This window comes from Ruditapes philippinarum, unplaced genomic scaffold (genome assembly GCF_026571515.1).
Source record: "Ruditapes philippinarum isolate M1 unplaced genomic scaffold, ASM2657151v2 ctg3663_1_1_1_1, whole genome shotgun sequence".
Taxonomy (NCBI): Eukaryota; Metazoa; Mollusca; class Bivalvia; order Venerida; family Veneridae; genus Ruditapes; species Ruditapes philippinarum.
In genome coordinates, this window is record NW_026851578.1 from 121585 (window position 1) to 193673 (window position 72089).

Sequence of the window (72089 nt, forward strand, 5' to 3'; positions counted from 1 at the left end):
ATTCTCCACATTCTTGATAGAGAACATGTAGCAAAGTTTTCCTATGCTAAGTTGAGATTATCTTTTTTTAGCCCTCCACCATGAAAATCATAAGCAAAGAACTCAACTAAATTAAAAAGAAGAGTGAGTCTTACTCCATACAGTTTAAAAGATAAATAAACTTATCAAAAATACAGCTTTGCTATTTACATTAATGTAGGTCAGCATTGGCCATGTATACCCAAAAGTAAAATATGATGACGCTAGAAAAATCAACATTTTAGCCGTGTCACGACAAAACCAACAGGGTGGGTTTGCGACAAGCATGGATCCAGACCAGCCTGTGCATCCGCGCAGTCTGATCAGGATCCATGCTGTTCGCTTACCAACTCTATAACAAGTAGAGAAACTGATAGCGAACAGCATGGATCCTGATCAGACTGCGCGGATGCGCAGGCTGGTCTGGATTCATGCTGGTCGCAAACCAACTATGTTGGTTTTGTCGTGACGCGGCTCATTTACAGTTATACTACTTTTGAATTTTGAACAGAATATGTCATCACACATTTTCTGAAGAGTTTCTAGAGATTTCTAGTTAAGCAAAATCAAATCAAGAAGATTTTTTTAAATACCCGAAGTCTCTTAAATTAGTATCAAGACATAAATTAAATCTAACTATTATCCCTATTTGAACTGGAGATTTCATGCTGTTTTTAACTTCATGCATATGCAAATACAGCAAATATTATACATTGTACTCATGTTTGTACAAAATATATCAAATGATCATGAATTGTGTGTTGTAAAATAGTTCCATTTAACGGCAAAGAACGCTGGCAGCATTGTTTATGGAAAGCCATGGCTGTCTGATATTGTTCTTTTTCAATTTATTTAACCATTTGGATAATATATGAGTCCACTTCGACTATATATGAATTGAAATCACCTTCTTATTTAACCGGAATCCATTATATTAATCCACAGTTACAATATATGAAACCATACTGTCAGTGTATGAAACCGAGTTAGCAATATATAAGTTGATTTTCTCAATATATGATTCCAATTCTTCAATATATGGTACCAAAGTAGCCATGTATGGAACCAGATGTCCTTATATGAAACCGAATTATCAATATATTTATTCATTTTTACAATATATGAAACCATTTTATCAATGTATGGAACCAAAGTACTAAATATATGAGTTGGTTATACCAATTATTCAATATATGGAACCAAAGTAGCAAAGTTTGGAACCAGGTGTCCTTATATGAAACCAAATTATCAATATATTAATTCATTTTTACAATGTATGAAACCATTTTATCAATGTATGGAACCAAAGTAGCAATATATGAGTTGGTTATTACAATATATGATACCAATTATTCAATATATGGAACCAAAGTAACAATGTATGGAACCAGGTGTCCTTATATGAAACCAAATTATCAATATATTAATTCATTTTTACAATATATGAAACCATTTCATCCATGTATTGAACCAAAGTATCAATATATAAGTTGATTATCACATTATATGATACCAGATCTTCAATATATGGTACCAAAGTAGCAATGTATGGAACCAGATGTCCTTATATGAAACCGAATTATCAATATATTAATTCATTTTTACAATATATGAAACCAATTCATCCATGTATTGAACCAAAGTATCAATATATAAGTCGATTATCACATTATATGATACCAGGTCTTCAATATATGGTACCAAAGTAGCAATGTATGGAACCAGATGTCCTTATATGAAACCGAATTATACATATATTTATTCATTTTTACAATATATGAAACCATTTCATCCAAGTATTGAACCAAAGTATCAATATATAAGTTGATTATCACATTATATGATACCAGATCTTTAATATATGGATCCAAGTAAGTCATGTATGGAACCAGATGTCCTTATATGAAACCGAATTATCAATATATTAAATCAATTTTACAATATATGAAACCAGTTTGTCAATGTATGTAACCGAAGTAGCAATATATAAGTTGATTTTCACATTATATGATACTAGTTCTTCAATATATGATACAAAAGTAGCAATATATTGAACCAAAATGTCATTATATTGACGGGACTTTTTTTAAAGACTGTATTCTATCCTTGCACCGGTATTACAGTTTCGCGCCAATATTTAAAAGACCAGCGTGCTTCACTGATTGCATACTGCACATTTTCTTAATAAGGAAATATTTGAATTTAACGTCACATTCACTTCAAATGGGCTGGGCGGGCAAAACTTATCATTATATATGTACGAGTTGTATGTCATAATTTAAGCTATTGTGTCGTACTGACCATTAACAAAAACATATTTAAAAAATAAGTTCATATCGACCTTTACCTTTGATCAAAAAATGGGCATGGCCAGTAGGACACATCAAGGTTAATCTACTCACAAAGTTTAAAAATAATCAGTCAAATAATAACTGATTTCATGAAAAAGTGTATGCATTGTAATAACAGAACCCAGTGACCTCGGCCTTTGACTTGTTGACATGAAAATAGGCTATTTTGGTTCCATATAATGAAAATTGCTATCATAGACTGTAACATCAACTTATATACTGCTACTTTGGTTCCATATATTAATAAAATGGTTTCATATATTGTAAAAATGACATAATATATTGATAATTCGGTTTCATATAAGGTTATCTGGTTCCATATATGGCTTCTTTGGTACAATATATTGAAGAATTGGAATCATATATTGAAGAACTGGTATCATATAAAGTGATAATCAAGTCATACATTGTTACTTTGGTTCCATATCTGGAATAATTGGTATCATATATTGTAATAACCAACTCATATATTGCTACTTTGGTTCCATACATTGATAAAATGGTTTCATATATTGTAAAAATTAATTAATATATTGATAATTTGTTTTCATATAAGGACACCTGGTTCCATACATTGCTTCTTTGGTTCCATATATTGAATAATTTGTATAACCAACTCATATATTTAGTACTTTGGTTCCATACATTGATAAAATGGTTTCATATATTGTAAAAATGAATTAATATATTGATAATTCGGTTTTATATAAGGACATCTGGTTCCATACATGGCTACTTTGGTACCATATATTGAAGAATTGGAATCATATATTGAGAAAATCAACTTATATATTGCTAACTCGGTTTCATACACTGACAGTATGGTTTCATATATTGTAACTGTGGATTAATATAATGGATTCCGGTTAAATAAGAAGGTGTTTTCAATTCATATATAGTCGAAGTGAACTCATATATTATCCAAATGGTTAAATAAATTGAAAAAGAACAATATCAGACAGCCATGGCTTTCCATAATTGTTAGCTGTAATGTTGTTTCAATGAATCAAGAATAGAATTGAATTGTTCTGTACGGTGTTCCGTTTGGACACGTTTGGACAATCGAGACATTTTATTTATTCTGTACCCGCGATGCACGATGGTACGATGGTGAAAACGCGATGGCACGATGGTACGATGATGAAAACACGATGGTACGATGGTGAAATCACGATGGTACGATGGTGAAATCGCGATGGCGCGATAGTACGATGGTGAAAACGCGATGTTACATCGCGTTTTCACCATCGTACCATCGTGATTTCACCATCGTACCATCGCGATTTCACCATCGTACCATCGCGTTTTCATCATCGTTCCATCGTGTTTTCACCATCGTACCATCGTGCCATCGTGTTTTCACCATCGTACCATCGTGCATCGCGGTAACAGACTAAATTAAAATTCACGACTGTCCAAACGGAACACCGTAGTTCTGCGTTCAATCAATGTCTGATTTCACGAAGCGTCGACAACTCTCTTATGTATATTTCGTCTGTTCGCAAATGTACATTGCCGTATGTGAACATTTGCTTTTCTTCCATTGATAGATAAACTCCGAAGTTAATGCCCCGCAATATTCATAGTTTTGGTTATGATACCAGTTAGTGTAACCTTGATCAAGTTCAGTCTCCGTGTGGATCCATTTCCAGACATCGTCAAGTAGAGCCATTCCGGCCCAGTAGTTCCCTGGAAGGAAACAACCGTGTTACAGATAGATAAATAAGTATCATGTTTTCATGTATGATGCGTTCTTGTACAATATTAGACATGCGTCAATATCATGACGTAAATTTATAGTGTTGAGTACAATACTGAATTCTATTGGATGAGTACACAGCTGTTAAACTTACATTGGACGAGACGCAACTCGAGTCTGATATAGGTTTTGCAACTGTGTATATATATTTTATGTTCTCAACAATGTACAATGACCTCCTTACTTCACACCACCTTTTTCGGACATTTTGACAGAATTTTTTTTCATTAAATACAAAAAGGAATTTATATGACCTTTTTTAAATCCTGAAACTGAAAACGAAGCTAGATAGGGTACGATATGCATTTAATAAAGATCTTTTGGACACAAGAATGAGAAATAAATGTTTGACGATATTGATGGTACATATTTTTTTCAATTGAAACTTTTGAACTTTTTGCGATATAATTGCAGAAATTTGTGACAAAATATTGCCGCGCAGAAAAATTTCTGCGATACAATGAAAAGTTAAAATGATTACAGTATAGCTTATAAACTATATTAGAATGACGTCAAGTTCAAGTTCATGTAACATTTTTTTCACTTGGGCTTTTCTTCCAAGTTTCACTGTCTCCGTTTCATTTGTTAGAGAATATTATCTAACAGCCACTTACCACCCGGACACTCGTAAATGCCACAATACTGCCACCTAATTTTTGGGTCTGTTGTGTAACACCATGGTAACCCTTCTCCGTCGGGATCTCGACAATAGTTGGCAGCATCTGTCACAGATCCCTCAGGAAACGTGTTGGTATGTGTGTGGGGAGTTTGTGAATCCCATCGCTGGCACGTGTGTCCGTCGTACGTCGTAGTTATAGTGCCATTATATTGATTTGGAGACGCACTGAAGCATTCTGAAATATTACCAGGATTTGGTTACTCTTTGAATTTTGTAATTGTTGAAATGAACTATTTAAATTTGGTTACTATTCAGATCTGGTTACTGTTGAAATTTGGTTACTATTGAAATTGGGTTACTTTTTAAATTTGGTAACTTTTGTAATTTAATATATTCAACATTTTTATAACAAACGCTAAAACGTGCCCTGATTTAGCGCAAGAAACACACTGATAGTAACAAAAGTTATCATAAGAACTCTAGGACAGCTTCAGAGATATCACAAGAACTCCAGGACATTTGAAAAATCGGGCATAAATGTGTTAGTCGGGACTTTATGTTTGCATTTGCATTATAATTAGGTAACTATGTATAGCAGGGATGCATACTCAATATATTCAAATTAAAGCAGCACGCCTCCAGATTCATGCTATAGTTTCATGAAAATTTTGAAAATATGTTAAAAAGTATTATCTAGTGAAATAATCAAAAAGAAGCAATTTACACATTATCAATGGTACTTACAAACCAATTAAATTACTAAAAGAGTACAAAATACGCATAAAAAACCCTTACTGCGTTAGTAACGCAGTAGAAATAAAGTTATCAAATTCTGAAAAATCTGTCATTAATCGCACATAACATGTAAATTATAACTTGAATCTTGAATATTTTTACTTTTTCTAAAATCTAAGTAAATTGTTCTCAAATTTGATTTTATTGAAACATTTTCGAACATCTGGAGGCATGCAGCTATTGGCAAATAATTTGGAAATTTTACTAAAAACTACCAGATTTTAAACAAAAGGCGATGAAAAATGGAAAATGAATTAGTTTTTGACACATATACAAGATGTAAGGCAAGCTTCATCATTAAAGTTTAATTAAGCACTCGCATATTAAAGATGAAATTAAGCATTTTGACGGGTGTTTTGTAGTATTTACAAAAGTTTTCCGACGAACCCCGTGACAGTTATCGCAAGAGCCCCTGACAAGTTTACATAAGAACTCCAACGTGTACCAGCTCCTTCCCCGTTGAAAAATTACCATTCACAATAGATTAACTTATTTTCGAGGCTGTTTCTGTATAATTGTGTTTGTACCTACGGATTAGCTGGGAAAACACCAAAATGTTCTTTATTTCGGAGAAAGTCTATTTTTGCTAGTCCGTATGTGTTTTTTTCTCCCTTAACGCCCCCTCCCACATATTCTTTCCGGCCGTAAATGGTTATGCAATAATGCTGTGACATCATACATAGTTTAGTTTGTAGTAATCATATTAAAAGGCTTTTCACATTAAAACCTCCTTTTATTTATAAATGCCGTGCTGTAAATAAAGCCTTTAAAACGCCTTATAGAGATGAGTACATATATGTAAACAATGAACTCGATTTTGACGTAACAAACACATGCATTGTACACTTTGATATTATTCTTTATTTATTTTGGCTTTACAGATCTCTCTGTAAAAAGCCAATCATTTACGCCTTTTTTTTGATTCATTTATAATGCTCAATTATAATAAGTTATTCTTTTCCGAGTTCACATGTAAAAATACTGGATTTTATCGATTGGGAATTAAAAAAAACGAACAAATTCAGAGTATATTACTCGCGATTACAACATATGATTTATGGTAAAGTAATTCAAGTCTAACACGACAATAAACGATATAAAACTTTGAATTTACTCTGTTTTGCAAAGCGTTCGCGTAGTTTGAGCGTTATGAACGTCACTTTCTATACGCGCGTCCCTTCCGGTGCTTCCATGGAAAGTGCCGAAAGTTTAAATAAAACGTGTTTTCTTTTTCGAAAAAATCCTTAAATCTCATATCAAAGTGCGAAAATATTCACTGGCTTCGCAATGTTTATATTGCAGCCGCTCTTGATCATATTACAATTTACTAAAACCAATGTGGCATATAAATAATTTTTACCTCTATTATTTTGTCCGTCAAGTGTTTCCATACGGTGTATCAGGAACCGTTCTTCGTCAGCAGATGTAATCTCGGCAAGATGACCGTTCAGTTTTTGACATCGGATCTGGAACAAACATGTTTTAAATCATACGAATAAGGCAAAGCATCAAACCGAGCTCTCGGAAAACAATACACTATAAGTACGTGTATTTTTTTACAAAGACCTCCACTCGCTAATAATCAAAATGTGAAAACTTAATAAGAATTCCAGTTAGGAAAAAAAAGATTTTTTTATTTCCTTAAGATTCGTAAAAATGGATCTCCAGATATAAGAGCTTCTATCCGGAATGAAGTGAACTTCCGGCAATGTTTTCAAAACCATCATAGTTTGGACGCTACTTTCGTAACCGCTATGCTCGCTATACGAGCAGACACTTCAAACCTGCTCTTCTAGCTAGTTAATATGAATTTTGCAAAGCCTAAAAGCCAGCTCTAATACAAAATTTACTAAAACATTACACTATTTTAAGTATTTATCAATCAAGTCTAATAAACCCTCCGAAATCATGACCTCGCAAAGAATACAATGGCAGGAAAATAGATTGGAATCAATAAGATTTCCATTTCGGGAAAAATGATAATAACCGTGAAACGTGAACGACCGGAACTGGAAGTTACTGCTTATTGGCGACGCCGGTGAGCGGCGTCGTCTCTTATGGAATGTTTTTTTTTTCACATGGTAGGAGCTGTTATTATTAGCAGTTAATGTCATGTTGTCTTAATAAGTTTCATTTTGATTTTGAAAAATCAATTAAACAAATATGGTGTTATATTTGTATTTAATAACTTTATGTAAAAAAAAACATGTGCATTTCGATATTTTTTCATAAAATTGCAGGCTCAGTTTAACAGCTTGTCGCGAATACTTAAAGCCGGATTCGGAATATCGTTGTGGTCTATATTGATGTTTTCATTTTTGTTATTTAACTCAGATTAAGTTTTTTTTTTATTTTATAGATTACACTGTTAAATCACTTTTTGTTAATTATGCATTGTTTATTGTTTCGTTCTATATGCGGTTAGAATTTTTCTACGAGTAGAACGTTCATATTCAAATGAGTATAAGGATTCGTAATGGAAATGTTGAAAACGATAATTCTATTGATTTTAATCCATATCACGTTTATCTATTGCACATAATGATTGTTTTTACAAAGTGTACCAGTATCCGGATGTTGAAAGCTATCCGGTTTTCTGCAATGTAATCCTACTGGTGTCACATGGCCTTCTAACTTTTATGAATTATACTTTTTACCATTACTTTTAATAAGACTGAGCCTGCAACATTTTATTATTTTGCTGTTTAGGGTGTTCTTTAGGGTCTCAGGTTTTTTTCTATTTTAAGGGGAAGTAACTCATGTTTACTAAATTTTTAGTTCTTTTCTGTCAATCTAAGGTACAGTTGAGTTCACACTAAAGGTTACACCAAGTGCACTTGGTATGCACTACATGTGCACTTCTAGTGCACTTCAATGTGTACATTTAGTGCACTTTGAAGTTCACTACTAGTGCAGTAGACCATTTGTACTGGACAATGTTTCAGTTTGTATAGCATTACCTTTAATTTAAGGAATGTTTTAAATAGCATTTGAACCATGCCATGACAAAACCAACATAATGGGTTTGCGAACAGCATGGATCCAGACCAGCCTGCGCATCCGCGCAGTCTGATCAGGATCCATGCTCTTCGCTATCAGTTTCTCTACTTGTTATAGGGTTTGAAAGCGAACAGCATTGATCCTGATCAGACTGCGCGGATGCGCAGACTGGTCTGGATCCATGCTGGTCGCAAACCCACTATGTTGGTTTTGTCGTGACACGGCTCATTTTATAAATTTAATTATTAATTTATTATTTTTACTTTTTGTAATTTGTAAAATTAATAACTTCTATCAATATAATCTCATTATTAGATTTATGTTGAAAATGATAGAAATAGAAAATTGAGCCGTGTCACGACAAAACCAACACAATGGGTTTGCGACCAGCATGGATCCAGACCAGACCATGGATCCGCGCAGTCTGATCAGGATCCATGCTGTTCGCTTACCAATCTATTACATATAGAGGAAATGATGGTGAACAGCATGGATCCTGATCAGACTGCGCGGATGCGCAGGCTGGTCTGGATCCATGCTGGTCGCAAAACCACAATGTTGGTTTTGTCATGACACGGCTCAAATATTTTATTGATGTTATTATAATAACCAGGTAAATTATTTGAAATACTAAATGGACAGTAGTAACTATTTAAACTGATTTTACAAATTTGTTGATCTACTCTTTTTATGAAGAAAGTGTAAATGGTTTACGATAATTTTAGAGACAAATAGTATGGTCATTATGTGCTTGGAAATTGTATGGAATATAATGATGTACTATTTACAAATAAAAGGATGCTCTTTTCTATTCTAATAATTAATAGTTGTTTCTTTATTTTTTTAAATTACAATATTTAATAATCCTTAATTCTCAAACTGAGACTGACTCTCGGACATATAAGCTATATGTTAATGGTAGGATAAAAAAGATTTTGTTTCTTTCTAGAAATCATAAAATAATTTGATGAGCCGTGTGTATCTTAAACAGTTTTGCTAGAAGTTTATGTAATTTATGACTTTCCCAAATGTTTATGGTGTAATTTGCCATAGGGTGATATACAAGCACATCCTCAGTCCTTCCAATAAACAGCTTGACACTAATAAGATTAGATTCTACCCAGGCATTGTCACATACAATACTAAAACATAAGAATCAACATTTAAGTGTAAAAGGAATACTTTAGACTTCAAAGACTTGCGTTCCTTGAACACCGCCTTTCAAAATACTCCTAATTAGCAAGAAAAGTAAAAATAACTTTCCTTGTGAATAATGCAAATTTAAAAGTGGTTTGTCTCCAGTTCGTAAATTATTTAAAAAAAAGAAAAGAAAAGAAAAATGAAACACTTGAAAAACATACTTACAATGTACATGTATCTTAAAAGAAGGAAGAAGGAGTGTTCAAAGTGAAGTTTAAACTTTGGACCATGATAGTAATAGATTAAGAGATATGTCTGCGTATTTTCACAAGTTATAGGTATTTATCTGTGGAAGTTTTAGAAGATATTCCATGCAGTACAGGTATGTACTGTTGTAGAAGAAATGCAGACAAGTTGGGATTAAGTGGATTGAAATATTCAAATTGACTCCTTAGATTCAAAACCTGTTTTTAAAAAGAAAACATGAAACATCGCGTAGTAATTAATTCCACGGTTAAACAGCTCTGCAAGAGAAGTCTGAAATAGATTATCCCCTTCGTACTAGAATTTAACAAACGATAATACTTGTTTAAAATAAATTTCAAAAGTATTTAATGTGTTGAAAATAACATGTTTTTTGTCATTTCAATAAAACTGTTTCCTTCTTGTACAAAATAGAAGTATCATTACCCTTCATTATAAAGTTCAACCATGTATACTTTTAAATTTTCAATGGGTTTTTTACCTTTGGGGTCCCTTTTACACAGGATAAAAGGCCCCAAAAAACTCCCAGTTTCCCCATGGGTTTTTCCAAGGGGGCATTTTAGGTCCCTCTTTTATGGGCTAAAAATATGTCAAAATATTCCCCGTTTAAACCCCAAGCCCAAAAAGCTTTTTTTTATATGATGATGACTCAGGTAAACCTTGTATCTTGGGTAAAATTTTAAAACCCAAGATTTTTTTCTCTTTTTGGCATTTAGGGAATTTTTTGTGATTGGTTATATTTGACCCTTTAAAAATTTTCTTTTTTCATCCCGGGGCAAGAAAAGAGTTTTATGCTTTTTGGGGTTCCCAAATTTTTAAAATTAAACAGGGTTTCCCAGCTTCCAGGCACATGTAATGGTACTTTATATAAAAATACACCTCCTCTGTTAAGTATTTAGGTGCAACAGTCTTGATCAATATATTCTGGCGTCGCCTTTGATGCTTTGCATCAATGATTTTCTTGTAACTGCTTATAACTCTTATTACAGGGAAGACATAAATACCATGGGAGGCAGGGAGGGAGGGAGGGAGGGAGATATTATACGCTTTTTTTATAGCTCACAAAAGACAGACAGTCCTTCAGGCATGCTCTTCAACCTTTAAATGACTCACTGATCTATTATTATAATGATATATTAATTAAAGCTGCATGTCTTGAGAAGAGCCAAAATATATCAAAAAAATGCAAACATGATAAAAATGTACTAAGATTTTAAGAAAGGTAAAAAGAGTCAAGATTTGTGTTACAGTTTGAATGTTACGTCCGTTTAAAGACATAATTTGCAGTATTTATTACTATATTTCTGCTATTTTGCATATTTTGACCTTTCTGGTAATTTGCTTGAATTATAAGTGCCGATTGCAATATTTGTACGAAATACTTTCTCATAATTTTCGTGAAAATTAGCATGAATCTGGAGGCATGCTGCTTTAATTTGAAAATGATCACATTGTTTCACTTACCATAGCATCTTTCCAGCTCGCCGATTGGCTACTGATGAAATAACATGACTGTTCATATGAAATCCAGTTATCAGGACAATCTATAATAAGAATAAAATATATGCAGACGACACTTTCTTTTATAGATGTTAAAATAAGTATTAGACCCATGAAAGTATATAATGACGTTTAACATTAAACTTTCGTCATGTTTCAGCTTGTAAAATACGTACTTCCATAATATTTACTATATTTATTAGCAAAGGCCCCAATTACAAATTAGATTATTATTGTAAGTAACTGAGCCATATTGATAGACTCAAAATAACCAAAAACATCTGGTTGAATTAAAATAATGTTGACATGAAATAGAAAAATCCGACTAGGTTTAAATCTGCGAGATACCATTACCAGTGCAAGATTTTCGATTATATCAAACTATATATATATGTGCAGTTCTAGTGTTAAAGAAATTATACATCCAAAACAGTGATTTTATCGCTAAATAAAACCACTGTTTGGAGTTGGGATGCGAGGAATTATAATACTTTATGAAGCAGATCTATAGCCGTGCTGACTTTTTAAATTAATCTATGGAATAATAAAATGCTAAACGCAGAAACTTCAAACCTCGTATTTCTGTTGTTGTGTTTAGTGAAGACGAAGTTGTCGCCGAATTTGTTTCAAAATTCGTCAAGAAAGTAGGTAACGTGAGATTCTGAGAATTTGTTGTCTGATCGTAAGAATTTGTCGTCTGCTCAACGGAATTTGTCGTCGCATTAATAAAACATCCGTCTGGAATAATACATCGGCATGTGTCATTCTTATTTGACAGTAGATACACTAAAATTCCGCTTCCAATTAGCAAAATAGAAACACTGAGCAATGCAACATAGACACTCGATTTTTGCATTATTATCCGTTTTTGAGGCACAAGCGCCAGCGAGTGCCCTAATGGAATTATGATATATATTGCTTTCTATGATTTGAACACATCTCGACTACGCTGGACAAAATAGATCCAAGACTTTGTCATGATATTCAGAGAATCATAATTACCCTTTCTACTTTAAAACTTACTGACCAATTAACTACTAGAATTTCAATCCTTCTTTTACAAAATTACATATATTCTTGCTAAACACATTTTTAATGTTACTACGCCAGCAGTCGATAAATTTTTAAAAGGGAACCAATTTGTTTTCAACCGACTGGTTCCCGATGCGTATCACACAAGAGCCTAAGAACGTGCATGAATATAGGAATGTCAGACGTTTCACTCCGTAGACATTTCACTGTTGAGACATTTCACTCCCAAGACAGTTCACACCTAGACGTTTCACTCCCAATTTGTAAAATGTATGGACGTTTCACTCCAATTTTTTTAGATATTTTTTAGGAAAGTTAACAAATCAATTTCCATTTTTAATATCCATATCAGGATTGATTGTTTATATTGATGTATGTTTTTCTGTTGTAGATAAGCAATTAAAGTTCTGTAATATACATTTTTTATTTTTGTTGTATTGAAAAATGGTTTAATAGGTGATGATAAAAGATGTGGTTGGTTATTCAAAATAAAACACACAATTGTTAAAAAGGAATTCATACTTATATAAACTATGATATAAACTATACTATGCTCATCCTTAAGAATAATATTTTCATTAGTACTTTCGTTAAAAATAAGTCACATGGAAATAATGTCACTAACTTGATATCAATTATTTTTATCAAAAAAAAATAATTGTTAAAATAATAAAAAATATCAATAATATATTAATATAAAAGTAAAATATTTGTTATTTCGTTTAAGTCTTAAACAATGATATGCAAAAGATGTGTATAAATTTCATTATTCTTTTGAATTATCTCTTTATCAATTTATTTAACAGTAGCCATTACACAAACGTAGGTAATTATTGTGGTGTTAACAGTAATCTCATCACCTAATAAGTTGTATAAACACTGAGACCAACAACTAACAGTTTGACATTACCATTGTATCAGTTGTATAAACACTGCACTTTAGCATCAACAGCTTACTATAATCAGTTGTTTATCCATTAAAATACTTTTTAGATAACATCCTGATCCAATTAAAACAAAAGTCTTGGAAACAGAAACTTCTCCATTATAAGTTTTGTTTATATAACAAATTAAAATAATATTTAATCTGATATATAAATAAATTATTTTTATTTTACATACTCAATACAAAGAAAATCACCTATGAATTCTTATCATTAACAGCTGTAAAGAACTATAAGTCCGTTATGAGGTCTATCTTTTGCACGCGCACAGGTCTGTTCTAGGCAGACAGACCCGGTCATGAAATACACGTGAAAAAATAGGCCTATTAATGCGAAGACAAAGAAAGCATGAAATGCAATCAAAAATTAAAAATTGAAATAAAATGTAAATGATTGTCATAATGTTCCTGTCTCACAAAATCGGCATACATATTTTAAACAAATTAATGTTTATTGAATGCACTAAGCAATTATTCCAGCATCCCTAAAAAATAATGGATAGCATATCAAATTAAGTTATGACACATTTAACATTTATTTAATCGCGTCGTTTTTCAAAGTAAGAGTAATCTAAGTGTTTCTTCTGTCATTAAATTCACAATATAACAAAATTTACGCTTCAAGTTCATATCAATGAAACTATATAGCAATAATCACAGCATACTTATTACGATTTTAAAATGTTAATAAAGTTACAAGTGATTAAGTATAAAACTAGAACTGTGTCCAAAGGACACGGATGCCCCCACTGTGCAGATCTGCTCGTAATCAAGAGCATGCATATCTGTACGTTAGATTTTTATGTGGAACTTTTTCATTCCACTCTTTCATTTCTGTACATATACATAAAAAGATCTACAGGTAACCTTATGTACATGTTAAATTAAATTACAAATGTAAAATTTATATGTTCAATTATTTATATGGTATATAGTGAAAAAATCAACATGGGTCATAATTGTGGTAAATTTGGTCACAGCAAAAACTCCTTCCTTTACTACCATCTACACATTAAAGCTGTTCATCCCTGGAAGTTTAAGCAAAATCTGCCATCCGGTTTAAGAGGAGTTGCGATCACAAAATTTCTATATGGTATATAGTGAAAAAATTAACAAAGGACCATAATTCTGTTAAATTTGGTCGCAGCAAAAATTCCTTTCTTTACTTCCATCTACACATTAAGGTTGTTCCTCCCTGGAAGTTAAAGCAGAATCTGCCATCCGGTTTAAGAGGAGTTGCGATCACAAAATTTCTATATGGTATATAGTGAAAAAATCAACAAAGTGCCATAATTCTGTTAAATTTGGTCGCAGCGAAAATTCCTTCCTTTACTACCATCTACACATTAAGGTTGTTCATCCCTGGAAGTTTAAGCAAAATCTGCCATCTGGTTTAAGAGGAGTTGCGTTCACAAGATTTCGGGACGTACGGACAGACGGACGGACGGACATGTGCAACGCTATATGCCCCCCTTTGTGGGGGCATAAAATTTTTTTGATGAACGATCATATTTTATTCTGGAACACTTTATAATCTGCTATGTAAAATAAAGTTTTGGATCATATATCTCACACCTGCCACCAATATACATATGTAAGTCTTTCGTGGTCTGTTGGGTATTCGGACATTGCCCTTCGGACAGTTGCCCTCTCGGAAGTTTGCCCTCTTTTTGCTGTGGCGGACATTTGATCCCTCATATCATTGGAAGGGGCGGACATTTGCCGCCTCCCTGTTTTAAAAATGTTAAAATATTCTATTGTTTGTTTGCTACCAAAATTATTTATCGCCTATTGTCGAAATTCCATAGTGCTTAAATACACAAAAACTCTCACGGAAATTTTTGAAAGTCAAAATAAATGTACTAGAATCTATCATATTTCCATTGGCATACAAAAAATCTATACACGAGATGACAGCAAAAAAAAGGGGGGGGGGAACTATCCGGGAGGCAAATGTCCTAGAATCTGCATTGTCTGATACGAAATACTATCAACATAATTATTCTTTCTTTAACATACCTTCTATTACAGATCTATTCACTTTATTATTGACAAATTGCACATTTCGCTTTTTTGATTATTATTTTAAAGGGAAAAGCAAAATTAAATGCCAAATATATATTGTATTGGAGCAGAACGTTGATAAAAGCTTACCTGTATATGCATTGTGTTAAAATTTTATTTGTGCTCAAGCAAATATAGTTTTACGGTGTGTAAGTTGGATATCGGCCTCGTACATCGATCTTTCTGTTTAGGAAAGACCTAGTCACGACTTTCATGAAACACCTCGAGCGCTACTCGCTCTCGGTGTCACATGAAATCCGTGACCAGGTCTTTCCTAAACAGAAAGACCTCGTACTAGGTCGATATCCTATACAGATAGTACCAACATTATTAAGTCATAAGTGAACTTACTTTCATAGAACACAACAAGTAAAATACGTTGCAATACGTTTTTTTCCAGATCAGATAACTTTAAAGCTTAAAATGCTTCTAATGTGCAAATGTATTTTAAGAACACTGTATGCGTATGAAAACGAACTATTTTCTAATGTGCGTTTTCCGCACATGTTGACAGGTAAACATTGAGAAATTTTGCTGTCGATTCAGAAGTTCTGGCTGTTAAAAAGAGTTGAAAGTTTTATTAATACGAACGCTGAATCTCTCATATAAATAACTGTTGAGTGAATTTGCTCTTGCATTAATGGGTAGCGAAATTGTCGACAAGTGTTGGATGTGTAATACCGTATGGTACTGTACTTGTTACGGGAGTTACGGAATGTTCCGAGCCAACCGGAACTAGTGTGTTAGGTTTGACAGTTTGGCGCCATATAGTGTAGAAAATAGGGAATTCCATGTGTACATGTGCAGTGACGTAGCAGAAAAATGTGTAACGCTAGCTATGGCGTTGATTGGCTGCTCTGCGGAAGTCCTGTGACGTCAAGGGGAACACCTCGATTCGTCAACAACGGCTTTGCCCCAAAAACACAAAAATCACACTGGCCACCATTTTGTTACCTTCTATAGCCGTCGAAGGGTTTTTATAGTTCTTTTTTGTGATGAGACTGCAAAAACACACAGAGAGACAGCAAAATAAATAAATAATCAACACAAAGACAGGAGTTAGGTTTTCACTCTACAACTGTAATTCAAATCTGCAGTGCATTCCATTAATATACAAACCGTCAAAATCATGAAACAAACTATGAATGAGAAAATGAAGAATGAATATATATCAATACACTTATATAAGTAAATTACCTGCAAAAACACACAGAGACAGCAAAATAAATAAATAATCAACACAAAGACAGGAGTTAGGTTTTCACTCTACAACTGTTATTCAAATCTGCCTTGCGCATGCGTGGCGGTAAATCATGAGCGGAAAAATGAGGCCCGTCACCAGTTGCTATAGTTAGTGTATGATATATGATGAATGATATAATGAGGCTATGGGAGTAAATATGAGATGAAGAGTGGATGGACATGGAATAATATATATATTTAAAAGAAATGCACGATATATCATATAGGATATAATAATGGTAAAGTATATACATGTATATATAATAACAAATGACCCTGTGACATTGTATTGGCAATTTATGTCTATGGCTGCTTGCAATATATGTTTTATATGAAATCAAATACAGTGAGGCACAATAGCCTACAAAAACAACAAAACAAAATATATCAACTGAAAAAACATGAAAACAGCCTGGTGATCAGATACTGCATCATGAAATGTAAAAAGTTCATTGCCTAAATATGCAGGACAGTCTGGTGATAGCAAACATTTTGCCAGTGAGGCGCCTAATTTCATTATCAACGGACAGCCTCCAAAACACACCATATCAAGTTTATCCCCTCAAATCAAAAAGTTGACAATTTAGAAAAACACCTCACCATGTGTTACTGACAGCCTGGTGTACAGATACCGCCTACTTAATAAAATATCTGTCTCTAAATAAACCATGCCCGTATTCTGCCAAATGGACTTCGGCAGTAGTCCACCGCCACAAAGCGTAAGGGCAAAATTACACAGCAAGCCATGGACCAACTTCAGTGACGTCAGGAAAAGAAACAACATCATTATTATGACAAAACTTATATAGTGTCCCTTGCAAAGTGTTAAGAAAAATGTCATTGCCAAAACTCGACAAATGGACTTGGTCGCTTGCGAAACAAAGGCCGTTGATTCTTCAACTATTTCTGGATACTTAATCAAAGCTCCACCTTTTTTAAACTATTTTTTGTCGAAAATGGAATTTATTGATGGTTCTAAAGAGTTGTGATTGCGTTCATAACGCCATTTTAATCTTGGTAAAATTTGTGAAAATACTATTAGAGCAAATGAATATTTTGGAAAAAGCTCATCAGTTAGTGATCTTAGTGAAAACGTTAGTTGACCTAATGGAGTTGAACCGACATTGTTACCTCCAGCAATGAAATGACAATTATGTCTGGCTATAATATTGAACAAGTTCTTCAATGGCTGATAGTGCATTTTCAACCTTCAAAGAAGAAACAGCTTTCCAATTTAGATAATTTCTATACCTGTCTAAGCCAAGTGTTGCCCAACAGTATTCCTTGCATGTTGCTCAGCGTATTTTACTTATTGACGAGCCAACTAATATTACACTTGTAATGGACCTGCAATTGGAAAAAGATCTCAGCATCGTGTGTAAAACTAAATACATATAACTAAAGGGCGAATATAATGGCTGATTTGCTGAAACTTTTTCCCTCTTCCAAGGTTTTAATTTGCTCTTCTGAAAAACCTTGTAAAATAAATCAGTTGCAGAAACCTATACGAACAAAATTGACAGTGTTTCTGTGTATTTATAATATTTGATGTCTATAGTTACTGAGATTCAAGAACTTTCCTCATAAACAAAGTTAATTGGTATGAAAGTAAGGTTTTTTCCATCAAAATGACAGAGAAACTGAGAAGAAATATTAGGTCTAACTGCAAAGATACTGCAAAAGAGTTAGAGTTAACTGTTGTTCCCTGTCCAGAATGTGGGATGATTTTATCTAAGTACCCTTGACTTAACTGAAAATCCAGTTTGGAGTGCCTAAACTCTTTACTTGGAAACTTGCATTTGATTAACCTCAAACATTCTGACAGTTGATGACTTTATATTGACTCTTGGACTTGATGGAAACAAACTCACTGATTCGTAACAAATGCAAAAAATTGCCAAAAAATGCGGCTTGAAAAGGATAGCCTCATAACTTGAACAGCACGCACAAAAAAATGAAGATTTTTTAACAAAGTTTAATCAAATATTTGTTAAAATAAGAAATTGCGTAATCTGATATCTAAGTTACCATGTTGACCATTCATGTAACCTTTTAAGACTTATCTCAACAAGGAGTGCTGTGTAGGATCAATGAAGTCATTAAGTTAACACTGAAAACGTAAAGCAGATATGTAACTATTGACAGTTTTAAATGCGTAACCCGCCAAAGACATGTACGCAATGAATTCTAACACACTTTCGACATAAGGTGGCCAAGTTTTTCCAACTGGTAGAACTTTGCCTAGACGATTCCACAGTCATCAGTTATAACATTTTTTGAAGTCGAAATATGCATAGCTCAAAACTGAATACCGTATCTCGGTGAGCTAATTGGACATTACTTCAGGCATGCTTCATATTAATTACTTTTGTGGTGTTGTTTTCCTGATTTTAATGTCATTTAAAAATCCTGTAAATAATTCTTAGAGAGAAAACAAATATAATCTTGTACAAAGAATGATTAAATTGCATGTAGGAATGCAGGAATGTAGATATACGGAGTACAAAAAGAAAAAAAAAAGAAAAAAAAAAAAAAAAAAGAAAAAAAAAAAAAAAGAAAGGTTAAAAACCCCAACTTTTCCAAGAAGTAACGATGTAAAAGCTGTACATGTATATTGTTTATAATGTCTACTTTCGAAAATTCCACATATTTGCATAAAATTTTTGATGACCTATTATTTATAATAGCTACTAAGGCATTATTATCAGTTCTGAAAAGATCTTTTTTCCTTTGAAAAAGGTGTCCCCAAACAGAGAGAGCCAACATAATGGGAATAAGCTCTAGATAAGTTATATCCCTTAAAACCTCAGGTGTTAGATCAGATGGCCAGATTGTCTGAACTGGTCCATACAAGGTCACTAAAGTAACAAATACCATTAAAATCTTTTAAAAACATAAACCATACTTCCATATGATCGTAGCGCATTCCAGCAGAGACTCTAATGAAATGATGGGGTAAACGTGCTTGGGACATAACATTATAAAAACGTCTATTGAATGCTCTACCAGAAGGAATGGTTCTGCAGATGAAATTAAGAGAGCCAACTAATGATTGTAACTGCTTTAGTGTAGTTTTCTTTTTATCCATTAATGTTTCCAACAGATCTATTAACGATATAATATTTTCATGTGGAATTCTAATAATTCCATTTTCTGAATCTATTTCCAAGCCTAGATAAACAATAGTTGTAACTGGACCTACCGTTTTATCTTCATCCAAATCTAAAAAAAAAATATGTATGCAAAACTGAAAAAAATATGTATGCAAAACTAAAATAAAATATGTATGCAAAACTAAAAACAAAAAAATGCAAATGTCACTTTTATGCCACCGTAATTTTGTTATATGAACACAATTTTTAGATATTTCAAGTGGTAAAATTAGTGAAACGTTTATCACTTAAGTATCATAAAGTATTGACCGCCATCTTGAACTCCACCTCAAATATTTTAATGTCGCAGATCGAAAATAAGTCAGTACTCAGTATTTAAGCAGAACTCAGATGACACCTTTAGACCCCTGAAACCCAAAGTACGTTAATATGTAGTATATTAACGCACTTTGGGGTCAATTTCTCGATTTTGACCCCAAAGGGCGTTGGACCCCAAAGTGCGGTGTTACAAAGCTTTCATTTGTAATTTGTGATAGCTGCATGGGAGTAACACTTTTTGATGACACACAGTAAACGTTATTAAAATCAAACAACAAAGTTAATCAACTGAAATGCGATTTTACATTATATACATGGCAATAAAAAATAAATAAATAAAAAAAACAAAAACAAAAAACAAACAACCTATGTCTATATAATATGTCCATGAACTCTACAGCGAGTTCCTTAACACTTGAAACTTATACACAATGGTTCATTTCTATTGTTTTATATATATTTGAAAATACCTATGGATAATGTGCCCATTGTAGACCAATCCACTTTAACAGAAATGATTACAAAAAGGAACAGGTTGGTACCTGTGTTCATTACCTAAAGTACAATGCGAACCATAGAGTTCCTCATCCTTTTCAAGTACCAGAGAACCACGGTGTGGAACCGGCTCATTGAAATATGATAAGATTAGGACATGTTTGTGGAATTGATCAAAACATATAGATAATTTATTTGTTCGGCTAGGTTTTACCTCGCACCAACACAATGTAGTTCATTTGGCGGCATTCCAGCTTTACTAGCGGAGGAAGACTTCAAATACCTTTACGTGCATAATTTCGATCAACACTGACTTCCGGGTTGTTGTCCGGCCCTGGCACCTAAAGTAGTTCATTTCAACGAGGTAAAATTCTACAATGTTCTAATAGATAATCTTTTTTTGGTATGAAATTTTTTTCTTTTTGTCTCAAGTACAATAACATAAATTGTTTAATATTTTATCCCTTTAGAAACGAATATTATTTGTACTGTCTTATTGTTTGAGTTTGAAAAAATGAATTGCATAATTTTAAACCCCAGTCACACTAGAGCTTACGATTACTTGCGACCACCGGCGACTTGTAAAACTGACGATCATCAGCGATTGTCTGCGACCAAAACCATTTTTGCACAGATAAATTTACGTTTGCGAGTATCGTAAGACAAGTCATCATTGACAATCGTACGACAGGTCATAAGTAAACGTACGAAGGTCTCAAGATTGCCTGGGATTACTTACGACTACCCGTGTCATAACATGCGATCACCTACAACTTGTCGTACGACCATCACACGATTACTAAAGACTATTTAGGATTATCAGTGACTAGTGGCAATTTGTAAAGACTGTCGTAAGATTGTCGCACTTCTGAACGACCATCGTGCGACAGCCTTAAGACCTTATAAGATCACTAGCGACCTGTTTGATCGCAAGGAGGTTTTTGTGCAAGCTCAAAAACCTCTCTACGACTGAAATTGGTCGTGGGACCTAAATAAGATAACCTGCGACTGCCAAAGATCACCGATGACCGTCGTAAGACGTTTTAAAGATTGTCCGCGACCAGAGGTCACTGGTGATCGTGAACTGGTCTTCACTGGTCGTAAGCTCTAGTGTGACTGGGGCTTTAGAAAAGATGAAAAACTTTAATTTGTGTCCCAATTCTTTTTTTTTTTCACGTTGTGCTCTTCTTTTTCTTTTGCATTTTTTTTCTTTTTAGAAATCGACTTAAGATCATTAAATCATAAATTGAAGTTACTTAGATATACCAAATAATGATAATAATAATAATAATTATAATAAAAATAATAATAATAATAATAATAATAATAATAATAATAATAATAATAATAATAATAAAAGTAATAATAATAATAATAATAATATAATGATAGTAATATTAATGATAATAATAATAATAATAATAATAATAATAATATAATAGCACAAGTAAAAGTAATGATAATAATAAAATAATAATAATAATGATGATAATAATGATAATGATAATAATAATAAAATAATATCAATATTAATAGTAATGATAATAGTAAAATAAAAATAATAATAATGATAATAATAATGATAATAATAATAATAATAATAATAATAATAATAATAATAAGAAGAAGAAGAAGAAGAAGAAGAAGAAGAAGAAGAAAAAAAACAAGTAAAAGAAGAAGAACCACTACCACCACCACTACTACAATTACAACAACAACAACAACAACACCTGTCTAACATTGACATTATTCGTTCTAGTTTTAAAATCACTTGAAAGGGCCTCAATAGTCGCGATGCGAAACTAAGTATAAGGCGGTTGTTATTGTAACTTATTGCACTTAACATTTAACTATTTTTATGTTTAATCAACATAAAGATCTGTCTAATTTTCCCTGATTATATCTAGAGTTTCGGTATAATGTAACGAAAAAATCGCATCCCTTTTTCCTTATAGAAAGACACGAAACCAATTTGAAAAAAAGACAAGTCATAGCCTAATTTGTTTAACAATTGTTGATAAGTTTTGAAAAAACCCGAACATTATTTTTTTTATAAAAGAAGTGTAAACTACGCGTTAATTCATGCAATTTTCCCTATCACGCAGCATTTGACGTTGCTTCCTTGTGTAGATGAATATAGATATTGTTACATTTAAAGGGACTCTACTGAGGTTTCAAAGCCTTAATTATTTTCTAACAATGATTGAGCTGGTCCACTTTAAAATATATTATTATTTATAATATAAAATAATTAATATATATATAATAATGAATATCGTATATGCCTTTTTAGCCTGTATTTGGATGAAAAGCGTTATTGATAATAAGGCGCTTTTTCATTTGGGTATCTTTTGTTAACAATGAATATATATTTCTGAGAAAAAACTAAGTGCGCGAATGATCTGAAATTTTACACAAAGATTAGTGGTCTAAACCTACATCAAATAGTACATTTATCTGTAAAAGATATTTTCAGTCCCATCATGTCAAAAAACCTCAGTGGAGTCCCTTTAAAGATGCTGTATGTTATAATTGAGGTTGAATACCGCACTTTAGTGAAATTTTATATATACAAAATGTATGCATATAATTATGCTTATAAAACAATTTTCAAACAACGAAGAATATGTAAAATATGTACTGCAAATATTTGTACATATTATATGCATTCGTTTCTTATCTGACTTTATAGAAAATAAAGTTTTTACTACCTCCCTTTATTTACATGAAATGTTAAATTCGGTAATATCTTTACAAATAATGCATTTTGGAACTTACGAAATTGATAAATCTTAATTTGAGCATCATAATTATTTATGATATAAAACCATAAAAAGATTGTGATACAGGATCTTTAAATGACATTTCGTCCCCGAGAAAAACATGATAGGTTTTTCCCCAATAACCAATTACCATATGTCCACATAAACCAACATGTTCTCACTGTTGTAGTAAATAACTACATAACAAAGAACCAAAGATCCGGGGTGCGCAGGATCAAATAACCCCATGGTAATGCACCTGCGCACGTACCGGTCAGCCTTGGTTCAAGCGTATTTAGAGGAGAAGAGAATTGAGGTTTTCTTAAATCAGACTTATAGTCCTCACGTGTCTATTTATGACTTTCGGTTAAACACATACACCAAATTTTGCCTTCGCTGTCGCCGGTTCAAACCCCGTAGTGCCATCGGAAGCGCTCTCTACCAGTGTATAAACAGTATACCCAATGAACAGTTCATTAAATGGTTTTATTTCGGAATGGATTTTGAGGCTGGGTAAGTGTGTAGAGGTCCATGATGAATATTTTGAAGGACTCTACTAATCATTGTTCACAGGTATGACTCATTTATAGAAACGCACTGCCGTTGCCACTAATAAAAATATGCCCCTCGTAGGTTTGCTTTCTACAAATTGTTTATTTCAATGCGTTTTCTGTTCAGGGCCGTGGTGCCCTTTACCTTTAAGCGACTTGCAGTCATAAACTAGTCATGGTCGACATTTTTACTAATTCACAGTCGAGCCAAAGTGTTGTATTTCTTCGTCGGACAAGCTTTTGGGGGTCAATGTCATGGTTCCCCTTTTCTCTGACTTACTGCCTTAAAAATCACAATGATTTTTTTTTGAAAAATGTAATGCCCTACCCAAACAGCATATCTTTTGTCTGTGAACAAAAACGTTTTGATCTTTGACAGGGGAGCGGTGGCCTAGTGGTTAAGGTGTCTGCTTCTCAACCCAGGGATCTTGGGTTCGAGCCATACTAGGGTCACGACCATGTTTCTTCATATGACGCCAGTATTGGTTGGTTAAAGGAAGCGGACTCGAAAATGATTAATTAAGTTGCAAGAACTTGCTTCGGAATCGAGCTAGATATACATACGTTAAACTAAACAACGCAATCGAAAAGAACTATCTTCTAGTCATATTTAACTCCCAACCAAAAATATCCTTGACTGCAGGCCAAAGCGTGCACTAGTAATTAGTTGGACAATTCTTCAGTAATCAAGATCATCATGACGTTAACCTTTGACCAAGTTATTTAAAATCCAAATAAAGCATCTACATATCATGTTCAACCTCCACACTAAATGCTAGGACCTTTTGATAAACGCGTGCTGTGGTTATTGTTTGCACAAATTGTGCTCTTTGGACGGACAGACGGTCGCCATACAATGCAATAATCTTTCACTTATTTAAAAGAAGAAAATGGATGGCTAATTAAAAATAAGTCAAATTGTAATAATCATTAATGGAAACAAATACTCGAACATTCTTATTCTTCAACTGAATCATCATATTAGTGATGGAGGTATTTATAGATTTAACTCCGGATGAAGGGAGAAGGCCAATTTACCAGAGCACAGTTCAGCCACCGCATCGTTCCTTGGCAAGCTGTCATTCAGTTTACCAGTACTAGTTGCTTTCAATTTCGTAAGGAACTGATAACTTCGGTAGATGCCAGAGCAAAGATACGTGCGAATGACCGTAGAAAGGATTGTGTTGGAAGATACATGCAACTTGCAAATACCACTACAGTTCATGAACAGGCTCAATCAAACCGAGCCTGCAACATTTTTAATTTGGCGTGTTCAGCTTTCTTTAGGGATTCTATTTATCATGTAAGGTTATTCCAACAAATATACCCGCCTTTAAGTCATACGTGTCCTTAACAAAGCTGCAATAAGACCCGTAAATAAAAACACTTTTTTTGTTTATAGCTTTATTGCAAATCATATATGTTCAAATAGAAGCAGATGAAAAGGAAATAATAAAAAGAAATAACAAAAAGTTATAGAAGGAAGTATAAAAAACAGAAATATTTGTCTGTGTTTTGTTTTGCAATCTATATATAGTGATCAGTCACCGAGTAATTCACAGGGAGCACACTACACACGTAATCTCCCTTCCTGCCACATACGGCGGGCATGCCAGGCTACCACCGCACGACCCTTCTACAAGGAACAGCATGTTGTCGTCATGATTCGCATTACCGTTAAACACCTTCTCCGGGCGCTTGTCTAGGCATACATACTGAGTGGCACTTTTGTCGGAAAAAGACCCGGTCACAAGATAGCCGCTATATTCCATTCTCCAGCCGTTGTAACATTTATTTCTTCCAGGTATCATCACAGAAACACGACTTTGCGTGTGGCATACAGCACATGGAGCATTATGGTTTAACATGTTTCCCCCGAAAAATTCCGCAGCACCGGGCTTATGGTTAGTAAACTGATACTCAACGCCGGTGATTCTCCCGTAGCTGTCGATTTGTCCGTTCTTGTACTGATCCCATAACGGGGTGTCGGTTAAGCAGAGATAGTTAGAGCCAGTCCCAGGGTGGTTCCTATTTGATCCAGCCATAAAACCTAGATATAAATATAAGTTTATGGACGTTAGAATCATTAGTAAAGTCCCTGCGGACCTTTTCTCGGGGTATTTTCATTTTTATATATGATTTTCTCTAATTATGATTAACGACCGTTTACAACAGAAATGGGATTATGTTTGTGGTCCAAGTTCTGGGCAAGTCTTGTTTGAGCGAAGTTGTACGGAAACTGTCTTTTCTCATAATATAGCATCATGCAGTCATTAATCGATGACGTACACATGAACGGACGGCATTCTGCATATTGTCAGAGTAAATCAAAGACAATTATAACCCGAATGTTATGTAATGTTATGACTATTAAAAATGATACCTTATTCAAATGAAAGTACACTTAAAGAAAGTTATATGATTTCACACTGCATAGCACTAACGGATCATTTGGTCCATCGATTATTGAAAAAACAACAAAAAAACAACAACAAAAAGACTAAGATGCTAGACAGAAACCAATTATTGAAAATCATGTTTATGAAACTTATAAGTTACTGTGTAGAAACAACTCACCTGTATAAAGAAGGCTAGTTTCATTATCAGGGCATGTCATTCGTCCCCATCTGATATACGTGTCACCTGCAGCTTCTGTAATGTAATTGTAAATTAGAAAATGTGTACAAAATACCTTTCATAAGACTTTTTTTTATCTCTTAATGATAATGTAGAACTAGCAGATTTTGTGTAAGTAACGTATTTACTTGATTACAAGACGGATCACTTATAAGGCAGGCAACTTTTTTTTATTTTTAAGTTTTCTTTTTGTTAAGATAGGATAAATGACAAGCACAAGTATCATTTAAACTCTGAGATCAAATTGTTTTAATTTATTATTAATGCACTTTTCCTCTGCGTTTCCTATCTTATAAGTTACTTGAACGTGAATTAATTTTAAATAGCCTAATGTGACGTCACATGGTGTTATTTTGATCTTTCAGTTACCCAGTCAATTATTTTCTTTTGCAATATTCTTCAGGGGCGAGAATTCTGTATTGACTTAACAAAACGTAATGTTCTAGTTCTCTCCCCTGGCCGCTTCGCTGAGCATAGCGGTGAAAAATTACATTAAAATGTTGGGTAGTAACACGTGTCCCTTAGTGTAAATTAATAGTGCATATTATCAACCTTGACTTGAAATAACACCCTCGGCTCCACCGGCTCCGTCTCAGGTGTTATTTTTAAGATCTTGGGTTGCTAATAAGCACTTTTACCCGGAGAGACATGTTATTTTTATAATAATATGACACTTCAGAATAAAAAAAAAAATATTAAGCTGAATAAATAAACAATGAAAAATTAAATAAATAAAATGAGATAAAATAAATAAATAAAAATAGATAGATAAAAAAAGTAAAAAATGAGATCAATATAAATAAAATAAATAAAATTTTTGTTTGTTTGTTTGTTTCATTTTACGCTTTTTCCCAACAGTATTTCAGTCATTTAGGCGGGTAGTTTCCTAACCATCGTTCCTGGAGAGTTGCACCAGTACTAGACTACCTTCCTCCGCGCTAAACTACCAAATTAATAAAATAAATAAATAAATAAATAAATAAATACCTTTCTGGTCATTTTTCAGTACATCTACTTCAGTCTTCAGACTCTTTATTTTCCTGTAAGCCGCGGACACTTCGTTTCTTAATAAGATCAGCTCTTCTAAAATTTTGTAATCCCTATCTTGCTTTAAGGTGCACAGTTTTTCACCTTCAGTGGAAATTGGTTGAGCCAAGAGACAGACCATGAAGAAAATCTTCAATAAGAACATAAGATCTTTCATTTTCTCTCGTTTTGACTTGCAGCTGTTCAAAAGTGTGTCTGTTCAAGAGTCTTGTTAAAAACCAACTAAGGATAAATTATCACTTGATTTTTTTTTGTTTTAAGCAGAAATATTTGTTTATATTTTTCTTTCTTCCTTTTAGTTTTTCCATGTATTTTAGCTTTTTTTTACATCTAGTTTCATGCGAGTTTTTATTATGACTGTAATGTTTAAGGTGGTACAAACAGTTTTCTTCTTTCCGTCCACTTTCCCGTGTCTTTCAATTTATTTTATCACTCCGTCTTTATTTTTTATTTTGAAATCATGTTTAGTATGTTAAAGGCCCATTTTGCCTCGGAAATGCTTTCTTTTTATTTATCAAATTTAAGCTTTTTAATTATGGTGTAATTTCATAGTATCCAAAAATGTACTCATTGGCTTATTACTTGGACCATCTTTTTCATCTGTTGCTTTTTAATAATAAGTACATTTATGGTGAATTAGTATTTTGCATGGAAGTCAAAATACTACTTTGTTAAAATTTTACCACTTTTATGCCAACTTATTTCACACTTATTGCTACTTTTCTTATATTACAAGCATCCAACATTCTTTAAAACCATTATCTAAACATTATTAAATTATGTGTGTCCTTTCTAAAGAAGTAAAAATGTTTTTGACTCTGGGGCATGATGTGCCTTTAATTTGGACATGAATTCTGATAAATTCTGGACGCGAATATGTCCGAACATACCGAATTTCCAAGAGTATATTAAATTGAATGCATGGCTTCCCCTTAACTTATGTAATGTTGTTAAAAAACAATTCTTGTACTTCGATGAATTTAAGGAAGTTATTTTATTTAGTTTATGACATAATAGATCTATATCATAAATACTCTTTTCAATATAGTAAAAGATGTACGATAAATAACTTAAGGAAGGTAAAGCACGTGAGACACCTCATCTGTTTATCCTTGTTCGGATTTTACCGAGGTTTGACGAAAAATGCCGAACAGTAAGATCGGTAAAGATGCGCATGAACAATACATTCATCTATTCATCTACATCTATCAAAAGATATTTTGTTTTCCTTCAGTTATGTGACGTAAAGGAAGCAAAATGTAAACTAAGTACTTCTATACAAAATACTATTTCACTATCTTTATACAAATTGGCAAAAGAGCTAAAGATGCAGAAATAGTTTATGTATGTGTAGCAAATGAGTATATTTTTTGAAACTGTAACATGATACCAAAAATTAAACATTTTTTTCGAAATAAAAATGATAGCATTTCTGATGCATGATGGGTCTTTAAAGGGATGTTTTAATGTTAAGCGTTTAGAACTGTTTTTAAGCATGAGGCCTATTTTCCTGTGAAGAATATCCCGAGATGAGCGAACATAAAGTAAAATATTCATTGGTCATTTAAATGCCCATTATGTCCAAAAAATGCTTTTATTTTAACTTCTAAAAATATTTCATATATTTTTTTGTATTTTTTTTTTTTATAGTTTTCCAACAAGTTACTCATTGGCCAATTATCTGAACTGTCGTCTTCTGTTTCTTTTTGGCAAATGGTACATTTATGATGCTTAAGTAGTTGTATAACAGTCAAAATACTACTGTCTTTACATTTTTGCTACTTATTGGACATATTATTTTAAATCTATCGCTATTTTCTTTAGGTAACAAGTATCTGATATGCTCTAAAACTATTATTGAAACATAATATAGTGTTTATTCCCTCACGCGCCCAGAGTGCATGCTGTCATGTCCTTTGTTACTTTACCTCGCAGAAGCACCTCAGGTATATAAACCGTCACAGATCACGTGTTCAGAAACTGACGTGTATGAAAAATTTAGCAATCCGGATGTCGTGCAGATGCATCTAAACGTATTGGAATTTTTTTTCTAGAAAGATTCAATTACAATTCAATCTCAGCTTAGAATTTTTATATCTTGTGTCGTTAGCCTTTTACCTACATGCATGTTTGCCTGCTAATTTATCGGTATTAATACAGGTATAATACGTTATGTATTATTATTTTGCCATAGAGACATGTATAGAGATACAAGTCATGTAAGCCAAGCTGCACGTCCGTGCAAAATGAACCGGCTCTGTACTAATGGCTGACTACCTTTAGAAATTTCTATCTTCATATTCCCAGATTGATAGATATAGATAGAGACTTCTAAACAATGATAGCTTGAAAAGTGCATTTTACAAAGTCAGAAGGTTTAGTCTTACCAGTGTCAGAATTGTCGGCTGCTCAAAGTTGATTTTTTTTGTTTGTTTTTGCAGCCCATCACATTACCTTTTTTATTACAAGTAGGACAAGTCGTACTAGTATATAGACAAGAAATGCATACTAGTACTTTGTGGTAAAAATGCCCCGAGGATAATATTTGCAAACAAAGTGTGAAATTTATCTCCCATATATAATGCATATAAAACGTTTTTGAAACGTTCATATTCTGCAAAAATAAAATAATTCTATTATATACATTGAAAGAAAGGTAGAAAAATCTGTAAACTCAAAATTTTCCTATAAATTAAATACGATCTTTTTAAATTTCAATAGCGAACTTAATAGGATGAAAACTGATAACCCGCTTGGTTTGAATAACTATTGTTGTATATAAATCAATTTAAGACATGTGTATGGAAAATAGCCTCCTTATCAATAAGAATAAGGAAATGGCATATTTTTAAAGTCTGCCCTCTAATAAAAGGGCGGACAAATCTTTGTCTCTTTCTTGTAAGAGAAGGGGAATCCTGTGATGCGTGTATGTGGTCGCACGGTCACTTTCCTTAAAATAATGTCCTCGATGCATGTATGTGGTCGCATGGTCGAATATCTCTAATAAATGACAAAGTCGTTTTTCATAAGCCTAACTCGGACTGTTCTTTTTATAATTAAGTACTTAAATACTCCTAAATATGAGAGATAAGGAAACAGTTTTACTCCCAGATTATTTAGAATTGTTTACCCATAATTAGGAGAAAATCAAAGCACGGAAAGTACTGAAGTATACATTGCTTGATAATATAATCCCCTTTTGTCATCAAAGCCATGTAGATTTTAACCTACTGACCTCGAAAACAATAGGGGTCATCTTCTGACCAAGGTCAATGTCCCTAGCAAGTGACTCACATGCACCAAGACTTTTTTCTTCCAAAGTTATTTATGAGACAAGGAAGATGTAATGTTCCATCTGAGTATTGCTAGGCAAGCTGATAGATGAGCAATAAAGAAATCATTTTTTTGAAACACCCGTTAAATGGACTGCAGTATAGAATATTGAAACAGTCATATTGAGTTTCCAGTGATGCTTTCTGATAAAATACATGATCTGGCTTGAACTCTATACAAAGTCAATTAATTGAATCATCCTACAAGACTTAATTACCAAGTTATAGTACATCTATGTACTGTACTTTTGACGCATAAATAAATATATTCCGATGTGTTGTATGAATCTCTACACATTAATTTTCAAATGCATTACTTTATCGTTTATTAATAAAAATGAAATCTATAATCAAAACAATTCAAATGTACTGTAATATTTTCATTATTCAATAATTGTTACATATAGTCTTCATGAACAACCTTTCCAAGAAATCCATTTATATTGGACAGCAAGTTAACAAGGGGTTTTCCATAATCAGGTTGTGTTACCAACTTCTTAACTTTAGATGAACCATTGAGCTAAAACATTTTTTCTATTTTTTGGCTACTGTGACCTACTTCTGATTTTCAACCAAGGTGATCCATGTTCAAACTCGAGCAAAACCTGTCACACACATTCTTACGATGTTGTGTGACAATTGGGACAAAAGTGTGACCAGTAGAGTGTTAACAAACTAAATGACCAGCATATTGTTAACAACTGTAATGTCATCGTCGGATACACATGGTTGATTAACATTTAACATGACATAACTGTTAAATGTAATGGTTCGGCCGTGGGTATCCGACGATGCTAAATGTGGACAGACCAGAGTTGACATAAGATGGATGGCCGACATTCAACAATCTAAAACCTCACCCTGAGCCAACCTATAAGTTTCACCACTGACTTTTTCATACTGTACTTATTACAAAAAATAACTGACATTTTACAAAGGTAATAAATTTTATGTCATAGTTATTCATTTAAATGGTTGAAAAATGTATTTAGCAGCATTTTTTAAAAAAATATATCTAGTATTTTATTGCAAGTTAAATGTGTTGTTTGTTTGTTTTTGTTTTTTTTTCTTAGGCAGTATCATAGCCGTAAAACAATTTCATACAATGTTTATTACAAAAATATTACTGACATTTTACATTGCTTACACATATAATGTTATAAACATTCATTTAGACGGTTGAAAAATTTATTTAATAGTTCTTATTTTAAAAATGTCATCGCAAGTAAAATGTGTTTTTTGTTTTGGCTTTTCCATGTTTTTGACGCTAGACCGTTACGTAGCCGAAAAACACTTTCATACTGTATTTATAAAAATAACATTACTGACATTTTACATTGGTAACAAAAGAAAGTAATAGTTATTCATTTATAAGGTTGAAAAAAAAATTAATAGCGGCTCTTGCTTTAACTACAACTATGTATTCATTCATGCTAGCAAGCGTATGCGTATATGCGAAGTTTAACGCGTAGGTATAAACTACGATTTTATCAATGAACTGTTATTCTTTGTTTTCTTTAAAGGAGAGTCTATTATTTAATGAAAATGAACTATTTGGAACTTTCAAAGCATTTAAACAACTTTGCAAACACTATTTTAATGACGTGTAGTCGGAATGTAATGCTACTGCAGAATGAAGAACTAGTTTCTATAGCGGTTTTTATCCGGGAGTGGATGTTGTTCGGTAACGACATAAACCTTGATATAGCTTATAACTCTGTATACAAAAACCTAATTACAACTGCGTTACTCTTAATAAGGGTTTAAAAGCCTAACTACGAAAAAAATATTAGGAGTAGAGATAAAAAAATCTCAATTAGGACTAATGATGAGCTCCAAAAGCCGAAATAAAAACCTAATTTGAACTTTGAAACTTATCTTTCGTGCCAAATAAGAATTTTATTTCTCTAAAACTCATTATATTCGTCTTCCATAAATTAAAAACGTCACACTAAAACAGTTAAGGTCATATAAATATAGCAAAATTTCCAGCTTTACTGGTGGAGGAAAACGTCTTGTGTTTTTCCATGCACGAACGGATTACTTCCTCACATGAAATAATTTTAAGTCCCTGGTGGGATTCGAACTTACAGCAGCGAGGGGCAAATAGATGGACAATAGTCCAAAAAGTACGCAAAGCATAGCACTTAAAAGATGAGTATTTTAAGTGAGTAGTATATGCACCTAACATGTACCCGAGTTGCATTCTATATACTTGAATCAATTTTATTTACACTTTGATTGCTAACAAAAAAGGACATTTAAAGTGCAATGGTCTATGATGGCAAGTATGCACTACCACAGTTGATTCTTGTGATAACAAACCATAAAAGAATCAAAATATATTATGTAGATGTTGATAATAAAATGTTCCAAAACAGAATATAAGTAATTTATCATGTACATGTATGTGTCATATTAAATCATGTAGAACTACACGAAATATTTTGTAAGAATATCCAAATGATACGTTTCTATTGTTTTTTTTATCACTTTAGAATATTTCTTGAAAATGTGCCAATTGTAGACCAATCCATTTAAAAAAGAATGTTTCATCTTGGGTCGGCAGATGTATTTGGACATTCCTTTATGCCCCAAAATTATTAAATATGTGCGAACTCTCACACAATGTTAATAGTAATTTAATTCAACTCGCTAACTTAATTTAACTTAATTTCATCATGAATATACATCTTGCGACATTTAACGTTATTTTTGCGACATTTAACGGCAGAAGATTTTATGACATTCAGCGGCGGTGGCGACATTTAGCGGCATGGGTGCGACATTTAGCGGCGTTGTGATATAAAACAGCACCTCATTATGTACTCACAGACTAAAAGTATTTATTTATATCGCTTTTCTCATTGTAGGCTGAAAACCATGTGGAAATATGTTTTTATTTATATCACTTCTGTACCCAATATTTTCATTGGGGATCAACTTCATATGGATCATCAAAATTTACATCGGTTTGAATTATATGTTGGTGTCCGGTCAAACATATGATGGTTAAACTCCAATATAAGGACGATATTTTCAGGAAATTGAAAGGTAAGTTTTTTTTTACAATTTTGAATTATTTTTGTAATTATGAACTTTCATTTTAAAAAAAATTAAATGCTTTTCGACCCATACATAATTCATTCTATGTGTTGTTTTTGACGCAGTCTTTCTTTTTGGAAAGGTGTGTCACACATTTAAAATTTCGATAAAGAAAATATGACCGAAAATAGGTTCAAAGCACTAAGCAATAACATAATTTTGACCTGCAATAATGTAAAGCATACCAACAAACCCGTGTTCGATCAAATCTTTCGAAATCAGCAAAGAAAAAGTTAATTAAAGCCGAAACACACTTTTTGATCCATATGTGCTTATGTGTTCCATATCCAATACATACACTCATTATGGTATAACATTCAATTTGATGATATTAATATTTCAAGGTTACTTGTATATGTTTTATTAATATATTTGACAAACCTTGTCAGAGTTTTAATTGCTAAAAGTCCATCTATTTCATTGAATTTAATGCTGGATACGGATCACATATGGAACCCCTTATGTATTTTATTGATAGTGTGTTGTGCTAGATTTAATTTAATATGCATTTCGAACTTTATTCCTTTCACCCGATTCTGATTTGCAAAGAAATTATCAAACAAGGTAACTCAGAATTGTAAGACTAATGTAATAGTTCAATATCGTTCTCATATGCGAGTTTTATTATTCTTTTTTTTATTTTATGTTTTACCGGAAACATTTCGGTGAACCATAAGAAGGTTGTTACCCGTGATTTTCATACCTAATAATGCACAGGCAATAAGAAATCAATTAAAATCTACAGGCTTTAATAGGGGATTAATGCACATTTTTTTTTCTCGGATTGAATTTTAGGCTTTGACTACTAATACAGCCTCGTGCTTCTACAGATGTTTATTTGGACGAAAAAAGTACATATTTTGTTCGATTTAAGAGAAAACAATCAATGTATACTATATTACTTAGTTTGATTAGAATTAAAATTTCTTTTTCAAGTATACATTTTGGTTCATATCAAGTTCGTTTGATTACATTCCATAAATGTCCATACTTTCCTTTGTCATTCAGACATAATCAAATATATTAAAACACTTCAGTTCAGGTATTCACATGTAACCAAAACTTAGCTTTTCACAGTTTGCAACTTGCTCGGAAGCTTCGAAGCTTTTCTTAATGTCTAAAATGAACCATGCCTGCACGACCTACATTGTCTCTTTTTCAGTTTACTCAGACGTTTTAGTGGCTTAAGTGTCAAACGTAAGTCCAGCTTCTTGTACTTCTTTCAGGAGGACATCAATCTTTTCTGATTCTTCAGGTGTAAGTATATGTTTCCATACTCCAGATTTACCTGAAATATAATATGACAACGTATATTTGTTACTGAATAAAAATCGTATAATAACTGTCTTAAGAATTATGAACTAAAATATAAATCGTTACACATCGGCTAATGTCGGATTATATTGTAATAACCCGAAGCCGCACCTATTTGACAGAATATTTTGTTCACGTGAAAGGGTTGTTTTCCACTATGACGACATTATTTGATAAAATTCCAATATGGCGTCTCGAATTACATGCTCATTAGGGTCCCTAAGCCTTAACAATTTAATTTGAAACAAATCTGAATAAAATAATTGTACCATGTGCCGGTACATAATCATTTCATATTTACTGCATGTTCAAATAAATCTTGACAGAGAAAGACTGATACCAATGTGACCGGAAATGACGTTGCTAAAGTACAGTTATTACGTCAACTAATGGGTTGAGTACAAAGAGGTTTATATATCAAAAGGGTCATTGTACATGTCAGTGTATCTTGATCTTGTTCTTGTGCTTGGCTTGCAAGGACTTTACTAGTATGGTTCCCTGCCTACATTTACTACGGAAAGCACCATCGGAACATCCTCGACTATTATCTATAATAACTTTATCCGAAGACTGACGGAAAGGGCCGAAAAGTTGCGATTGCGGAAAGTAGTGAAAGGGGAAGGAACTCCAGACTAGGATTTTACAAGAGCGAATCACAGTCGGCGTATTTAGATTTTATATTCTAATACTGTGTAGACAGAAATCAACATAGAAATGCAAATCAATATCAGTTTTTGTCATTGCAAGAACTTTGAAAACATACTATCACCTTTGTTTATAAATCCTCCGCCAGCCTCATCGTTTACATTCTTAAATTCTCTCCAATAAGACAAATTCACGTTTTCATTAGTCTTCATATTTTGCACACTGCAATGATCACATATTCTAGCAACGTTCTCATCCAAAATCTCTTTCCCTAGAAACTTTGCAATTGTTCTTACACCATTTGGCAAGTCCTGGTTCATAAGAGAATTGTTCATACATAAGTCTAAAATGCCGTTTTAGAAAAATTTAACGTATTAAAGACATAACTACAAAAAGTGTTATAAAATAAAATTGAAATATTACATCGAAAAAAAAAAGAACTTCTTTCTTCTTTGTAAGGTCTTAGTCATTTTTCAGATTTCATGTGACAGTTGTAACGTTTTCTGCTAGATAAAACACTAAAAGGAAAGTACTCACTTGTGCACAAGTTCGGATTCAAGAGTAGCCCCACGAACGTTACATGCGCTTGCTTGCGAACCAAAGAGTTTTGACAGTTTTTCTCAGGTCTTTAATTTATAACAAAGGTACATCATTATAAAATGTATGCCACATATTCATGATACGATACCTTGACGAAACACTAGTTGACCCTTTGGAAACTACAGTTTGTGATTAAGCCATCTTGTGTCACAAGGAAAATACAAAAATAAAAAAAAAATAAGAATCCAAAACGGCAAAATTGAAAATATTGCAGGCTCGGTTTGATTGAGTCTGTTCATGGACGGTAATGTCAAGTGCAAACTACCGCCCATGCCCCCTAGCACCGGTTGAAGCAGAATTCAACATTTTAAAAATGAAATGGCACACTTTTTAATTTAGAAACACCCACAGACTAGCACTGTATACCATACAAACAAACCAGGCATTATTCTGTTTACTGTTCCATTTTTCAAATTTGACAACAAAATCCCTTACAATAATTCAAAAGAGGGGACAGGTTCATTTTACTATACATGAATTTGTTGGGGGGGGGGGTGGTCATTGAATTACATCTTTGCTTGTTGATCTTTAGCATGAAAAAGGTTAACAAAGGTAATATACCTTTATAAGGTTCTCGTATTTTAAAAACAATACATTGCTATCATTCCTCCTTTCCCAGTACTTCAAAACATGTCTCGGCCATGGACAGTGAAGTGCTAAACGAAATAATAAACCACAATAGTTATGTATTTTTGTAAATCGATGTTATATACTCAGTAATCATATTTATTGTAAATAAAAAGCCCAAAAGATTTTCTGAAACAAAACAACTGAATTGAAGTCGTCATGAACTTATAGTGCAACAACTTGGTGATACTTATGACATGCAAATCAAGGCCACGGACAGTGTAGGTAGTGCTAAACGAAACAATAAATCACAATTATAGCAATATCCTTTTGTAGATCAATGTTATATAATCATATTTATTGTAAATAAAAAGCCCAAAAGATCTTCCGAAACAAAATGGTTGAATTGAAGTCGCCATGAACATCATACGCAATGGCTTGGTGATACTTATAACATGCAAATAAATGTGTATTAAGCAAGAGCAACAAGGCCTTATGTTTCAGTGTACGAACAATCTACGTTATCCGAAATTGCACTTGTTTCTTTTGATTTAACTGGCTTGAGAGATTTTTTCCAGAACTTTTAGAAGACTTGCTTCTCTTTCCACTTCTTTTTTTTTTTACTTTTATGACATTATGATGCTAGACGTACCAATGAGTTATCTGGTCAAAAGTTTTCCATGGATATGCAATTTCTAAAACTTTGCATTGCATAAGTTTTGTGACAATTTGGATGGCGACTGTTTTGTTTTCCGTTCTTCTTTGCTGTTTCAAACTGAGACAAATACGTTGTTTTAAATTGCTTTAAAATACAGCAGAAATACCAGTTCAACATTCGGACCTCTTCTGTTAATTACTATACGTTGTTTTTTCAAAGTGGTTTTAAGTACAGCGGTAAAACCTTCCGGTAAGCTCTATAGGTAGGGCGTGAATCGGGCGACCCGGGTTCGATCCCCGGACGAAGTTGTTCACTTACGGTGTGATTGATCATGAAATCCTTTCCACGGTCATTCGCCCTGTACCTCTGCTCTGGCATGCACTTAAGTTATCAGTTCCTTGCGAAAGTGAAGGCAACTAGTACTTGTAAACTGCTTGACAGGCTGCCCAGGAACGATACGATGGCTAAACTGTGCTCTGATCAATTCAATTGGGCTTACTGCCGTGATCCTGTGTGAAAAGTACCAACACTACCACCAGTACAGCGGGGATATCATTTCTCAACTCGGACTACTTCTGTTACTTAATTGAACGAAACAAAGCTAAATAATCACAGTTTTGGTCTGATCTAACTCTTACTAGATTATCTTAAATAGTACAAGGTATACCTTTTCCTTCAACAAACGAGTTGAAAAATTTTGGCCAAGTATCATTATAGTCTCTTAACTCATTCAGCCATTGTAGCAAATGAAAGTAAGAAGTGATCACATCTTTCGGATTTCGTGCCAAGTAAATTATCTGAAAATAAAATCAACAAGGAAATGGTTAAGAAGTATTTAAACAGCTTCAAGCATAGATAATACACTGGTCCACTAGTGTAATATACTTATAAAGTTTAAATGTTGAAACATTGATGAAATATGAAAATATTGAATGAGCACGTTTTTTATTTTTCTAAGTTTTATCTTACCCGACCCTTTCCGTTTTGCAGTTGTTCCGGTAAAAAATCGAAATGCGCATGCGCTTTTACCATACGGGGAGACTGCATTTCTTCAACATGTTTCACTCCTGAAAGTGTTGGAAAATCAAGAAGTAAAGAATCTTATTACAACTTTCTGGATATGAATAAGATTCTATGGAAAAAAAATATTAACAAATACTACTGAAAATAATAAATAGTCAGATCGTCGGATGAAAATACATGCAGCTCTCGGTCGAGCATTGAAATTCTCTTCTATTAAATATATCACTAGCTTCGGATCGTCTTTGGTTTTATCCAAAGTTCTCGCCGCGTGAGGTCGGTACTTTGGGCAAAAAGGTACCTGTGGCCCTTTCACAGGTACTACAAATGTAACAGTACAGAGGAGATTCCATTATAAAAACACATATCAAATAAGAAGAACTTTAAGACATTGATATAAAGATAATGAAGACGAAGCCTAAAGAAAATCGTCAAGCTTTGATTTTATTCCCATAAAGCCATATTATATTGAACATTACATTTTTATTTTTAGAAATGTAGATTTTTTGGACAGATTATGCGGCAAAGTAAACATTGTTCTTATGTTTGAATACTTACGAGTGCCGTGAAGGTTAAAGATTGATAATTTGTTCTTATCTTTACTCGAATACTCATGAATGTCGTAAAAAATAAAAAAAATGATAATTATTTTCATATATTTACCTCTGTAGTAGGGAAATTTATCGTTCTTTACATCAATGATCGGAAACCTGTCGTCTAACTGTACTGAATTTGCCTTCTCAAAATCCAGGGTCATCACAAGGTACACTATTTCCTGTGTCAAAGTGGTCCCTGTAGAAAGTAAGCTACCTTTTATTGCAATGCTGGCGACTCTTAATGAAGCCCAATGAATAAATCTTTTGTCAATATAAGCAATAAGTAAAAAAGAGAAATATTTTAAAGGCCCATTGTGTCTCAGAAATCAATCATTTTGTATTCTTTAAAAAAAAGTCAAACATGCGTTTTAATAATGTTTTAATGTTTTAAATAAAGGATTCGATGCATTTTAGATGTTAATTGAGCAAGTTGATTTGATTGTGCGATATGTGTCATAAATGTTGCAATATGTAAACAAAGTAGTATTTTGACTTCCATACAAAATACTTAATTACTGTAAGTATACCAGTTGCCAAAGTGCAAATGGAGCAAAAGATAGTTTATCTGTATGACCAGTGATTAACCTTTTGGAAATTGTAACAATATTCCAAAAATGAAAGAATTTAGGAAATACATGTAATAGCATTTGAAAGCGGAATGGGCCTTTAATCTGTCGACAAATATCACTTTTACCATCGAACAAAATTGTTAAACGGAGAATGATTTGTGCTTTGTCATATGACCGTGTTCCTGGGTCGAAAAGACGTATTGTCAGAAGCACGATAAAATAAGAACTGTCAGTGGCTAATTTTTGTCTTTTCTATCGCGATCTTTGCATTTCTGCACGAAATCACGCGCTGACAACATGATTATCGCCAGCTATTATATCAAACATGTTTTTACGTCATGTATATTAAATAAGCCTGTTGGAGATAAAAAAGGAGAGTCAAGTATCTACTTGACAGTATTATTTGAGCCGTGTCTCGACAAAACCAACATAATGGGTTTGCGACCAGCATGGATCCAGACCAGCCTGCGCATCCGTGCAGTCTGATCAGGATCCATGCTGTTCGCTAAACAACCCTTTTACAAGTCGAGAAACTGATAGCGAACAGCATGGATCAAGATCAGACTGCGCGGATGTTGGTTTTGTCGTGACGCGGCTCATTTATTCTTCGCCTTTTAAAGTAAATAAGGAGATATTAACGTAGTTATCACTGTGTTAAATTTTGGTGATTTGCACTTTTTGTACTCATTTCTTTTGTATTAAAGGCACATTATGCCTCGGAAATAATTGATGTTTACTTCTTAAGAAAGGGCAAGCATATGGTGACCGGTTGCGGCCATTTCAAACCAGTGAGAAATCTTATCGTTTTATCGAAAAATGTCGCTGGCAACTTACAAGTCCGCTAGATTTTCTGCCGAAATCGTACAAAATGTCGCGGGGAATCGAACGTGTAAACTTCGATATTGTAGAAAAGTTGTTGGAAACAGCGAGCTTCAGTGGCCAGTAGCGTCCATGGATTGACTCTAAATTTTATCCCGCGTTTGTCTATAAAAAGTCGATGAACAGAAAGAATATCGCGACATATTTTTGCAAATGTTGTAGAAATTCTACGAAAGTCGAGCGAAAAATTATAGGCCGCGACTAAATGTTCGTCAACAACGACTTTTCCATAAAAAGTCGCGGATATTTCCCGAAGCTTAATGCTCAAACTCGACTTTTTTCAAGGTATGCATCAAAACAAAATATCGCGGATTTAAATGGTCGCAATCGGCCACCTTAAGTAAGCATATGTTTGCGTGGCTTAGTCAACTATGTAGACAGAAAATGTCGCGGTTTCCTTCGTAAAACTCGATTTGTTATACCAGTAGTGTTACAGAAAAACTTGCAAGTTTCTGTTAGCCGCGACATTGTATACAATTTTCACATAAAGTCTTGCGGATTTAAAAGTTGCCCGCGACATTTTATAAACTGACGGTGAAATTTCTCGCGGCTTTATAATGGACACAATCGGCCACCATACAAACATGACTTTTAAAATGTTTAAATAATGGTTCAATGTTAGATTATTACTGTAGAAAGTAGCTTACGGAACGTCGGTAGCTTTACTCTTCATCGCGCGTACCTGAAATAATGCAGAGGACAAAAAAAGCTCCGTTTTTCAACTTTGAAATGCATATGAAGTTCACACCCGTTGTAAATAGATAGTAAAACAAAACGATGACTTGCCTGATCTAGGAAATGTACACACCCATACATCATCGTCTCGCATCTCAAACTTTTGAATTTCATCAATCTCACATTTTGCAATCAAAATCCCTTTATGCATCATTACATCAAGTGTAACATCTTTTTTGGTGTCAGTAAGAGCCTCGTCTTTAGAAATTTCACCGCTCATTCTGTCCGTTTTCAGTGTAATTTATACCTAAGTATCAAACATATAACGACACTTCTCAACAGTTCCCTCTTTAATCTAATACGTACATGTCAATCGCAGTATCTTTGATTATGATAAAAGTGTATAAACTGTTGACATATTTTCGACATAAGTTTAAAACTTTTAAAATGTTTACACTGTTCAGCCGTCACGATTATAAAAATGTCAGTTGAGTTCATTTACATTCCGACTTCACAAGCGATGACCTTGATATATATTTGAACATTATCTGATATCTACGAAAGACCGGTAGGGCTATTTCAACTTCATGAATTTGGCGAATTTACGATTTCAACTTCACGAGTTCACGATTTCAACTTCATGAATTCACGATTTCAACTTCACGAATTCACGATTTCAACTTCATGAATTCACAATTTTAAACTTCATAAATTCACGATTTCAACTTCATAAATTAACGATTTCAACTTCACGGATTCACGACTTCAACTTCATGAATTCACGATTTTAACTTAATGAAATGTTGAAATGTCCCTACCCGATTTTCGTAGATACTCATTACCTATGCTGCGTCAGGTATATCTTTGTCATAATGTACATGTAATAGAATAATGAACGAATATCTGAAAATGACTGGTTATCTCTTTCTCTGTCGTCCCAGAAAAATAAATGAGCCAATCAATGGACATGCTCTGGAGTGCGGATAAATAATACATGCACTCCAGATAATGCAATGTGCATGTATATGTATACGGCTTAACTCTGACACATTTTCAACAGAAAGGTCTTCAAACTATGATACAAGCCTATATTGATGTGCATTAAAAACAATTATATGTTATGAGGACCTTTCTATTGAAAATATGTCATAGTTAAATTGTATACACATACATTTTGCAAAGTGTTAACTGGAGTGCAAGTATAAGTTACTCGCACTCCAGGTACCACGCTGTCTGTATGGAATGAAAATACAGCATGCTCGTTGATTGACTCTTTCTCTGCTCTTGGGTTGCCTCATTATGACGATAGGGAAAGGGATAGCGAAAGTAAAATAATATTCAGATGCTCGTACATTGGTTACTTATTAAATTGAGGTTTTACATTGTGACGACAGGGAACATGTTTTTATTTTTGCCTCGTATATATCAGACAGCCTCGTGTTTCGATTCTTTTTCTATTGCATAAACAACAAAAACAAATTTTTACGAGCTACTTCTTGTACTAAGTGACAATGATTGTGGCGGGGTTGATTCTCGGAATCTGGTACATAAATAAACTACTTTGGTTTTGATATTTGTCATATTTAAAAAAAAAAAAAAAAAGTTATTGTTAACATTTGATACACCCGAAAGAGTTTTGGCGTATATTTTTATTCATCTGGTTGTCAGCCCGTCCGTCTGGACGTTCCCCCCGTCTGTTAACATGTTTTTGTTAACAACGCATTGGTCAATTTTGAAACTTAGACTTTTGAAGGTCCTGCATAATGGACACTATGCAGAAACCAAAGATTTATTAGACTAAGCCTCATTCTAATTGTTCCAGTTAAATAACTGGACTCGGCAATTTGGTTAAATTCACCACCAGTCATTTAACTAATGTTAATGATGGATTCAACTATAAGTTTGTAAATAAAGGATACTGAATAAGTGAATTTATTGAACGAGTTGAATAAAATCATATTATGCGAGCATCTGGCAAGCATACTGTTATTTAATTCAACGAATTCAATAGTAATGATTTTACACGAATTTAATATTCTATTTACCACATACCAAAATTAAGATCGTTTGAAGTAATAAAGAAACATTTATCATTGACGCGCCTATTATTTAACGCTAACATTTAGCGCGTTCTAACGCTATGTTTATATAACGTAAATGACGTCACGTCAAAATATATGCATGGCTGTGTAATTTACCATTTTTTACGGAGTCGCAAAATCGGCACAGGAGTGTGATAACTTCTATCGCGGTGGCGGAACTTTTGTTTTATTTTGTTTAAAGCGCTTAATCATATGTATGTTAGGAGGCAATATGAGCCTTTTCAAATGTAAGATTTCAAAATTTGGTCAGATTAAAGTTAAAGTTATGACCTATATTAACGATAAAATATTAAACGATCAGCTGATTGAATGATAACAACTTTTCTGTGATAACATGAGAACAACATTTAAACATTCTTAAACATAAGTATATACATAATATGATATAGTAGCATGACTTTAGACCCTAACACAACTTGAAAGTAGAGCGGACAAACAGGTCTTAAGTTTCAAAGTATGTTAACTGATAAATACATAGAGGATATTCAATTTTTTTTTAATTTTTTTTGTAACTGAATTAATTTTTATCAGCTAGTATGAAAATGAATATTTCACGCGTGGCGATAGCAACGAGTGATAATGATAATTTTCATACCACAGGATGAAAATGAATCCCATATTCCCATATTTATGGTAAAAAAACTGCTAATTATATACCTATTTTCTCGTGTTTTTATTTTTTTAAATAAAAGAAATGATAATATGAAATTGCATTACATCAATATTTCTCTATACTTCATTGATAAGTACATAATAAATGATTTTATATATTTTGAAAAAAAGGGAATTGTTAAGTATTGTTAACATCACTTAATTTTATTAAATAACTAAACTGTACGAAGGATGAGCGGCTTAACTTCAAAGCATGAGCGTCATGTGGAGACTAAAACTAATTTAACATTGGATTGGATGTCGCACAAAGGAGTTGTAATTCTAAAATGTGAAATCGACGACATCCATGGTCTTCAGATGCGAGACGATGATATATGGGTGTGCACTTTTCCAAGATCAGGTTCTAACTTTATTTTGCTAACTATTCCCATTTCTTAATTTAACCAATCAGATAGTTCTGATTTATTTAAGCTCGATGACGAAACAAGTTCTTGCAACCTCAATTAATCCCTTTTTGAGTCCGCTTCCTGGAACCAACCAGTACTGATGTCATATGAATAAACATGTTCGTGACACGAGTAGGGCTCGAACCCATGATATTTGGGTTTAGAGGCAGATACCTTAACCACTAGGCCACCGCTCCCTTATTATCATTTCATATTGGATCAATTATAAACACAATCTATTTAGAATTATCTGATTGGTTATTTATAACCAATCAGATAATTCTGATTTATTGAAGCTCTACTGGGAAACAAGTTCTTGCAATCACTTTCGAGTCCGGTTCCTGGAACCAACAAGTACTGGTGTCACATGAAGAAACATGGTCGTGGCACGAGTAAGGTTCGAACCCATGATCAGAGGAAGACACCTTAACCACAAGGACACCGCTCCCCTTACATTATCTGACTTTAAAGTAAAAGATAAAAGAAAGAGGCCATGCGAACTTACAGAAGCCTTTGATAATCAATAGAGTTTGATTATACCATGTATAATTTTGCTCTCCTATATGTTTCTCTTTTTCCTTTTAATATGATTATACCCATCCCTTCAAGTGCTGGATTTTTGTTATTGACGTTATCTGCCTGTCTATTGATAATTTGGCATTTAACTTGATGGGAATATTGAGGACAAATTCATTTGTCATACAGAAAGCGACTTCATAGTTTTGTATTCTACAGCTGTACCAAACATCTCTCAATTTATGTAATTGTTTTTAAATTCTCTCTTTAATTGAAAAGTTTTCTGTCAGAAAACAGAAAAGTAGGCTCTATATGCTTTAACAATAAACGTATTTATTTTACAAACAACAACAACAACAACAACAACAACAACAACAACAACAACAACAGCAACAGCAGCAGCAGCAGCAAAAAGAGCAGCAGCAGCAGAAGCAGCAACATCAACAGTGTTTTATGCGTGTACGCTATCAATATCAACAGATTTCACAATAATTTTATTGGTACATGTATATAGTTTTTCACCTTCTAAGCTTTGGTTTAACTTATACTAATTTAAAGTAACTTTAACTTACAGGGACCACGTTGACACAGGAAATCGTGTACCTGGTTACGACTCTGGATTTTGAGAAGGCAAAGTCTGTTCAGTTAGACGACAGGTTTCCCATGATTGATGTCAAGAACGATCAATTTCCTTACTACAGAGGTTAATATTAAATTTAAATATTTCATTTCACCAATTCATGAGCATTTCAGATTTATTGACAAATTTACGAACAGAACACCGGTTGAATCATCAGATAAAAATGGCGTCTTATCTTATTAATCCTTTTGCTTAAAGGACAATTAATCATTTACCACCTAATAAGAGTTATAAGACCTTTAGTCTGGGACATAATGAACAACAACACTGAAATAGGATAAAGGCTTTCGCAGTGTTTTAATATCGTTTAATATACATCAATACAAAATATAACACCTTTTTGTCTTCGGAAGCTGAACCTCTTAACTAGCTCACAGCCTGCAAAATAAACTACAAAATGTATTATTTTGATTATTAACATGTCGATATCTACGGATTGCAATAATCAAAAGCTTTACTGCCAGTAAGGTTAACAGACATGCTTTTCTTTATTCACTGACTGAACATTTGGATTATCTTGATGTAAGTAAATAAAATAATGGCTATTTTAAGTGAGAATAAATTGTCTAAGCCTGAGAAATGTTAAAGGGATACGTGGGTGGGTAATATGTTCAATATAATGCAAAACCTCGAGTGACGTATCCATCCGCCAGTGAGCAAGAACTTATCTTGCTAAACTATGACACAACTAATTAAACCGTACATCTATAACTCTTTCATTTACAAAGTTACACAAATACGTCTTATCTTGAATTTTTATCGACACATTTAAGTTCAGTAAAGAAATGATGAGTTTATGTAAAAGGAAGCAATACAAGTATTGTGAAAGTTTTAGGGTACCATTTAGAACGTTATAAAAATACTTCGAAGTTGTTTGTGCAATCGAGTCTCAAAGATATTCATTGTTTATTTAATGATTTGTTTTTAATATTAATTTTGCTTTTATTTGCTTATATTTCATGTTCAATTATTTATTTATATATTTAATTTATTGAACTTTTTTTATAAAATGCTTTTTATAAACAAAATGTTTCCTTCTTTTTTATAATTTTTTTTAATTATATATTTATTCCATTTTTTGCTTTTTCAACTTGTTTTTGTACTAAAAGTCTTTATCGTTCTATTTTTTATGAAATTCACAGTTTTTCAGTTCACTCAATTCATTGAAATCCTTTGCAAACCCAACTTTTTCAGGAGTGAAACATGTTGAACAAATGCCATCGCCCCGTATGGTAAAAACACATTTGCATTTCGATTTTCTACCGGAGCAGCTGCAAAATGGAAAGGGTCGGGTAAGAGTAATTTTATAACATGGAATTATGTAAAAAAAAAAGAAAAAAAAAAAAAAAAAAACAAAAAAAGAAAAGAAAAAAAAACAAACAAAAAAACAAAAAACAAAAAAACAAAAACAAAAAAAAAAAAAACAACAAAAATTGAGTCCATCTCCGACTGTTTTCATGTTTTTATTTTGTAAGGAAAATGTTTATGTAGAAAAAGTCAAAATTGACTACTTTAACAAGCTCTGTTTTGCTTAAATACACTTTCACGTTTATTAATGTCATGATGTTAAATAACTGATGCGCGTAGGCTAGTACTTAATATCTTTTTGCTTTGTATGTTCGATTTGTTTTGTTTTAGTTTGTGTAAAATTGGATATTATAATTGCAATTAACAGGTAGGAGACGACTCGTATATATGTGTTACAGTAGATAATAAGATACCAAAGGTCCTTACGTTTAAGGTTCATGCCAATGCAATGGATTGGGCTTAGTGAATTTTCCAGTCGTAAGTGTGTCTAAAATTTGTGTCTGGTCAATAACTGCTGCATGCAAGATGGAATTTTACAAGAAAAAAATGGTACATACTATCATCATAAGAACACTGTGTGTCTTGTTTAACACGGGTATACGTAATAGAATAGGTGGCAAATGTGTCGCAATACTCAGGCCTTTAGATTTGTAATGTGCAACATCAAGGTCAGCAGCAATGTCTTTAGATCATGGCTTGTCCAAATATTTTAGGATATGTCTTCTAAACAGCCAGATATGCATTGCGAGCAGGACCAATTTTCGCACAAAAAATTCAAGGTCACGCCTGGATGTCAAATTGTATGCAACCGTTTCTCTCTCCCTGTCTGATAACTTCTTTTGCACGAGTGCCTTTACCATGGGCATGGAGTTGTGTTGCACAACAACACCCAGTGTGGTCAAATTTCACATTGCAAGGGTATCGTGCGGTGGGGACATATCTTTAGATTTTGTATATTGTACATGCTCATACATACCTGATATCTTACGGACTGAAGTAGTGTATGTCAGGTTAGCAATGTGTACATAATGTGTATCTATCTTTACATTCTTAACTCCGTGACATAGTTTTACTGCATAAAATGTCAAGATATCGAACGTTCTACTTTTTCTTCGGAGTTCGGAGTAGGTTAATTAATTGCCCAACGCAACAATCACATGACCATATTAACTTGTTACCTTTAGTATTTCTCTTAACTTGATATAATTGCTTTTTAAAACTCAATTTAATTCCGGTTTATATTCAGATAATTTACCTGACTCGAAATCCAAAAGATGTGATAACATCTTACTATCATTTGCTACAATGGCTAAATGAGTTAAGAGATGATGAGGAGACCTGGCCGAAATTCTTCAACTCATTTGTTGAAGGGAAAGGTACATCTTGTGCTATTGTATTTAACTTAGTATTGGGTGTTTTGCAGGGTTCAATTATGGCACCCTATTTGAAGGAGTATAATTATTTTGATAAAGGGCCTGAATGTGATCTATTTATTAATGTGTACTGGTATCGTTACTTTAACGGAACTCTTACCTGTATTGACATCAGTTATCCATATATCCTGAACCTCTTAAACCATCGCACACTTCTTAAAAACACATTGACCTTATTGACCTTAGATGAATTATCGTCACATAAATCATGACAACAAACATCAGACTTTACTATTTAATGTTAAAAAAATTCAAAAATAGAAAGATCTCAATTGGCGGGCAAAAAAAGGTGAACATATAAGTCAATGATTTAAGCGGCGATGTAGTGTTAATTATTCATTAGCATCCTTATTTTATTGGTTTCTTTTCTGTGTATTCTATATATTAATAAACATTTCTATAGATTCTTTATTTTTAGGTCTATTTTGTCCGTGGCCAAGACATGTTTTGAAGTACTGGGAAAGAAGGAATGATAACAATGTTTTGTTTCTAAAGTACGAGGACCTTATCAAGGTATATAGTTTTGGTGAACATCAGTCATTTATTTGAATCTCTAAAAATGACATCTACCTTTGTATAGAACTGGTTATAGTTTAATGTCTTGTTGAATTGCATGGACGTGCAAACTTTTCTAAGACATGTAAGATACAAATATTGCTGATATAAGAAACCTATTTTTTTGCCCTTAGCTTCTAGTAGTGAAATAGTATTTTCGCTGGTATTTGTTCCCTTTGTCTTGTTTATTTGAAGTCTGTGAATAATAGATATAAGTCTTCTGCCAGTAAGCTGGAACGTCGCCATATGACCGATAATGTATTGGTGCGACGTAAAACCCGACACAAAAATAACATTGCGCGCAATAGCTAGTAGAATATTGTTTTCCCGATCCATTAACTATGAAGTGCTGTCAAGATAAAAATAATAACCATGTGTCGTAATATAAATACTCATTACTTATTTGTCTTAAATGTTGAGTTGTTTGTTAAAAGTGAAGATTAATATGTATTTCTATATCTGAATGTACAATAATTTTTCTCTTTCTTATTGGCGTCCGTCACAGATAATTCACTTTCTACTGTTTGCAATGAGTCCAATTTTACTGTCACTTTACTAACAAAAACCTTGAAATCTTTGCTAAAAATCATTTTATTGTGATAGGACATATATAACTATCAGGCGAATAATCCCCTTAGTCTACTAACCTAAATTTGGCAGCTTTGGCAACGTTATGCAAGCATGTTCGAACGCGCAATCTTATATCTTAAGGCCCTTTACTTTTGGCAGCTATTTTTTTTGTATTTTGATATTGGACTCCTGACGGTTTTAAATGGACTGCTCTAAATTAGTAAAGGCAAAGCATTTCCATAACTCATACTCAGCAAATTAAGCGTAAATATACCACAATTTAAGAACCTGTCACAACTATTGTAATTTCGTAAGCAACAGTTTGGTTCTGAGGTTGGTCCTTTAAATATAATGCATATGACTAAAAATGTTGTTCTGGGACTAATTAATTGCATAAGCGTAATTTTTTCAGGACTTGCAAAAAGGTGTGCGAACAATTGCAAAGTTTCTAGGGAAAGAGATATCGGATGAAAATGTTGCGAAAATATGTGATCACTGCACTGTGCAAAACATGAAGACTAATGACAAAGTCAACTTGTCTTATTGGAGAGATGTTAAAAATGTGAATGACGAGGCAGGTGGAGGATTTATAAATAAAGGTATTTTTATATATGTTTTTACATTCAGAGTATGTTAAAAGGTGAATATATGAGTTAAAAACAAACCAAATTTACCACCACATAGGTAGCACCACCATGTTTAAAGAGATACTATGCTCATTTTTAAGTAAAGTAATTTTATTGCAGTTATTATTGAAATCTTGACAATTTGTACTGAATATGCCGTGTTTAGATACAAGAACTTACAAACATTGAATCAAAATCTGCGTTTTGTATAACGGATCAAGAAAAGCTGGTTATTTCGTACTTTTCTTAAACAAACCCAGGTGGTTTGTAGTGAACGACCTTAACTGATCGGCAGCGGACGCCCCTCGTGTTATGATACTTTTCTTTGAATGCAATGTCAATGTTGGTAACAATTTTATTTTTTCAGGTATTGCCGGTGCATGGAAACAATTACTTACATCAGAGGAATCAGAAAAGATTGATGCTCTCTTAAAAGAAGTGGAGCAGTCAGGACTGACCTTTTAATTTCTCAGTGACCCTTACATTTCTCAGTCACTAAAAGATATACCATGATAAAATTTGATATTTGAAAATACTAAAAGTTGATGCAAAGTCAATTTGTTGGATTTGAATATAAAATAAACATGTTTTGACATCAGAAATTTTGACATCAAAGTAGATATGTTATAGTTTATACTCTTGGTAGGCACAAGATGAATAAAGAGTGTAAATAATAAAATCTTTTGTTTTTTAATAGAAAGGATCAAATTTACTTGACCCGTAATTGGGAATGCAGCTTCCTATACATATTTTGCACATCTTTCTATTCAAATAGGACGTTTTCAGTAAAAATTTAATAGATTTCGACTCATTTCTGTGATAGAAATATTTAACTCAAAGAAGGGCATAGTGTATCTTTCAGATATCGCGAAATTTAAAACCAAATTCAAAAGAAGACCGTCCTTAGGCTGTGTTTTCAAAATACAAAAATGAATTTGGTAATTTAACTAAAACAGACTTTTAAAAAATTATGATTCTAAAAATGAAAATAATAATTTTATATTTATATCTTCGCCTTGGAGGGGCGAATACACGAAATGGCTGAAATCAGAAACAATGCATTTTCTAGAACAAGTAGGATAAGTCGGATATTTTGGTGGCTGATTTCTTGTGTATTCGCCCCTCAAAAGTCGACGGCGAATATGCTGACTTATCGGTTGTTCGTCCTTAAATTTTGAGGGACGAAGACACGAAATCATGAAATGGCAGAAATCAGTTACCATAGAATATAGAAATTGAAATATATCTCCCATATTAAATGCATTTGAAAACGTTCTTGAAACGTTCATGTTTCGCAAAAAAATAAAATGGTTCTATTATAAACAGATAATGAAAAGTATGAAAGAAAAAAACTAAAAATTTTCTATGAAAATTAAGATGATCGTTTAAAAACTTTCTAGCAAACTTAAAAGGGTGAAAACTGATTCCCGTTCTGTTTGCATTATTATTGTTGTATATAAACCTATTCAAGATATATCTGTTAAAATAAGCCTCCTTATCAATAGCAATAAGGAAATGGCATATTTTAATAAAAGGGCGGACAGCTCTTTGTCACTTTCTCTTAGGAGGAAGGGTACCCTGTGATGCGTGTATGTTGTCACACGGTCACTTTCCTTAATGTCCTCGATACTATAGAGGCTATTCGTTACCAAAAATCCAGCCTTTGAGACTTGACAATGCATACTTCGGTTCTACTAAACAGATAAGTAAAAATCTAATTGTCCATCCGAGAGTTACATACTGCACTGGTATAAAGCATTTTGATTATCTCGATTTGATAAAATGAAAGCTGTTAACATGCAACTTAGATAAATTGCAAACTGTATTTATAAATGTATAACTTCATATTTGCGACATGTAGAAATGTAAACAATAGAATGTACACAATACGTTTATGGCTGTGCATCATGACGTTGAGAATGTAACTGTATCAACTTGACACACTCAGGTTTACAACACCACACTTTCTTTTTACATTCTAACGCAATTAACATTTGTAAACGATTTTGCAACTTCCATATATGGAATTATCACGGAAATAGACGAAAATTAATAGGCGGAGCCAATTTCACGAAAGCAGAATATAAAGAGAGGTAACTCTTGCGGGTACAAAAATATTTCAAATTATATAGAAACTGTTACATCACCCTTGACTTTGAACATCCTCTGATTTTGTTAAAACGTATTCTAGTACAGGATATTCAAGTAATGCAAAATTGGTTAAGATATAATGTAAAAATGTAACAACGTATATACTGATAATGAGCATAATAATATGCAAAAACTAAAGTTGGTGAAATAACATAAGGAAATGTTTCCCATATATAATGACACACACCACTGATTAATGATATCACTGATAGGGTTTTGTAAGCCACGGCAATACTCTTTTTTTTTACCTTGTTATGTATGCAACATATTACATGTATATAGTTTGTATCTGACCAGTTGGTATTTCCAATATTATCATTGTTCTATTTTTAGAACATAAACTACATGTATGTACTAGAACGTTCATAACTGTTGTAGAAAACTCATGCATTATATTTAGATAGAAATTTCTGGAATGATCTTTATTGTTGAAGTTGCTAGATTATGATTACTGCAGTAAATGGAAGACTTTTCTAGAAACTTCTTAGTTAATATATATAAGGAGACATTTTTCATTACTCTTACCTTTTTAGTCATCAGTAATCTTTTAAGTCATCAATATATTTGGAGTATTATTCAACTTGGAAATTAAGTGCTTTATTTGAGCTTGGATTATTTTAAAATAGTTAAAATTATTCTTGTGGATTTTATTGTGGGAATTTATTCTAAAGTGTTCTTGGATTTAACTTGGATTTAACTGTGCTATTCAAAAAGGATCATTCCAGGATCAGACTAGACATTTGTAATTTACATTTTTATTTGGACTTCAGGTATTTGTAAACATAATTTGTTATTTTATTTTTCTTTAATAATTTTTCTGTAATAAATTTGTTATTGTTACAAGTTTGTTGCTGGCTTTTCTTTCTCGTTACGCCTGGCTCGTAACAACCTTCAGAAAATAGTACTAGAATGCGATACATGGAAGGCACTTTTGGCAACACGAATAAAGAGAACTGAACAATAAGCTTGTGCCTTCTTTCTTTAAAGGAGTGTTTTGGGTGTATTTTGGGTGCAAAGTTTTCTATTGATTATTCCGTTGTATAACCAAAACTTGTGAATTTGTCCCATTTTAATGTTGAAATAAAAATTCAGTGTATCCTGGCAACTCTGTTTACCTCCATTGGGAGGTATTTTGAGTCATAGGATGTGATTTAGCCTTTTATTGTTAAATATAACAATAAATGTAAGCTGGCGTAGGTTAAGGTCTTTTTTATGCATTAGGCTGAATCAATAGCACCTCTAAAATATGTGTATACATGCTGTCATTAGCTGTTACCTAGATTTGCTGTCTAAATTTGTTGTCTATATGACCAAAAACAGAGAACTACTTTTATGTACATGAAATACTACACAGAATATTTATTAAGTTTTGTAAGTGATGGCTTTCTAAGAGATAAAATAAACAAGGTATACATAAATTGATAATCAACATACATACATTTGGACTCATTTAAATTTTACTTATTGAAAAACAAAATGGGAAAAATGGGAAAATATATGGTAAAAATAAAAAGTTATGTACGAAAGGGTACATACAACTTTGGTTATAATTTTACTATTGTTAAAAGTTGTTTTACTTGTCAAGTCATACGTTAGAATTAAGGTTACTAATATAATAGTACTACTAGGAAAGACAACAGCCAGAATTTGGTCTGTATTAGTAATTAGTCGTATCAAAATCTCTATCAGATGTTGACTTGAAAATTTGAAAGTGGTAAGGTAGCAGCTTAACTGTAAATGTTACTAATTCCTATGCAAATTGGAATACCATCAGTAAAATTTATTTGTCGTTGAATATAGTCTTTTCAATAGTTTTCACTTCCTTGAAATAACCTCAGACAGTATGTAACCTGGTGTTTTTTTGGTTTTTTTAAGTTTCTTTTTCCAGGAAATGTGGTGTCTACAACGATTTAAAACTTATATGCCTATATTCCTTTAAAGTCCGCTGATGTTGATTGTAGGCAATCATGCAAGTGAATAATGTTAAGTAACTAAACACCTAAAAGGTATGATAAACGGAAACTACGCCGCTTCTTGTCGCCGACGGTAAATACCGAAAATGAGCGGAAAATACATTTATTTACGATGATTTAGTGGGCGGGAAAATGGGCTGAGCTTATTTTATCTCCTATTGAAAAACGTGTAAAGCTGTATTATGCTGATCTGAATCATGATGGTTCGACAATGTAAAGCTAATAATGTAACTTCTGTTTTCAGTATTCGAACACTTGGTATTGCTACTATCAGTTAATGTTTTGTCGTTTAACAAATTGTATTTTGTTGAAATGCATGTTTACAATGTTAAATCGGCAAATCAATCCAAGTATGCAACATTGGAGTTTACATACAAAGAAATACAATTGTATTTTTTCCATTAACAAACTATTCAACTCAGATCAACAAGGCTGGATTTTTGGCAACGAATAGCCTCCATACGATACATGCATGTGGTCGCATGGTCGAAAGTCTCTAATAAAATGTCAACGTTTTCAATATTGTTTTGATATGGAACCTTCAATAGCTTATTTCTTAAAAAACTAAGTTACACGTAATAAGAAGTTTTGGAAGTCTAAATAGGACCTTGATACTACTAATTAGGAGAGATAAAACTTAAACTGTAAACTGAAAACGGTATGTTGCATTTCTAGACAGAAAAAAGAAGTTCAAAAACATAAAGAATAAATAGCCACGTTTGATACTGCATATGCCTCGCAAAAATCTGGCGGCAGTGGTTCTTGGACTAGAGATGTGTATCTTATGGTTTGTAAATACCAAAACAACAATAGCAACAACAACAACAACAAAAACAACGAAGTCAACAAAATCACTAAATGCCAGGCACAGTCAATGTATGTCAACTTAAAGGACAATTATGTCTTTTGCAAAAGAAATAATGTCAGCTGATGATCACATGACATTGAAGTTTTGTATCCACTTCACGATCGTTCTGACATTGGTTTAAAGAAATGTGTATTCCTGAAAACATACAAGATATTTTGGACCCACCGTAGGCTACTTTTTTGTGTGAAATTCTTTGCAGATTGTCACAAACAAGAAGCTTGACCATTCTTTTTTTGTAACTGAAATCTTAGGCACCTTCCTCTGGTCTAAAGAATAAGGCCACCAGACTTTGCGGGCAAATGCGTGTGAGCTCGCGTGACGATTTCTTCTTTGAATTTGATTTTTGTTTCCGTGCCAATATATCGATTTTTAAAGCACACAGTAACCTGACTATGGACTATTGGCCAATGCAATTGCAGCATTTAGTTATTTATTACATATTTTTCCATTTTCCTTTCTGTTTGTTTGATTTTTGTTTTGTATTTTTGCAGTGTTGATTTAACCGGGATACAATGTATTGTTTTCAAAGGTCCTTATCGCCCGAAGTTTGACGGAAAGGGCCGTAAAGTTACGATTTATAATATGTTATCAAAGTTTAACATGTGTATATCTGTAAAGCAAGGGCATATTTTACTAAAAATAACTAAAATAACCATATCATTAAGATAATACTAACGATAAAACATGTACATTCAATGTGTCGATTTTATACTTGTATGAAATAAACTTTAACTTATTACAGATATAATAACTTACAAATAACATTATAATGAACAGAGCCTCGTTTTAGAAATGACAATAAAAAACGATTAAGTATGAGTGCATCATGCAAGTTTTTGATAATACTTAAGTGTCTCGTGATGATAATTAGCAATTGCTCTGCACAAGAGGGCACGTGCACTAAGGTATCGAGCTGTAAATGTACGTACCAAGATGGCGCTATAGTTGATCTGACCCCTCTAGCCAATACGGACGGAAGTGCAAGGTACTGTTTTTCATATTCTTATTCACCGTTAAATCTAAATATCGTCAGATAAATACACCGTCTAAAGTAAAATGTGCTTGATAACGAGAAAAAAATGAACATATTTAATTATCGTTTTAATAAATGGAACAAATTTTTATTTACTGTAACAGATTTTCTTTTCAATGTTACGTAATGATTTGATGGCGTCATGAATGTCAGCGCATATTGTTACGCGACAAAATCAGTCAAAAATGATTAAAGTAAAAAAAAATATAATAAATAGAAAATTTCTTTGACCAAATTAAATTTCATTGCTGAACACAAGCTCTTATATTTTCATTCGTGGCGTAAATATTATGTGTTTAATCTGTGAACTATTTTTCGATCTTACATGCGTAATAAATATTCTCTATATGAATGAGTAAATACAAAATAAAAATCATAATAATATTTTTACAGATACTCAGATAAAGCCGGAAGTGTTGCCACAACTTTATACTCATGGAACCCATGTAACAGTTTTACAGAAGGCACGTGCCAAGATGTTGCGGTAAAGTTACGATTAAATACTATTAAATGTTAGGCCGATAAGAAGAAAGTTTGATAGTTTTTTTCTAAATGCTTATCAATAGTCAGTATATGTTTATCCGTTTAAACGGATACGGTCTATTTTTAGCTAAAAAACCGGTAAGAGAATTCAATAACAGGTAACCGAGGTAGAATCAGTTTTAATTTGATTCTTAACATAACCTTACTTACTTATAACAAGATAAGACAATTTGTTTGTATTTAAGTTTCATGCAACAATGTTTTTTATTTCGATCTGAACGAGTACGGTACAACCCTAAGTAACGGAAAATAGTCATTCCATTTTCGGATAAGTTTTGTAATCATTCTGAGTGCAAGCGAATGCGAACAAAATTTGATGTCATAAAAGAAACACGGTTAATGATGGAAATCGAAGGATATTGTAAGTACGGTCGGTTTAACGTTTAACTCGGTTTGAACGATTAGAATTTTTTCTAACCATGACACCCCTGGTAGTATCACTTACACTCCATGTACGACCACTCCATGTCTTGCTTTTTACTTGGTGCCTTACTGAATGCCTTTGCGGTAATCCAGTGTGACTGTATTTTGTATTGGGTTGCATTTTCTTAATGTCGTTTTGAATTGATGATCTTTGTTCTTATGTTTTTTCCTGTTCCACAGCCATAATACCTGCGCGAAATCCTATCATTTGCATGTTTTTCAATTCATAATTGCATAAATTCATAAATGAAAATAGGTTTACTGAACTTGTATGAAGAATGACATAAATTAGAAACGGAATTAAAAGTGTACTTCAGTTGAAACGTATCATCGCAAATAAAACTTTCATCATGGACATTGCAACATAAATTAGAAACAAAATGAAAGAGCATCTCGGTTAAAAATCGTGTCATCATAAATAAAGCTTTCATCATAGACATTGCAACATAAATTAGAAACAAAATGAAAGAGTATCTCAGTTAAAAAGCATGTCATCATAAATAAAACTTTCATCATAGACATTGCAACATAAATTAGAAACAAAATGAAAGAGTATCTCGGTTAAAAATTGTATCATCGCAAATAAAACTTTCATCATGGACATTGCAACAAAGATTAGAAACAAAATGAAAGAGAATCTCGGTAAATAAACTTATCATCATAAATAAAACTTTCATCATGGAGATTGCAACATAAATTAGAAAAAAAATGAAAGAGTACCTCGGTTAAAAAACATATCATCATAAATAAAAATTACATCATAACAATGTAATGACTTTGTCGCGTTATGATGCTACTCGGCGAAAATGGTAAAATGTTTCTGTATCAGTTCAAGATCTAGAGTTGGTAAATATTGGGTGCATAGCATTTTCAACTATGGCTTAAGTGAAAACTGAGAAGGAACTGCTGACAAGCGTTACAGATAAGTTTAGACTGAAGTCCTCTTTCATTTTCTTTCTATTTGTTTAGCTTCTTCTCGCAAGTTTAGTAAAGCTATTTTCATAATTGCGATTATATTCCATAATGCTTTTTTCATTTATAAACTGAGAAACATGTAAAGGAAAAACATACACGCGTGCATGATGGCTGTGAAATAGGACAAATATAAAAACAAAGATCAACAATGCAAAACGACATCAGAATACAAGCCACTACAAAATACAGTCACACTGGACTTCCCGCAGGGTACGGAACAAAAAGCAGGGAGTGCACATGGAGAGGTCATACAAGTAAATGATAACAATTGACAACTAAATAAAGAAACCCCTAAATGTCAAAGCCATTTTTGACATTTTTAAAAGCAAGCGAAAAAACGTTTATGCATGTATAAAATTTTATTTTCAAGGAATATCTGTGACTAGTCAATATGATCTTCGTTGAATCCTTTGGTAATTTAATATATGACTGAAAGAAAAAGTTTGCAAACAGAAATGTGTAAACTACAAATTTTCAACTAAAATGCACTTGAACAAGATATTTTCATGTTTTGAAACTTTATCTTAAACATGCAATTTCAAACATTTACACAGTATTGAATGATACATATTTTGTCTTGTTCGGTGAACCTTAAAACTTACAGATGCGAATAACTGAGCATTAAAATCGCCCTAAAATGTCACTTGTCAAATCTCAAAATATTTACATAAACAGTTTATATCTTCAATAATTTCGTCATATGAGAAGCTAGGAAGCTGAGACCTCAAATCGAGTGTGCCATAAACATTGTTTTAAGGAAATGAATATTTCAAAATATCATACAAATCCACTTACCTGAAGAAAAGATGTGGAACTTTGTAAATATTCATGACTCAGTGGCGATGGTGTGACATTTGCAACCAATTTTCTCACTCGCACCAAGTGTGCAACCACTTCACGTCCTGCCCCTTCACTTAGATGATTATGTAGAGATGCATTCCGAAATTATATAAATTTACAATTCTTGAACGTATTATTGTTTAACTAACAGGTATGTCAATTACAAGAAGATTTACCACCTGTAATATACGAAAGCCTAGGGAGCCAGGATTCAGCAAAGTTCACTACTGATGACCAAGGGCAATTAGCTATACAATACAGTGCTGAGAAGCAGGGCGTGCTCATGTATTTTATTTATCTTATCTTATTTTAAATCGTAACACCAAATGGGAACTTAAGTAGAACCTCCGAAGTTTCGAGAATTAACTGGATAGCTTCCAAATTGAAATAATCAAAAATCCCTGGCGGGATTCGAACTCACAGCAATGTGGGGCAAGTGATTTGAAGTCAACAACTTTAACCCCTCGGACACAGATATCCCTAAATGGTATTTGATTTCTATTCATACTACTAAGTCACATTACTGTAAAAGAAGTAAAAGTAGAAACGCTAGATTCACTGCCTGACCAGAGAGACCAAAGCGTTTCTATACTATTTGATGGCTTTGATGTATATATAATGATTTTTTAAGGAATAAAAGTTGTTGTGTTCTTGCGCCCTGGGTGGGAATATTTTTGTATAACTTGTTGACGATATGAAAACCTTTATATATGACAAGTTTCGAAGGAGAAATATGTCACAAATGTCCATGCTGTACGTTAACGTAGGATAACTGTTCTGCAACTGCATCTGTAAAACTTACTTTAAAAATCCACTTGATCATATGTCAATTATTCAATCTCTTGTTCATTATTTCAGAACAACGTTAATAAGCTTACTGTGTGATTCAAATTCTGCCGATACGTTAACAGTTACGGATGAAAGAAAACAAGAAGCCAAATATGTAAGTTCTCTATCCATTTATTTACTCCATTATTTAACATGATATCAACCTTTTTTACGTATACCCCGTTTAATTTGTATTCAAACCCGCTTCAAACATCCATCCGTTCTATTTATTCACCCGTTTCACATATCCATACGTTTTACATATCGAACCTTTTCACTTATCCACCCGTTTTATATATCCATCCGTTTTACTTATCGGACCGTTTTATTTATACACTCGTTTTACGAATCCATCCGTTTTACTTATCGAACCGTTTCACTTATCCACCCGTTTCACATATCCATCCGTTTAACTTATCGAACCGTTTAACATATCCATCCGTTTTACTTATCGATCCGTTTCACTTAATATCTAGATTCTACCCGTTTTTTATATCCATCCGTTTTACTTATCTATCAACCCGTTTCATCTACCCTTCCGTTTCCGGAATGGTTAGATATGGTTCTTCAAATAAAATGTATACATGCCATTGATTCTCGTTTGAAACATAGAGGCTTTTGATATCAGATAAAATGGTCACATCCTGCACAAGTATGGACTGTTCTTTAACAAACATTTAACAATTAGATCTCTTCGTAGCCGTGCGCTCGGGTGAAAATTATGGTTTAATAACCAGTGTTTAATGTTAAATAACTAATATTTGCTGAAATTAGTGAACATTATACCTTATAAAATCAAATTCACAACAACAACAACAACATCAGCAACAACATCAGCAACAACATCACCAACAACAACAATAACAATAATAGTAGCAGCAACAACAGCAGCAGCAGGAAAAACAACATCATCATCTTCAACAACAACAACAACAACAATAAAAACAACAACAACAACAAAAGCAGCAACAACAACAGCAACAAAAAAAACCCAAAACATGATAGTAATTTTACTCCTTTTTCCTTAACTTTTTTCAATATGTTTAGTTGAATATCTTTTTTTTAACCTTGCAGTTTCTGGAATTAAGCAGTCCCCATTGCTGTCCATCTGGTATTCCACACGATCATCTCTCCGTCGGAACATATATAACTATAATGTACGTAACTATGTAAACAAACACGTCGTTTTTAACTATATACTCATGATTTTAAGCATTCTGTGCATAGATAAGTATTTACAATAATCTAATTCTGGCAACCGGTAAATACCGGACTATCTAGCTTGATGGTAACAGTTTACGGCAGAAATGAGGCTCTGCTAAGTTACCCGAGGGCTAGATTTCCAATATTTTGAAAAGAATTTGCGAAAACTAATATTTATAGTGATCATTTTTTTCTGATACATTTAGTAGCGTATGAATTTACAACTTTATTCATAACGTCAAACTGACCCCATTCTACAAACGCCATTCATTCATAAAAGGCTCGCAGAATTGACGCCATTTAATGCACTCGACTTGGGTTACACGGGGTGTAAAACAGGTTTATTTAGCACCGATGGAAACAGTATATTCCTGTTTGATATGCATAAAGGTTTTTGAGCACCAGTGGAAGCAGTAGATAATCCTGTCTGATAATCAAGAACGTATTTGAATGCAGGCGCGTAGCTAGATGGAGCTGACTTAGATTTAGAACATTTTAATGAGTTGTCTTATACAGTATACTTCTCGTTCTTTAGACAACAAAACAACAAAGCTTTTCAGATATATAAAGTTTTAAAGCTCTACTATAGTTCACATGTTATTACTTCAAATCCTTTATCAAACAAGAATTAACCCACTAAACGTCTTTTTCTTTCAGATTCCTGTCGTTTGCATCTCTGTTCTTTGTCATTGGAATATCTATACAAAAATGTGTTAGGAAGAAAACCGGTAAAGACGTTATCCCATTTGTAGAGTTTTGGATCCAACTGCCGGGCCTGGTAAAGGTAAAACTCATATAAAACTGATAAACCAATTAAAAAACAACTCTTTCATGCATTACTGAAGTACAATATTGTAACAGCCATTTGATTACCGAGTTCTGGAATAAATTAATCCACCTCCTATGAATATCCGTTTGTTACCTTTAACTATTTGTTTGTTGCATTCATCTATTATGCACATCTGTCTGTTACCAACTTAATTTGTTATGAACATTTGTTTGTTACCTTAACTTGTATGAACATTTGTTTGTTACCTGCATCTGTTATGAACATCTGTTTGTTACCTACATTTGTTATGAACATATGTTTGGTATGAACACCAGTGTACAGTTGTTAAGGACATCTGTGTATTACCTACAGTTGCTGTGAACATATGTTTGTTACCTACATTTGTTATGAACATTTGTTTGTTATCCACATTTGTCATGAACAAATGTTTGTTACCAACATTTGTTATGAATATATGTTTGTTACCTGCATGTGTTATGAACATATGTTTGTTACCTTCATTTGTCATGAACATCTGTCTGTTACCTACATTTGTTATGAACATATGTTTGTTACCCACATTTGTCATGAACAAATGTTTGTTACCAACATTTGCTATGAACATATGTTTGTTACCTACATTTATAATGAACATCTTTCTATTATCTGCATTTGTAATGAACATATGTTTGTTATCCACATTTGGTATGAACATATGTTTGTTACCTACATCTGTTATGAACATCTGTTTGCTACCTACATTTATTGTGAACATATGTCTGTAACCTACATCTGTCATGAACATATGTTTGTTACCAACATTTGTTATGAACATATATTTGTAACCTACATTTGTTATAAGCATCTGTTTGTTACCTACATTTGATATGAACATCTGTTTGTTACCTACATTTGGTATGAACATATGTTTGTTACCAACATTTGTTGTGAACATATGTTTGTAACCTACATTTGTTATAAGCATCTGTTTGTTACCTACATTTGATATGAACATCTGTTTGTTACCTACATTTGATATGAACATATGCGTGTTACCTACATTTGTTATGAACATATGTTTGTTACCTACATTTGTTATGAACATCTGTTTGTTACCTACATTTGATATGAACATCGGTTTGTTACCTACATGTGGTATGAACATCTGTTTGTTACCTACATTTGTCATGAACATATGTTTGTTACCTACATATGATATGAACATCAGTTTGTTACCTACATTTGTTTTGAACATCTGTTTGTTACCTACATTATTATGAACATATGTCTGTAACCTACAGTTGTTATAAACATCTGTTTGTTACCTACATTTAATATGAACATCTGTTTGTTACCTACATTTGATATGAACATATGCTTGTTACCTACATTTGTTATGAACATCAGTTTGTTACCCACATTTGTAACGAACATATATCTGTTACACTCATATGTCATTCAATTTCTGTATCTCTCCATATATGTGTGGGGTGTTTTCTTGTGTAGGGGGTTGTCAGAATAATCGTACAGTTGCACTGTAGATATTTTTTTACAGCGAGTTAATGTTTTTCTAAAGCGATACACTGAAGTGTATCAGATTTCAATGTACAGTTTTATTTATAAACCTGTTGCTGTGCGTATTAAACTATCTATACATGTAAATGTCAAATCGTTAAAACAGAAAATAGAGTTTTGGGAAAGATCCGAAGCGCGACGCCCTTTATGGAATGAAATCCGATTTTGTGAATGGGCAATTGCAACCACTCGGGCCTTTTCGTCTGTCATTATAGCCGATCATTCATGTTTTGGTATGAGGAAAAATGAAATGTCACAATATGTACAATGTATAGCGAACTGGAGAATTTCGCAATGCAAACATATTCTAATGAAATTATCTTATCCGTCAATAAATTGCGCTCTTCGTTTTTTTTTTATTAAAAATGTGGGTTATTATGTATATTACCGCTGTATCTATAAATAGAATGATGACAAGTACGAAAATCTATTTATAGAAGTAGTTTTAGTTTAACGAAACGGTCATTCGTGTTGGGCTATGATAATAAATAACGAATTGGGGAATTTTGCAGAAACATATTCAAACAATTAATTGCATTCTTTATAACTCTATAGAAAAAACTTAAGTAGACCTTTTTTACGAATTGTTATATCATAGTGTTATTTAACCATAATATCATTTTGAAATTGTCTTTTCCGTAGGTCTCTCCGGTTTTCTTTTTCTACTTTATGGCATTTTTACCATGAATATTTAATTGAATATGCCTAGTTCACAACTTAAAATGTCGCTTTCCTTTTGACGTTGTGAGAACAGGTCTATCAGTAGTATACAATAAACCTATTCGCTGTTCAAGTCTCTTTAGGTAACTGTTCTATATTTTGTTTGGGGGCAATCGATTTTATGGTAGTTTGAGTGGAAAGTTCATTTGCCGAATATTGTGACATTTTAACAACAGAAACTTTCGTCTGCAATTTTAACAGTTGTTGGTGGGTCAGACAAGGTTTATGAAGTAATTCATTAAATAGTAGATTGACCTCCCAATAAATCAATATACAGACTTTGTTCATTTTGACTATTGTTTTGTATGTTCAAAGAAAATACCACATGAACTTGAAATTATATCAAATAACCAATATTAACGATTATATCCAAAAATACCCCCTAAATACTATAAATAAACTTATACCAATATATTTTGGATATTATAGACCTGCATATTTTAGATATCATCGTTAATATTGATTTTAAGTTTCTGTGGAAAAAAAACATTCAATATTCTTATCACTAGAAAGCCTACCAAAGTTCATGATGAACAATGTCTTTTGTCTGCCCATTCATAAATGATTAACAATTCTGGTAAAAAACAATTAACAATTGGAAAGTTTATAAGAATATCTGGTCATCAGACGTCTACTAGCTCATCTTCACTTGCTACATTTCTTGGTCGACCCTTTTATGCTTTGCAACACGATGTTTTCTTGTTTTTTTTTGTTGAGAAGAGAATTTGTTGTTTTGAAAGGAGTTTTGTTGATTTGTTGAAGTTGGTTGAATTTAATTGTGGTGATATTAATTGATCAGGGTTTAATAGTTGGCATCAATTGTTTTGGTTATTGAGTTATATCTGTTTGGTGAGAAATGTTTGGTTGCTATTGGATGAGTGTTTTGAGTAATTTTGTCTGGTCAAGTTTATATTAGTTCATGCTTTGTTTTTGAAGATATCTGTAAATATTGGGTGCTTTAGTTTGCTGTTCTGATTAGATTTTATGAAGTAAATTTTGTTGGTTGAATGTTTGTGGGTTATGCTGCATCATACAGAAATATTAACTTTTGTGTTCTTCAGTTTGTGGTGATTTTATTGTTTTGTTTCATCATAAGTTGTTTAGAGCTTGGGCTCGCCTGGTGTCTAGTATTGTTTCGTACAAAAGACGTATATGAAAAGATATTTCGTATAAATGGCTGATAAATGATGTGTGTTTGTTTTGGGTGTAAATAATGATCAGAGTTTTATGTTGTGGGTGTAAATAATAATCAGAGTTTGTTGTTTAAATGTATATATGGATTTTAGATAGAAAAAGATAAAATACCTAAAAAATAGTGTTAACAAAACAACTTCATGCTAGTTTTTTCCAACCGAGACTATTTCAATTTATGTCGGTGCTGCCCAGCCCACATATCTTGAAAATTGGTTCTAATATTTATCACTAAAATTTTCCTTAGATTAAAGAACATCAAGGCAGTCATTCTCCTGACAATTATTCATGTGTTATCTTCATATGTTATATAGATTTACATACCATCTTTACCTGTGATGAATATACATTAGCCACCTTTACAAATGCCACTTTCTTTCTTTTGCCACTTTCTTTTGTCACTTTCATTTGCCACTTTCTAATGCAACTTTCTTTCATTTGCCACTTTCTTTTACCACTTCCTTACATTTGCCACTTTCTTTTGACACTTTATTTCGTTTACCACTTTTTAAACACTTTACTTTCATTTGCCACTTTCTTTCATTTGCTACTTTCATTTACCTATTGAATATGTATATTTTCAGCAGAAATGATATGTGTGCTTTTTCATCGGTTAGATACATCTGTAATGAAAATTGGTATTCCTTCCCCCTTTTCATTTTCCATTTTCCTTTTCCTAATTATCGTCAGTGTAAATTTATAAGGTTTAAGGTAGACCATGGGTAATGCATTACCTCCACTTTGAAGAGTATGCATCGCTTGCAAACTACATTGAAATTAAGGGGGGGGGGGACGGGTTCAAACCCCAGAAGGGGCAACTTTTTTTCTTTCTTCTTTTTCTTTTAACATTATTTATGTATCTCTCTGATCCCTTTTGAACTAAAAAAGGGTTTGATTTAAATAATATAATTGTTGTAGGTATTTATTTGCTAAATAATGCCAAAATTTATAGCAAATATGATACCAGATATTTTCCAAGTTTAATAAAATAAAAACTACACGGTAAAAATATTTTATATTCCGCATGATCAACCAAAATTTAACTTTGACAACAGCCCCTCATTATGGTAAAATTTAGGAATATTTTGAATAAGGCATTTTAGATAGGGAGATGGTAAAATTATTGTTAAAAGTGGGTGGGGTAGGTTAACATTTTTATACATATTTAGAACATTTTGTTTAAAAACAAACATTTTGCTTTGGTTATTTGTTACCTGAATGTTTTTATTTGTTTCTTAACAATGAGCAATAAAAAACATTTTTTATAATGATGATATTACAGATTATTTAGTGTTTCCTCATTTCTGAAAATAAGCCCTTCTAATGGCAAAGTCTTAGTTCAGAAATATATCTATAACTCATAAACCACACAGTAAATGTTATTTAAAGTTTGCATACATGTGACCTTGAAGACGTATAACTGTCCTATATTGTCAATTTTACAGTTCCTTATGGTTCCCATTACCCATAGGCTACATTAATTACAACTTTTTTATATTGGAATAATAATTTTATTCTTAAACCTGTGGCACCAACTTATTACATTATCACCTGTTATAAATATTACTAAATATGATATTATTTGTCGATATGCCAGTCCAATTACGGCACAGCGCCTAGCAGAACAGTCATAAAAGTATAACCACTGCTATATAATAATACGTTCATCTTTTATTTTTCAGGCGGGCGTTTTACTCATCTTGTGTCGGAGTAAACAAGTATCATACGAGACTTATTAGCATTATCTCAAAGCAACTGCACCTGAAAATGGTCAACACAGTTTATCCTTAACCACGCGGACTATATCACAATACTTTTAATGGTTTCTTGAAAAAAAAAAACAATAACAATACAACAGATGGTCCAAAGCTTTCTTAATTTATAACTTTAACAATAAAGTGTTTAACTTTTTTCCAAGGAAATATTTTATGTATGGGTTCCTCGCTATAATGAGCAAGCTCTACATTTTATTCCATAGAGATATATATTGAACTATTTCACAATTTGTAAAAGAACATAAAATGTGGACCGTCTTTAGTATTTGTTTTCCTGCCCACGCAGATCACAAAATATCACGTGGAATAGTCATACAATACTGGTCATCGACGAATAGGAAATAGAAATATGCTATATTAATATAATTTTAAAGTGACAATAAAATCATCATACGAAATATATTTATGCCACGTCAGAACAACTTCCTGTGAACAACATTCAATCATTCACCGTTTTCCTCATTTAAAGCGCGACCTGAAAAGTGTTGAAGTTTCAATTTTGCTAAATGTACAACGTAATTTCCCTACACATAATGTAAACAAACACTCTGTAAAATGTAAATGTAACATCCTTTCCTTTATAGGTAGACTTCACAGAGTCAGTAGCCTGTAGAATTTGAAATAAAGTGTACAACGGGCTGACTGATTGGGCTGTTCTCATGAAAAGTCTCCCGTTACAACTTCAGATTGCTATAAAACTATAAAAACTTCTTCAATACTTATCAAACTTGGCACAAATGTTGACTGGACTATTGCATTTGTAACAACATGCACAGTCTTAAATTTGCTGTTACCATCGCAACGAGAAGTAATCTCATAATTGCCAAAAATCACAATTTTGCGTTGATTTATTCAATCAAAATTGATGTCAAAGTGCTGCAACTTCTAAATGGATTCAGAAAGAGTCAAAGGCTTTTCAGCGTTGGTTACACGTTACCTTATGATCGACCTGGTGTTATTTTAGCCTCTCACAAGTCCAAAATTTTCTTGGCGATGAGGGGGACTACCGTCTCCCTTCAACACCCCCAAACAGAAGGGGGCATGCCCCCTTCTGGCAATCCCCTGATGCACCTTTTTGAGGAGGGGGGGGGGGGGTCGGCGCCGAAAAAGTGCACACTTTTTTATCAACATTTCTCAAACGAAAACATGTGTTTGGGGCCAAAACAGGACATTTTTCACTATTTGAGGCCTAAAAGACGGGAAGTGTGTGTGTGTGTATGGGGGCGGGGGGGGGGTCGAAAGTGTGTTGTTTCGCGTATATATGAGGTAAAGGTTTAACAAAAAAATGATGAAAAAACCTGAAATTACCAAAAATCGCATTTTTCCATGTTTAAACATGGCCTGACATATAATTTTGAAAAAAAAAATGTTGTTTTGTAGAATTTTTTTCATTAACCAATTACTGCATGAGCACTTGAAAAATGGCTGTTTTCATCGAAAAGTCTCCCGTTACAAGTTCAAATTGCTATAAAACTATAAAAACTTCTTCAATACTAACCAAACTTGGCACAAATGTTAACTGGACAATTGCCTTTGTAACAACGTGCTCAGTCTTAAATTTCCTGTTACCATGGCAACGAGGGGACATCTCACAATTACCAAAAATCACTATTTTGCGTTGATTTTTTCCATCAAAATTGATTTCAAAAAGCTGCAACTTCTAATTGGATTCAGAAAGAGACAAAGGCTTTTCAGCGTTGGTTACACGTTACCTTATGATCGACCTTGGGTCATTTTTAGCCTCTCACAAGTCCAAAATTTTCTTGGCGATGAGGGGGACTAACGCCCCCTTCAAATCCCCACCAACAAAAGGGGGCACATCCTTAACATAATGATGAAAATACCTGAAATTACCCAAAATCGCGTTTTTCCATGTTAAAACATGGCCTGACATATAATTTTGAAAAAAAATGTTGTTTTGTAGAATGTTTTATTTTGTTCATTTACCCAATACTGCATGAGCACTTTGTGAAAAATGGCTGTTTTCATTGAAAAGTCTCCCGTTACAAGTTCAAATTGATATAAAACTATGAAAACTTCTTCAATCAATACTAATCAAACTTGGCACAAATGTTAACTGGGCAACTGTATTTGTAACAACATGCTCAGTCTGAAATTTCCTGTTACCATGGCAACGAGGGGACATCTCACAATTACCAAAAATCACTATTTTGCGTTGATTTTTTCCATCAAAATTGATTTCAAAGTGCTGCAACTTCTAAATGCATTCAGAAAGAGTCAAAGGCTTTTCATCGTTGGTTACACGTTACCTTATGATCGGCCTGGTGTCATTTTAGCCTCTCACAAGTCCAAAATTTTCTTGGCGATGAGGGGGACTACCGTCTCCCTTCAACACCCCCAAACAGAAGGGGGCATATCCTCTCTGGCAATCCCCTGATGCACCTTTCGGAGGGGGGTCGGCGCCGAAAAAGTGCACACTTTTTTTATCAACATTTCATGTGTTTAGGGCCCAAACAGGACACTTTTCACTGTTTAAGGCCTAAAAGAGGGAGGGGGTCGAAAGCGCGTTGTTTCGCGTATATATGAGGTAAAGGCTTAAATACATGTATATAAAATACTATTTTGCCATGCTTACCGAATAATGGTATTATAGTCAAGTTTAATTACGCAAATGGTTTGCTCGTTTAATGTGCGGCCTCATAAGTGACATTTCTTTTTATTTTCTACAGTTTCAATGCCAATAACAAATGTAAATTTTATTTGGCTGAGTGGTTATGATCGATACATTCACTTGGCCCTAACTGCTGCAGGTTAAAAACCTAGTAGGAACTGTGCTTTGTTCTTGTGAGAAAGTTATCTAATTATAAATTACCATGAAGGTGAGTTGTTCTCCTTGGATGTCTGGGTCATTAATTACTAATGGAAGGAGGTCAACTAAGATCTTTCCCCAACGGTAAAGCTGGTAAGTCGACACATATCCACAGTGTAAAGTAAATAAATGAAATAAAAACAACAAATCCATGTATTTTACAAAACCATGTGTATTGTTAAGTAAATATGTTATAAATGTTCACCAGTTTCTAGGTTACAATTTTAAATGTTTAATAAACAACATAGCATGAAACATTCCTTCACACAATTGTTAGTAAATGATCAATCATATAATATGTTTATATAATATCATGAAAACAATTAATTGATAACACTTTCGTTAAAGATATATACTATGCTCATCCTTTAGTAAAATATTTTAATCACAGAAATTAATTGAAATCTATGAAATTCTTACTAAATATATCTTATTTGAATAAATATGTCTTATTTGAATAAAAGAAAGAATAAAACATGTATGGAGAGCTGTGTTCCCTATATCTTTTCTAAAAAAATGACACTATTATATATTCATATATATAGACAATTTATAGTGTGCAGAGTTTTACATATAACATATCTACTTTGTTGGAAATCAAAACAAGTACATATTCTATTTATAAAGAGACTGTGTAACGTTAGCATTGTCAATATTTTCTAATATAAAATAAGAGCAAATTATATCTTTAAATATCACACGTTTTATCTGCAAAATATAAAATGACGTGAATACAGAAAAGTGTCTTTATGTTATATGTATATTAATTATATATAAAGCAGCGAAAGTTTAATCAACGAGAAATAAACTAATAGAATATCCCTTACTGTACACCATCAAATGCGACTGATGAAGTGTTTCTGAATTCCTAGCATTGAAACGTATTAGGTTAATTGACCGGGTATTTCATTAAAAAATAATCGTGGCGTTCTGGATGCCATATTTACCGACTCACCGAGGTTGTAAACATATACACCAAAATGATAGCTTTAAACTTGAGTTATTTCCGTACGCTCAACCGTTGAATGTTTGGCGTTATTTTCTTTCCGTGCTTCTGTTGAATAAATAATCACAATATTGTCACTTCTGAGTACGTTGTTTATAAACAAATATCTTTTATTTACTCTACGGTGTTCGATATACTCGTATGTCCTATTATGCATTAGAAATTAATACAAAATTCAAAGAAAAAAGAAAAATACAAAGAAAAACAGAGTGTTATTTTTCACAACGACACTCGCATACAAAGCCCAAAACAAAACAAAGCAAACAAAAGAAAAATAATACAATCTCCAATTCCACGAACATTATGCTGGGTTCCCTCCGTTTGTTGTGCAGCTATTATTGCTTAATAAAAAAAATCACAAAACCGTCTTAAAATGATTTGTAGACACAAGATTCTGTGTGAGTCATGTTTAAGATCCGGATTTCTGAAGAAAACACACTAAGTCTACTTCCCTAAAATATATACATATATAACTATAAAACAGAGTGATGAGCCTTTTCTATGCAAAACATGTTGGGTATTTAAATTATCTTTATATTAAGTGATTATTTGCAAGTAAAGACATTTTTGTCTCATTATCAATATTTATATCCGGTTACAGAAACTTTTACAGGAACTTTCCTTGGTATATTGTATACCTAGTTTTGCTATTATATAGTTATTTGTTTAAGAGAGATCCAGAAAAATAATTCTTTCCGTGATAATCATCATAAATTGTATCGTAATTGTTTACCCACACTTGTTCCGCTTTGTTTAACATTGCGATTATGCTCACAGAACTACATTCCCAAGAACTGTTATAATTATAACCATAACTTCTTGCTAATATTCTACTTTTTTGATGTATGCCGTAATACGTATGAGTATTTTCCTTGTTACAAAGCTGGACGGAGAAGAAATAGAGTCCAGTATACGGTGCAGCGAATATCCCGGTAGAACTGTTGTAATCAGCACCTTGGTTTGTTATG

At 32.9% G+C, this 72089-nt stretch overlaps 6 protein-coding genes across 7 annotated transcripts in view; 2 read left to right on the plus strand and 4 right to left on the minus strand.

Moving 5' to 3' along the window:
* Positions 1-3807: 3807 nt before the first annotated feature.
* On the minus strand, positions 3808-20892 carry LOC132749649 (apolipoprotein(a)-like). Its single transcript, XM_060739536.1, has 6 exons — positions 20868-20892; positions 19734-19949; positions 11411-11490; positions 6903-7008; positions 4743-4988; positions 3808-4058 (listed from the first exon to the last, which is right to left on the minus strand). The coding sequence occupies exons 1-6, from the start codon at positions 20890-20892 to the stop codon at positions 3850-3852; spliced, it is 882 nt and encodes a 293-aa protein (XP_060595519.1). The 3' UTR covers positions 3808-3849.
* Positions 20893-25365: 4473 nt separating this feature from the next.
* Positions 25366-27882, minus strand: LOC132749569 (uncharacterized). Its single transcript, XM_060739416.1, has 3 exons — positions 27591-27882; positions 26544-26618; positions 25366-26016 (listed from the first exon to the last, which is right to left on the minus strand). Exons 1-3 carry the CDS (start codon positions 27805-27807, stop codon positions 25523-25525), a joined length of 786 nt encoding a protein of 261 aa, XP_060595399.1. The 5' UTR covers positions 27808-27882; the 3' UTR covers positions 25366-25522.
* A 6336-nt stretch (positions 27883-34218) lies between these two features.
* On the minus strand, positions 34219-42140 carry LOC132749247 (sulfotransferase 4A1-like). Of its 2 annotated transcripts, XM_060739079.1 has the most exons (8): positions 41722-42140; positions 39555-39683; positions 38841-38938; positions 38539-38668; positions 37208-37302; positions 36171-36357; positions 35223-35375; positions 34219-35190 (listed from the first exon to the last, which is right to left on the minus strand). In XM_060739079.1, the coding sequence occupies exons 1-7, from the start codon at positions 41888-41890 to the stop codon at positions 35272-35274; spliced, it is 912 nt and encodes a 303-aa protein (XP_060595062.1). In that variant the 5' UTR covers positions 41891-42140; the 3' UTR covers positions 34219-35190; positions 35223-35271. The 2 variants fall into 2 exon arrangements, with proteins under 2 accessions (XP_060595062.1, XP_060594987.1); XM_060739004.1 differs by having other exon boundaries at positions 34219-35375.
* A 2416-nt stretch (positions 42141-44556) lies between these two features.
* Positions 44557-51076, plus strand: LOC132749495 (sulfotransferase 1C4-like). Its single transcript, XM_060739304.1, has 7 exons — positions 44557-44724; positions 45861-45989; positions 47121-47218; positions 48481-48610; positions 49086-49180; positions 50205-50391; positions 50786-51076. The coding sequence occupies exons 1-7, from the start codon at positions 44622-44624 to the stop codon at positions 50881-50883; spliced, it is 840 nt and encodes a 279-aa protein (XP_060595287.1). The 5' UTR covers positions 44557-44621; the 3' UTR covers positions 50884-51076.
* Positions 51077-56122: 5046 nt separating this feature from the next.
* On the plus strand, positions 56123-67449 carry LOC132748874 (uncharacterized). The gene is made up of 7 exons (XM_060738573.1): positions 56123-56395; positions 56837-56927; positions 59376-59509; positions 60083-60167; positions 61127-61209; positions 61913-62039; positions 67193-67449. The coding sequence occupies exons 1-7, from the start codon at positions 56226-56228 to the stop codon at positions 67247-67249; spliced, it is 747 nt and encodes a 248-aa protein (XP_060594556.1). The 5' UTR covers positions 56123-56225; the 3' UTR covers positions 67250-67449.
* A 4180-nt stretch (positions 67450-71629) lies between these two features.
* Positions 71630-72089, minus strand: part of LOC132748973 (heavy metal-binding protein HIP-like) — a 14168-nt gene continuing 13708 nt past the window's right edge. Inside the window, exon 2 of the mRNA XM_060738670.1 lies at positions 71630-72089. This exon is cut by the window's right edge and continues 79 nt beyond it. Within this exon, the coding sequence (XP_060594653.1) occupies positions 71780-72089 (310 nt within the window). The 3' untranslated portion in view covers positions 71630-71779.

Coding starts and splice junctions, on each gene's coding strand:
- LOC132749649 (XM_060739536.1), bottom strand. CDS start 20,892: ATGAACTACATTGTGTTGGTGCGAG. Junction 11,491..19,733: donor CTGCAGAACCATTCCTTCTG/GTAGAGCATTCA, acceptor TTCTTATTATAG/ATTGTCCTGATAACTGGATT. Junction 4,989..6,902: donor TGACGGACAAAATAATAGAG/GTAAAAATTATT, acceptor ATCCTGGTAATA/TTTCAGAATGCTTCAGTGCG.
- LOC132749569 (XM_060739416.1), bottom strand. CDS start 27,807: ATGAAAGATCTTATGTTCTTATTGAAGATTTTCTTCATGGTCTGTCTC. Junction 26,619..27,590: donor ACTGAAAAATGACCAGAAAG/GTATTTATTTAT, acceptor ATTACATTACAG/AAGCTGCAGGTGACACGTAT. Junction 26,017..26,543: donor AACTAGCCTTCTTTATACAG/GTGAGTTGTTTC, acceptor ATTTATATCTAG/GTTTTATGGCTGGATCAAAT.
- LOC132749247 (XM_060739079.1), bottom strand. CDS start 41,890: ATGAGCGGTGAAATTTCTAAAGACGAGGCTCTTACTGACACCAAAAAA. Junction 39,684..41,721: donor GTGTACATTTCCTAGATCAG/GCAAGTCATCGT, acceptor TACTTTCTACAG/GGACCACTTTGACACAGGAA. Junction 36,358..37,207: donor AATACGAGAACCTTATAAAG/GTATATTACCTT, acceptor CTTATGAACCAG/GACTTGCCAAATGGTGTAAG.
- LOC132749495 (XM_060739304.1), top strand. CDS start 44,622: ATGTCGCACAAAGGAGTTGTAATTCTAAAATGTGAAATCGACGACATC. Junction 47,219..48,480: donor TGCAAAATGGAAAGGGTCGG/GTAAGAGTAATT, acceptor GTTTATATTCAG/ATAATTTACCTGACTCGAAA. Junction 49,181..50,204: donor AGTACGAGGACCTTATCAAG/GTATATAGTTTT, acceptor TAATTTTTTCAG/GACTTGCAAAAAGGTGTGCG.
- LOC132748874 (XM_060738573.1), top strand. CDS start 56,226: ATGAGTGCATCATGCAAGTTTTTGATAATACTTAAGTGTCTCGTGATG. Junction 56,396..56,836: donor AATACGGACGGAAGTGCAAG/GTACTGTTTTTC, acceptor ATATTTTTACAG/ATACTCAGATAAAGCCGGAA. Junction 56,928..59,375: donor GCACGTGCCAAGATGTTGCG/GTAAAGTTACGA, acceptor TTTAACTAACAG/GTATGTCAATTACAAGAAGA.